General features: G+C 40.7%; 2 protein-coding genes and 1 long non-coding RNA gene across 7 annotated transcripts in view; all 3 read right to left on the reverse strand.

Moving 5' to 3' along the window:
* LOC138153879 (selenoprotein N-like) overlaps positions 1 to 2,805 on the reverse strand; it is a 17,669-nt gene extending 14,864 nt beyond the window's left edge. Inside the window, exons 1-2 of one of the 2 annotated variants that reach the window (XM_069078291.1) lie at positions 2,555 to 2,783; positions 1,563 to 1,680 (exon numbers count right to left, since the gene is read on the reverse strand). In XM_069078291.1, coding sequence (XP_068934392.1) covers positions 1,563 to 1,680; positions 2,555 to 2,713 — 277 coding nt within the window. In that variant the 5' untranslated portion in view covers positions 2,714 to 2,783. Of the gene's footprint in view, positions 1 to 1,562; positions 1,681 to 2,554 lie in introns of both variants that reach the window. The other variant, XM_069078292.1, reaches the window with a different exon arrangement.
* Positions 2,806 to 3,357: 552 nt separating this feature from the next.
* Positions 3,358 to 8,749, reverse strand: LOC138153928 (uncharacterized). The gene is made up of 2 exons (XR_011166501.1): positions 8,172 to 8,749; positions 3,358 to 3,721 (listed from the first exon to the last, which is right to left on the reverse strand). It is a non-coding gene; the product is annotated as an uncharacterized lncRNA (long non-coding RNA).
* A 23,273-nt stretch (positions 8,750 to 32,022) lies between these two features.
* Positions 32,023 to 60,669, reverse strand: LOC138154623 (selenoprotein N-like). Of its 4 annotated transcripts, none has more exons than XM_069079608.1 (12): positions 60,514 to 60,669; positions 57,047 to 57,164; positions 48,072 to 48,214; positions 46,192 to 46,395; positions 45,565 to 45,689; positions 42,489 to 42,626; positions 41,546 to 41,639; positions 38,127 to 38,309; positions 33,663 to 33,768; positions 33,413 to 33,525; positions 33,205 to 33,306; positions 32,023 to 32,508 (listed from the first exon to the last, which is right to left on the reverse strand). In XM_069079608.1, the coding sequence occupies exons 2-12, from the start codon at positions 57,093 to 57,095 to the stop codon at positions 32,356 to 32,358; spliced, it is 1,410 nt and encodes a 469-aa protein (XP_068935709.1). In that variant the 5' UTR covers positions 57,096 to 57,164; positions 60,514 to 60,669; the 3' UTR covers positions 32,023 to 32,355. The 4 variants fall into 4 exon arrangements, with proteins under 4 accessions (XP_068935709.1, XP_068935707.1, XP_068935706.1 ...); XM_069079606.1 differs by lacking the exon at positions 60,514 to 60,669 and adding an exon at positions 60,052 to 60,249; XM_069079605.1 differs by lacking the exon at positions 60,514 to 60,669 and adding an exon at positions 58,088 to 58,310.
* Positions 60,670 to 61,859: the final 1,190 nt, after the last annotated feature.

The following is a 61,859-nucleotide window of genomic DNA, read 5'->3' on the forward strand; positions in this document are numbered from 1 at the left end:
AAATAAATTTCTTGACCTAAAAATTTCTGAACCTCAGAGTTAGCTCAGAAGACTAAGGAGTCCAGAGGACACTGACTAAGAACCTTCCTACACAGAAGATTCCACAACCAAGGTTTGTAAAGCTCACAACTTCAGGGCTAAGAAAGTTCCAGGATAGGTCACTGCTACCAGTGTGCTTAATGAAAGTAGGTTGAGTTGAATTGTTGAAAGAAAGCCCATCCAAGCAGAAGGGAGAAAACATGACAAAAGGGATGGCAGAGGATGACCTCAGATTGCTCCAGAAACAAGGGATAAAAGAGAGGCAAGAAGAGCCAAAATCAACATGATACTAAGATAAGTCACTTATACTGGGAAAAAAATCCTCAGTTTTGAAGGCATTTTAATTAATTCCTCCACAAAGGGCAACAATGACAAAGAAAGGCTGTATCGAGGGTCTGAGAACAGTAGCAAAGCAGGTTGGGCAGGAGGAAAGTGGTTAAACTAAGGACAAAAGCCCCATTACACTCATCCAATGGATCTTCTAGATAACCTTCCTTCAATGTGATACCTGACTGCACGTCCACAGGTATCCTCCATCAAAGCCAGAGGGGAACCTCCTCAGAGGAGCTGGAGCTGGGGGCCTCACGGGTCACCTGGTCTGACCCTGTTGTTTTACAGGTGGAGTGACTACCAAGGGCACACATGTAATAAACCTGGATTCCAACTTAGGTCCCAGGACTCTAAATGTAACCCTCAAAGTTCAGTGTTCTTTCCATTGTAACAAATGGTTCTTATGAGTTACTGAGCATCAGCCTTCTGGCTCGTTCCCGAATTAAGTTCAAATTCTTTTGTCTTGCTGTCAGCGGCTAGGTGGCGCAATGAATAGAGCACCAGCCCTGGAGTCAGGACGACCTGAGTTCAAATCTGGCCTCAGACACCTGACACTTAACTAGCCCTGTGACATTGGGCAAGTCACTTAACCCCAACTGCCCTCCAAAAAGAAAAAAAAATTATTTTGTCTGCTATTCAAAGCCCTCCAAGATCCAGTCAGTGCCAGTCTATATTTCTAGCTTTACTTTTGGTTATTCCAAATCTCATTCCAAACCTATACCTATCATCTCCATCTACTTTTCCAGCTGAGGCAGAAGACATCTGTTAAGCTTCTTCAACCTTGTTTTAGGGGAGGGGGAAGATGGGGAATGGTGTTCTGTTCTAGCTACTGGCAATGGGGGTTGTGAATAATAAAAATAAAAACTAGCATTTATATATTGCTTTAAGGTTTGCAAAGCACTTTGCATGTGTTATCCCATTTGATTCTCACAACAACCCTGGGAGATACCTCCTATTATTATCCCCAATTGACAGATGAGGAAACTGAGTCAGACAGAGGCTAAGTTGCCCAGGGTCACATAATTAGTGAGTGTCTAAGGCAGGATCTGAACTCAAGAATTTAAGTCTTCTTGAATCCCAAGTCTGACACTCATGCCATTGTACTCTCTGGTTGCTTTTTGCAGAGATGTTGACTCCCTTACCCTCCACCTTCATATCCTCCCCATCCATCCATACCCAACTTATCCCACTACCTGTGAATTTCTCGGCAATAGGCTTGAACTCTTCTGGGCTGATAGACAGGTCTTTGTCTAAATCCAGAGAGGAAAACAGGTACAGGCCTTCGGTCCCCAGGGACTTTAATGCTGCTTCCTGCCTCAGAGCAAAATAAGGAGACGATCAGACAGACAGACAATCAGAAAGCGGTTAAATAAAGTTTATACAGGAGGGTGATCAGACAGGTAGGCATTCAAACAGCCAGAGAGGCAGGCACAGATAGGTAGCCAGCTGACCAGACACACAGATAGGCAGGCAAGAAGACACTGACATATTCAGACAGCGACTCAGACAGGGAGGGAGACACTCCAGGCAGGCAGACACTTGAGAGAGGCAGGAAGGTCAACATTCAGGCAGGCAGAGCCTCGGACACAAACACTCAATACAGGCCTGCAGACAGAGAGGCAGCCCTCAGAGAACTGGACAGATGCACAGAAGGGCACTGGGGTGGGTGGGCAGCCAGAGGATCCTCGGAGAGAAAGGCAAGTGGAGAGGCACTCAGACCCAAAGACAGACAGACAAGCAGGCAGTGGGCAGTCAGAGACAGGGGGAGACAGAAACTCAGACTGTGTGTGTGTGTGAGAGAGAGAGAGAGAGAGAGAGAGAGAGATGGAGGGAGGGAGAGAGAGATAGAGAGGGAGGGAGAGACAGAAGGGGGGGAGGGGGAGACGGGTAAGGGGAGAGGGGGGGGGGCGAGGAGAGGTAGGAGGGAGGAAGAGAGGGAGGGTAGAGGGGTAAAGGGCAGGAGAGGAGGGAGAGGGGAAGGCAGACCCTCGGTCGGACCCCGGCGGCCGCTCCACGGCTCACACGGCTGGTCAGACCGCTGGTCAGTCAGACGGACGGGCGGTCGGCGCCCCTCCCCCGCCACGCCGCCCCTCCCACCCCCGCCTCCGCTCCCCGGACTCGGCCTCGCGGGGCCTCCGGAGGCCCCCCGCCCTTCCGTCCGCCTGCTCCCCGCGCAGGGCCTGACCCTCCGCGCCGCGGCCTGGGCTTCCCGGTAGCTCGTGTATCCCCGGGCAGCGACGGCGGCGAGGAACGCCCCGAGCAGGACCAGGCCCCAGCGGGCCGGGCGCTCAGGAGGATCCGGGGGGCCACGGGGCTGCCGGCCGGGGCTGCGGCCCCGGACCATGGTGACCACTGCGGCGGCTCCCGGGCTCTCCGGCCCTTCGGCGCCAGCCAGGCCCCTCCGAGCCTCCGCTGCCAGGCGAGGGAGGAGCCGCGCCGGCCGGGGGGGAGGGGCCTGGTCAGGGGGCGGGGCCCTAGACTAGGCCGGAGGGAGGGGCTGAGGAGAGAGCGCGCGGAGGAGGAGCATCGTGGGCGGGGCTGGGCCCGGTGCTGCCCCGGACCGAGCTGGACCCTGTTCAGTCGTGTCAGACTCTGCGTGGTACTGGAGTGGTTTGCCATTTCCTTCTCCAGATCATTTTACAGATGAAGAAACTGAGGCAAACAGGGTGAAGAGACTTGCCCAGGGTCACCCAGCTACTAAGTGACACCGAATTTGAACTCAGTCATTACTTACTTTCCCAACAATGGTTCTTTGAACAGCAGCTTCTGAGCTACGGACAAGTGTTGTACTCAGAGCCTCGGCTCTTCTCAGTATTGATATACTTATAGCCAAATGATCCACACTTGTAACAGAAAATGCTCTTGCTTATCTGCCTGCATCTTGCCACTGGTGTTCCTGTCAATCAGTCAATAAACATTTATTAAACACCTACTACATACTAGGCACTGTTCGAAGCCCGGACGATAAGAAAGGCAGACGACCAAACATTAGTGTCTTAACTCATGTTAAGGTAATTCTTACTTTCTTCACTACCCTCCCTGGCCCCATATTAATTTTCCAAAACTGATTATTGGGAATTCAGCCTTAAACACCAGCTTTGCAGTTCTCTTTCTGATACACTTCTCACTCACTCTGATCTCCATCCAGGCCATATTGTGAGAAAGGAGATTTCTGCTACTTCTTCGTTTGGGCTGTTCAGAGGGTAATTTTGTATCAGATGGATCTTAGTTTCTGGCCGCTTGACCCTGGGCCACTCCAAGCGCAATTGTCCTGTGGGTTGCTCCATCTCTCATCAGGTTTTTCATAGATTTTTGCTAGGGTTGTTCTGGTAAATATTTAACAATCAGCTCTCTGGGAAGGGAAAAAGTACACCAAAACACTTATAAGTTTAATTAGACCTATTAACATTTTCTCCATCACTTTTTTAAGTCTAAAAAAACCACAAAACAGTAAATCAAGCTCTGATTTGTAACATTAGCCAGTTTCCAAGGTGTGAATGCTTACACTGAAAACTGAACAATTGGCTTTTGTGAACCATTTGGAGCTGGTACCAGCACACCCCTGTATCTTTTCTTAGAGAAAGCAGAGGCGATTGCTTGCCTGATTTCTGTAGTCCACACTTGAAGATATTCTATTTCAGACAGAAAACTAAACATTTATGTTAGCATGATTTGCTTGTTACAGTTTGAGAATTCAAATCTTTTAAGTATTTAATGAACACTAGTTAAAATTTTTTTAATGAATATTATTTGAGTCACTTGTAGTGTTAACTGAGCTGTTTTTCCAAATTGGATAGTTCACTGCTGCTTGGAAATCATGTTCAGATCAGTCTATTATTTTTAGGAAGAGACACAAATTTGGCAGCTTCTGTTCATAATCAAAAGCAACTCTGTGTGCCTCCAGGTCTTAATGGCATGCCATCCCTCTGAATTTTGGTTCCAGTTCAATTACATCTGCTTTCTCAGATTGTATTGCTCTTCTTTTATCAGTCTTTGTATTTGACTGTCCACTAGAGTTACAAACTCAAATAGCCTTTTCCCTTTTTAACCCAATGATAGAATGAATTTTGGCATGAATTTTCTTGTCAGTCTGACTAGCTAAGGACTTCTGGAGTGGAGTAGAGGAAGAATGAAGCTGAATTCTCCGAACATTTCCCTCCAAACAACTTTAAGATAAAGCTTCAAATTGAATTCTGGAGTAGCAGAGACAATGAAAAGTCAGGGTGCGACACTCTTCCAGCCCCCCAAAACTTAAGAGGTTAGATAGATCTAACAGGAGGGTAGAGGCTGGCCTGGAGGCCATGTGGATGAAACACCAGTGGTGGGACTAGGTGGTGTGACAGAAGCAGCAGCAGCAGCTTTGGGAGCTCTCAAGGCAGAGATGGCAAGGGCATCTGCCAAATGGTCAGAAAGAGATTACAGAGTTCCCCAGTGCTAGTACTGGATGCAAGATTGGACACTGCTTGGCAATTCCTTTGCCTATATCCACTTCTGGGTCATAGTTCAAGGGTGGAGAGAAACACTTTTGGTCCAAAAGGAGTAGGGACTCTGAGGAGCAATATCAATTGCAAGTCCAAGGATCAGGGGCTCTTTCTGGGTAGGGACCAGAGTGCAGACCAGGAGAGTAGTGACCACACCAGATCACACAACCCTGAAAGCACTGAACACTTCCAAGCCTCCAGAATTATCTCTGAAAACAGTAGGCAAAAAATCCTGAAGCTTGGAACAGTTCCCACTCTCCCAGCCCCAAGAGAGCACAACTTTAAGTTCAAACTCAAGAAATAGAGTGAAAAATATAAGCAAACAACTAAAGAAAAACCAAACCAAACCAAACCCTGATTATAAAAATCTACTATGATAGCAAGGAAGATAAATATACAAACTCAGAAGAAGACAATGAAGTCACAATAGTTACAAGCAAAGCCTCAAAAAAAAATGTGAATCAGACAGAAACTCAACAAGAATTCCTTTAACAAATAAAAAATGATTTTAAAAATCAAAAGTGGGAGAGAAAAATTAGGTAAAGAAATGAGACTTAGGAAAAAATATGAAAAGACAATGAACAGTTTGGTGAAAGAGGCACAAAAATAATGAAAAAAAAATAACACCTTAAAAAAACAGAATTGGCCAAATGAAAAAAGAGGTACAAAAGGTCACTAAAGAAAATTATTCCTTAAAAATTAGAATTGAACCGCTTCTGGGGCTGTGTCCCAGAAGTGGGAAAAAGACCCATATGTACAAAAATATTTATAGCAGCTCTATTTGTGGTGGCAAAGAATTGGAAATCAAGGGGATTTCCATCAATTGAGGAAAGGCTGAACAAGTTGTGGTATACGAATGTAATGGAATACCACTGTGCTATAAGAAATGAGGAGCAGACAGACTTCATAATAACTTGGAAAGACATATAAACTGATGCTGAGTGAGGAGAGCAGAACCAGGAGAACTTTGTACACAATTACAGACACATCATATGTGTGACAACTAACTTGGATAGACTGGGCTCCTCTCAGCAATACAAGGTTAGAAGACAACTACAAAAGACTCATGATGGAAAGGGAAGGGATCTCCACATCCAGAGAAAGAACCACAGACTCTGCCGATCGAAGCAAACTATCTGCTCTCTCTTGTTTGTGTTTTGTTTTGTTTTATCCCTTCTTTCTCATTGTTCAGCTGATTGGTTATAATCCTTTACAACATGACTAATGTTCAACGTGAAAAAAAAATTAGAATTGAGCCAATGGAAGCTAATGACTCCACGAGACACCAAGAAACAATAAAACAAAGGCAAAATAATGAAAAAAAAAGTAAAATATCTCATTGGAAAAACAACTGACCTGGAAAGTAGATAAGTTAAGAATTATTGCACTTTCTGAAAGCCATGATCAAAATATTGCACTTTTTGAAAGCCAAAGAGCCAAGAAATCATATTTTAAGACATTATCAAGGAAAACTGCCCTAATATTCTAGAACTGGAGGGTAAATCAGAAATGGAAAGAATTCACCAATCACCACATGAAAGAGATCTCCAAATGAAAACTTGAAGGAATATTGTAACCAAATCCCAGCTCTTCCAGGTCAAAGAGAAAATACTTCAAGGAGCCAGAAAGAAACTGTTCAAATACCATGGAGACACAATTGGTATCATACAAAATTGAGCTATCATAGTAATGGAATATGATATTCTGGAAGGCAAAGGAAGCAGAATTACAACCAAGAATAACCTATCCAGCAAAATGGAGCATAATTCTTCTGAAGGGAAAATGAATATTTAATGAAATATAGGATGTTCAAACATTCCTGATGAAAATATCAGAGCTGAATAGAAAACCTGACTTTTAAATACAAGAGAAGTATGAAAAGGTAAACATGAAAGAAAAACCATAAGGACTCAATAATGTTCAACTATTTACATTTCTGTGTGGAAAGAGGGTACATGTAACATCTAATAACTTTATTAGGGCAGTTAGAAGGATACTGCATAGTTGGAAGGTTTAGGAATGAGTCAGTTGTGTTGAGATGATGTAAAAAGAATGATTGGGTGAGAAAGAGGGAGAAGGCAGGGAAGAGAGGTAGAATGGGGGAAAATTTCTCACATAAATGAGGGACACAAGGAAGAGCCTTTGCAGTGAATAGGAAAATGGGGGAGGGGGAGGGTCAGACAATGCTTGAACCTCAGTCACATTTAAATTGGGAAAATACACACACACACACACACACATAATCCACTCAATTGGGTATAGAATGTTTATCTTACCCAACAGGAAAGTAGGAGGGGAAACAAAGAGGGTGATAAAAGGGAGGGCAGATAAAAGAAGGCAGTGGTCAGAAGTGAAACAGATTTTAGAAGAGGGATAGGATAAAAAGACAGTAAAGTAGAAACAGAAGAAAATAGGTTGGAGGGAAATGCACTAGTTAGTAATCAACTGTGAAAGTGAATAGGATGAGATCACCCACAAAATAGAAGTGGACAGCAGAATGGTTTAGAAGCCATAATCCAACAATCTATTATTTTACAAGAAACACACTTGAAACAGAGAGACACATAGAGTCTAAAATAAGGGACTGGAATGGAATCTATTATGCTTCAACTGATGTAAAAAAGACAAAGATAGCAGTCATGATCTTAGAGAAAGCAAAAGCAAAAATAGACCTAATTAAAAGAGGTAAGAAGGGAAATTACACTTTGCTAAAAGATCAGGGCTTTTTTTTTTTTTTGCTTTTTGGAGGGCAATTGGGGTTAAGTGACTTGCCCAAAGTTACACCGCTAGTTTTTTGTGTTAAGTGTCTGAGGTCAGATTTGAACTCAGATCCTCCTGACTCCAGGACAGTGCTCCATTCACTAAGCCACCTAGCCACCCCTAGATCAGGGCTTGTTAAACTTTTTCCACTCAAGATCCCTTCAACTCAAATTGTGGGTTGCAACTCACAACACTATAGATAATGAAGTAATATCCATACTGAACATATATGCACCAAATGCCATAGCATCCAAATTCTTGAAGGAAAAGTTAAATGAACTGCACAAGGAAGTAGTGAAACTATAATAGTGGGTGTTGTAGCAAGCACCCTAGCATACCAAGGATGGCTGCTAGCATAGGTTCTTAGATCTGCTTTTCTAAAGGAAAGCAACTCAAAATGGGTTAACAATCTTATTTTAATCAATCAAACATATATCATTTACCTAGTTCAGGGGAAATAGTCAGCACTCTGAACTTCAGAGAATACAAATAGAAGTTACAACAGAAAATAACACAATTAAGCAATCAGGGCTTCCAGCTGTCTGACCATTACATCCATACCTAGTTAGTTACCAGAGAGGGAAGCACCAACATCTGGGTTTTCAAAGCCAGGGGTGGGAGGGTGGGGGAGGCTCAATGGCTGCCCAGAGTCTCATCTGGCCAAATCATACAACTCTTCCCAAAGTGAGCCACAAAGCAAAACCTCACATCAGGGTATATATAGCCTTCTCCTGGGTTGGAGAATGTTACAACCCTCTTGGCCCACTGCCCAATCATAAAGTAACAAGGTGTGGGCATTCCTGAAAAACAAGCCTCCCGACACAGGCTCCATGTGACCACATTCAGCCTATTAATGGGCAGAGTATATTTTTAAATCAGGGAAGGTTCTCAGATTCACTTAAGTCTATCAAAGGGCCAAGAGACAGGGAAGATCTTCAGAATACCATTACAGTGGGGGACTTCAACTTCCCCTTCTCAGGGCTAGATAAATCTAACCATAAAATGAATAATAAAGAAATTGAGGAGATGAACAAAATCTTGGAAATCTTAGATATCATAGCCCTCTGGAAAAAACTGAATGTAAATAAAAAGGAACATGCTTTGTTGTACATAGTACCTTCACAAGAATTGACCATGTATTAAAGCATAATAATATCACAAATAAATGTAGAAAAGCAGAAATATTAAAAGTGTCCATTTAAGACTATAGTGAAATAAAACTCACATTCAATAAAAGGTCATGGAAGCATAGATTAAAAATGAATTGGAAACTAAATAATCTAATCCTAAAGAATATATAGGTTAAAGAATAAGTCATAGAAACAACAATTTCATTAAAGATAATGAGAACAAAGAGAAAACATACCAGAATTTGTTGGATACAGCCAAAGTAGTACTTAGGGGAAACTTTATATCTTTTAGAAGCATATATTAATAAATGAGAAAAAGAGTAGATCAATGAAGTGGTCAGGCAATTAAAAACAAGAAAAAGAACAAATGACAAATTTCCAATTAAATACCAAAATGGAAATCCAAAAAATCAAAGGAGATATTAATACAAGTGAAAGTTTGAAAAACAACAACATTGAACTAATAAATAAAATTAGGAGCTGATTTTATGAAAAACAACAACAATAACAACAACATAGCTAAACCATTGGCTAATTTGATTTAACAAAAGAACACCAAATTACTAGTATAAAAAATGAAAAGGGTGAATGCATCACCTATGAAGATGAAACTAAAACAATTATTAGGAGTTGTTTTACCCAATTATATTCCAGTAAAACCTGACAATCTATGTGAAATGAATGAATATTTACAAAAATTTAAGATGCCCAGATTAACAGAAAAGGAAATAGAATACTTAAATAGCCCTATCTTAGTGTTAACAGGATTTTTTTTACTGAGCCAGCCTCTAACCTACGAATGTTCTGAGTTGCTCAAAGCAGGCCTAGAGACAGGAGTGCCAGTAATCAAGTAGTTTAATTAATCAGTTTCAGAGTGAGGAATGTTCTCATAGCTGAAGTAAAAGTACAGATTATATACTAAAGTCACAAGTAGGGAAGGGAGGCAGGGTAAGGTGGATTACCAACAATCATTTTGTGGTTTCCGGAGAAACCTACAAGTCCCACAATATAACAATTCTGGAGTCAAGTCTTCAGGGGTCATGACCACCTCCCCAGTAGCAATATTATGACAGGAACAGGTTCTACAATCTTTAATTCACTTTACTTAAGGTCCGGTGATTGTGAGAATTGTCAGAGTTTTGATTATTAGTTTAAGCTGCATTGTGAGCTCTGACTCCCAAACCAGAGAGGCAGCTCTTAAGAAAGTTGAATCATTAGTATATTCATTACAATATTCTATTGATTAATGTTAAAATTATAAATTCCCTTTGATGGGGTGAAGGCAATAGGTCCTGCAGGAACTCTGATCTTTATCTAAGACCAGAAAGCCTGAGATTCAGTCTGGAAAGAATTCAGTAGGCCCAAGCAGACTTGGAGTCAGAATTGTAAAAGTTTATTGTGTGCTTTACAGTGGGCAAGGGTCCTTAAGGGACCTGCAAACTTGAAGAAGACATAGGCATAGTTTTAAGGAGTTTAGGTTGTAAATTAAATGTCAATTATGCTAACAAGGTGAGAAGTGGTGGGATTAGGGAGGAGTTAAGGAGTGGTCAGTGCTTAAAGGGACATGCACTTTTAATGTCAACTGCACAGGCTTATTGCCCATAATTCACTGGAAAATAGCCCAAAGTGGGGCTACCTGGAGGTGTGGTTTTAGGCCTGAAATGTCACTAAGTCAGCTATTGGTCAAGGGCTGACTGAGAGGTGCCTAGTCTGCCACCCATCAGTGTCATGTTTGACAAGATGGATGTTGGGAAACAAAGCTAACAGAGACTCAGTAAATGGATAATTGGCTAAGGAGTTAACCTATAGATAGTGCTTTGAAGGATTCATGGTGAAGCTGACCATTATACTAAGGGGAGATAACATTTGCCTAAGCTAAAATGTTTATAGATGGTTTAGTGAAGGATTCATAGGTGTAGCCCATTATTATCCCAAGCAGAGGTAAACAATTCATGAGTTGTTTCTGGGCAGAGTGTTAGCAGGGGGAAGAGGCAGAGTTAATGCTCTGAGGCTGGGGAGGGGGAAATGTGATTTTACAAACTGATATTACAAATTTGAGTTTACAAACATAGATCCCAAGCACCCCATCACCTTCTCATTAGGAAAAGGAATTGAACAAGCCATAAATGAATTCCCTGATTAAAAATCCCCAGAAACAGATGGATTTACAAGTGAATTTTACCAAATATTTAAGGAACAATTAATTCCAATTCTATATGAACTATTTGAAAGAAATAGGTAAAGAAGGAGTCCTACCAAATCCCTTTATGACACAAGTATGGTTTTCATACCTAAACCAGGGACAGCAAAAGCAGAAAGAAAACTGCAGACCTATTCCTTAATGAATATTGATGCAAAAAATTTAAAATAAAATACTAGCAAGATGATTATAGCAATATATCATTTTACTATAATTAATTATAGCAATATGTTATTATATAATATAATAAGTAAATTAGGGGAGCATGGAAAAATGTACCTGTCCTATCTATGGATAAGAAGAATTTGTAATCAAATAAGAGATAAAAAAGGATCATGGGAAGTAAAATGTATAATCTTGACTGTATTAAATTAAAAGGCTTTTGTACAAACTAATGTAGCAAAATTAGAAGAAAAAGAGGAAATGGGGAAAAGGATTTTGTGGCAAGTTTCTTTTAAAAAAGCTTTATTTATCAAATATATAGGGAAGTGAATGAAATTTATAAAAATGAGAGTCATTTCCCAATTGATAAATGGTCAAAGGATATGAATAGTTAGTTTTCAGAAGAAGAAATCAATGCTATCAATAGTCACATGAAAAAATTCTCTAAATCACTACTGCTTAGAGAAATGCAAATTAAAAACTCTGAGGTACCACCTCACATGTATCAGACTGGCTAATTTGACAGAAGAGGAAAATGACAAATGCTGGAGGGGATGAGGAAAAACTGGAACACTAATGCATTGCCAATAGAGTTGTGAACTGATGCAACCATTCTGGAGAGCAATTTGGAACCATGGCTAAAGAATGTAAAGCTGTGCATACCCTTTGATTTAGAAATGCCACAGCTAGGTTTGTATCCCAAAGAGATCATAAAAAAGGGAAAAGGACTCACATGTACAAAAATATTTATAGCTACTCTTTTTGTGGTGGCAAAGAATTGGATACTGAAGGGATGCCATCAATTGGGGAATGACTGAATAAGTTGTGATATATGGTTATGATGAAATACTATTGTGCTATAAGAAATGGAGCAGGATGGTTTCAGAAAAACTTGGGAAGGCATTAATTCATGCAAAGTGAAGTGAACAGAACTAGGAGAATGTTGTATACATTGTTATTGTGTATGCATACGATAACAGCAATATTGTAGGATGATCAACTCGAATGACTTAGAACTACTCTCATAAGACAATGGTACAAGACAATCCCAAAGGACCCATTATGAAAAATTCTATCCACTTCCAGAGAGAAAAGCGATGAATTGTGAATGCAGATTGAAGCTTACTTTTTTGAACTTTTTTCTTTTGTTTTTTTTGTCTGTGTTTTCTTTTGCAATATGGCTAAAATGGAAATGTGTTGTACATGATTTCACACATATAATGGATATTAAATTGCTTGCCTTCTCAAGGTGGTGGGAAGGGTAGGGAGGAAGGGAGAGGATTTGGAACTCAAAAACTTAAAAAGCGAATATTAAAATATTTTTACATATATTTGGGAAATATTTAACAAAACAAATAAAATATATTAGAAAAATAAGGTCAGGTAATTTGCATAGACCTAGCAAAAAAAAAAAAAGGTTGTTTTTTTGACTAGTTAAAGCTGCCGATAAGCCAGTATGAATCGGAAGGCAGGCTCTGTTAAATGCAGTGTGGCATACCCCACCAGCAGTTGATGGGGAATGCATTATTCACAATTCAGTAAGCAATATTTACACATTATATGGAAATGAGATTATAATAATATTTGTAAAGTGCTTAGAACAGTGTCTAGCACATAGATGCTTAATTAAAGCTTATTCCCTTCCACCTCCCACTTTTTTTGGTTGGGGGAAGGTGGAGAAATTGGGGTTAAGTGACTTGCCCAAGGTCACACAGCTAGTAAGTGTTAAATGTCTGAGGTTAGATTTGAACTCAGGTCCTACTGACCCCAAGGCCAGTACTCTATTCACTGCACCACCTACCTGCACCTTTTCCTTCTACTTTTAAAGGAAGTGGAGTGGCTAAGAATGAGAAATACAGATCAGTTGGGGTTTCAGCCCTCTCCCACCAGAGGGCTTGAGAGAAAGGCTATATCACTGATTTAAGTTACCATATCTTCCGTTCAAGATTTCTAAGTCTCCAAGTGGAAGAGGCTCTAATTATACATCAGTTATGGTACAAACTTCCAACTGTTTAACCCCTCTGAAACAGAATCTGGGCATAAAGATGAGCTGAGTCACTGACAAGAGAAGATGGCAAGGAGAGAGCCAACATCAGTGGGATAGCAGGAGACATCCCAGAAGAAGGGACCAAAAAATCTTAGGGGATTGTATGGACTGTCTGGGAGAAAAATCATTCATTAGCTCTATGCTACTCTAAGACATGAACAGTAGCCCCTATAGCTTACTTGACAACATGGAGTCCACACAGATGACAGATATAGATGCTAAAGTTCCATTACAGCACAATCATTGTAGACTGACTTGTAGGTGAATTGCTGGAGATGTTAGTCTCATGGAGATGCTCTTCTCCCAGATCTAGGGTCAGAGTCTGATACCACTTATGTTAATGAAGATGGGCTAGTCACGGTTACAGAGATCTATCCAGAGCTGAGTCTCAGAGAAGACCAAGAAACCTGTCAAGAGAAACTTGACTAAGACCAAGAAAGTAATGACAACAGAGGTGATCGAATCACATGCTTCTTCAGGAAGGGCATTCACTGCCTCTGAAAAATTCCTTCTGGCAATGAAGCTTCTAAATTGCAGTATAATTCATGAAGAAGAAAAAATAAGCATCTTAGAAGAAGAAGAGGATATTCCTGAAGAAGCCTCAGTTCATAATGTTTCATAAATGGAAATTCTTAGTTTAGTCTTTTATATTACACTTTCCGACAGGGCTTGTACAGTTTGCTAAGTCAGTCCCTGTCCCCTTTCCACTCTTCTTACCCTTGGTCATTCTTGTGTAATCTTCCATTCAGTGATACCAACCTCTTCGATGTTGCTTGCACACAGCACTCTTATTTCACTGACTGTCCCCCACTTCCTCTTCTTCTGTTTTCTGTCTTCCTTCAAATCTCAGCTAAAATCTTACCTTCACCTTTCTCCAAACTCCCTTAATGTTAGTGCTTACTTTCTATTGATGATCTACAGTTTATCCTTTATATACTTTGTTTGTATATAGTTGCTTGCATATTGTCTTCCCCGTTAGATCGTAAATTCCTAGAAAGTACAAACTGTCTTTTTGGCTTTCTTTGTATTCTGAGAATTTAGCACAGTGCCTGACACATAGTAGCTTATTTGATAAATGTTTGCTGGCTGATAGATTGCCAATCTTTACACTGCACTCTCAGTTCTCTTCATTTGGAATACAGAAATGGGCGGTATTCTGAAGTAATACTATATAAAATCATTCTTTGACACTGTGTTATAAATATATCATCAGATGGCTTTTTTTTGGTTGTTGTTACTGTTATTATTTTATTTTATTTTCTAAATGCTTTATTACTTCTGCTTTACATCATTCATGTCCACCAGATGTTGAGTTACAAATGTTTTCCCCGTTTTTCCCCTACCCACTGCCCCCAAATAGGGGTCCCACAGGATATCCCCTCTTCCAATCTGCTCTCTCCCATATCTTCTCCCATATGCCCTTTGACTTTTCCAGTAGGGCATGGTGGATCTCTATGCCACAGTGCCTGTTTATCTTATTTCCCAATTATATATAAAATAGTATTAATAGTATATATATATATATACATATTTAAACATTTGATTTTTAAAATTTTGGATTCCAGATTCATTCCCTTCCTCCTTTGTCACCCACCCTTACTGGGAAGATAAGCAATTCAGTATAGGTTGTACATGTGTAGCTATGCAAAACATTACCATAGTAGATATATTGTAAAAGACTGACTATATTTCCTTCCCTCCTATCCCACCTCCCACTTGTTCTATCCTCTACTTTGATCCCATCCCTTTTAAAAATTGGGTGCTTCTAACTTCCCTCCCCTGCAACCTGTCCTCCCTTCCATCATCCCCCCTCTCATCTCCTTCCCCCCTACTCTCCTGTAGGGTGAGATACCCTATTTAGTGTATATGTCATTCCCTCCCTGAGCTAAATTCAATGAGAATAAGGTTGACCCATTCCCTTTTGCCTTCCTGTTCTTCCCCTCCATTGTAACAGTTTTCCCTTGCCTCTTTTATATTAGATAGTTTACTCCATTCTGTCTCTCCTCATATCCTCTTGATATATTCCTCTCTCACCTCTTAATTTCACCTTGTAAGTATCATCCCTTCCTATTAAATTGGTCCTGTGCCCTCTATGTATGCCTGTAAACATACATACATTCACATATGTATTCATATGCCCATATACCCTCCTATATAGACATATATATGTATGCATACATATATATGTATACACACATTTCTATTCCCTTCAACTATTCTCATACTAAGAAAAGTTTCATAAGTTACAATTATTGTTTTTCCATGTAGGAATGTTAATAGTTCAACTTTGATAAGTTCCTTATGATTTCTTTTCCCTGTTTACCTTCTCATGCTTCTCTTGCTTCTTGTATCTGAATGTTGAATTTTCTATGCAACTCTGGTTTTTTCATCAAGAATTCTTGAAAGTCCTCTATTTCATTGAATAACATTATTTTCCCCTGAAACATGATACTCAGTTTTGCTGGGTAGTTGGTTCTTGGTTTTAATCCCAGCTCCTTTGAACTCCAGAATATCATATTCCAAGCCCTTCGTTCCCTCAGTGTAGAAGCTGCCAGATCCTGTGTTATCCTGATTGTGTTTCCCCAATGTTCAAATTGTTTCTTCCTGGCTGCTTCTAATATTCTCTCCTTGGTCTGGGAATTCCAGAACCTGGCTGTAATATTCCTAGGTGTTTTTTTTTTCCCTTTCGGAGGGCAATAATTGGGGTTAAGTAACTTGCCCAAGGTTACATGGCTAGTTTTTTTTTGTGTGGGTGTTAAGTGTCTAAGGCCGGAACCGAACTCTGATCCTCCTGACTCTGGGGCCAGCGCTTTACTCACTGTGCCATCTAGCTGCCCCGAGGAATTTTCTTTTGTGGATCTTTTTCAGAAGTTGATTGGTGGATTCTTACAACCTCTATTTTGCCCTCTGGTTCTAAAACATCAGGGCAGTTTTCCTTGAGAATTTATTGGAGGATGATCTCTAGGTTCTTTCTTTGATCATGGCTTTCAGGTAGTCCAATAATTTTTAAATTCTCTGTCCTGGATCTATTTTCCAGGTCAGTGGTCTTTCCAATGAGATATTTCACATTGCCTTCTATTCTTTCATTTTTTTGTATCTGTTTAACAGCATCTTGATTTCTCATAAAGTCACTAGCTTCCATTTGCTCCAATCTAATTCTGAAGGAATGATTTCCTCAGTGAGATTTTGAGATTCTTTTTCCATCTGGCAAATTCAGCTTTTTAAGGCATTCTTCTCCTCATTGCCTTTTTGAGCCTCTTTTGCCATTTGAATTAGTCTCTTTTTTAAGGTGTTATTTTGCTCAGTCAGGCTGTTGACTCTCATTTCATAATTTTCTTGCATCGTTCTAATTTCTCTTCCCAATTTTTCCTCCACTTCTCTTATTTGCTTCTTAAGGTCCTCTATGGCCTGTAATCAGTTCATATTTTTCTTTGAAGCTTTTGGTGCAGGAATTCTGACTTCACTGTCTTCCTCCTGTTCCTCCATGCTTTGATCCTTTTTGTCGCCAAAATAGGAATGTAAAGTTGGGGTGCTCTGTTTATTTTGCTTCCTTTGCCTACTCATGTCACCACTCAGTTACTTGACCCCTGGGCTTTTTGCCACAGTAAGACTCTACCACCAGACAGGAGAGCTTCATCCCAAATGCTGGGGTTTTCTCAGCTGCTGAAGGTATTATTTGGGTGCCCTCTCTGAAGCCTCCACATACTCTGGCAATCTGGTTGCACACCCCAGGACCTCCACTCTAGACTGCAATCCAGGTCCAAGCAGGTTAAAGCAAGAGCGATTACCCCTCAGAGTAGTCACTTGGTCCCCCTACACTCTGCAGGCCAGGAGCTGAAGCTGCCACGTGGGGGCAGCTGCACAGCTGCAGCGCCTCAGCCACTTCTCCCCCCAGGGGCAAAGGTTGATGCACTCCCAACTACTGGATCACAAAGTCCACACTGCAGTGACCTCTCACTTTGTCCTTTGCATCTATGTGTTGATAATTCTGGAAACCACCACAGCTGCTGGTGATATGAAGTCCATCCAGTCAATGGTTGGTCAGGCCTGCCCTGGGGCTAAAACCTCCTGCTCCCATGGGGTTGGGGTCAGCTCCCAGAGCGCTGTGCTGGCTGATTCCTGCCAGCCTTCCAGGCTGTCCTCAGCAGCAGGTTAGCTTCTCTGTGTCATTTTGTGGGTTCTGTAGCTCCAAAATTTGTTCAGAGCCCCCTTCTACATGAATTGAGGGAGGTGGAAGCCAGAGCCCCACGGAAGTCCTGTTTCTACTCCACCCCATCAGATGGCTTTTGAAATAACCTGTTTACCATTAAAAATAATTTACTGACTAAATGTTATTTTGTTTTTTAAATATGGCAGAGAGGGGCAGAAAGGGGATCTCTAATGCAATATTCTTTATAAAAGCATTAGCTGCTTTTGTTACATTTTAAATAATAAAAATTTCTTCACTTAAAGAAAACAGAATGGAACGAAGTCTAAAATATGTTATGTAGAATTATAATTTCTCTATTAGCTTAATCTAGAAATTATTCTATTTTAATACATTTAAAAAATGCTACATGTAGAAGTAAAAATGCCAACTATTAGGACGCATTTTTTTTAAAAGATAAGTTTTTCCTGATATTCTGTTTCTTACATCACCATAGTATTACATGTATCCCTGTAATGGCAAGCAAAGAAGTACTTAGCACCTTGTTTCAGCTATTTAATTATTTAGCACCTTGTTTCAGTTCAAGTTTCTTTTAAGCATTGCCCATGATTATATCAAGTCTTTGTTAAGAAACAGAACTTGTGAAACCCACAGTGGGGGGGAACTTGCCAAAGATAGGAACAGGAAGGACATAAGAGGTGGGTGGAACAGGGAGGAGCTAATGACCAGATAAAAAGCTGAGCACACGCTGGGAGAGAGCAGAATTGAGAAGGGAATATTTGTGGTAGTGGCACTGTGTTTTTTCTGTCTGTGTTGATTTTTGTTTGTATTACTTTGTACAGAAGCCCTGGGACATTACTGGAAGCTCTGAAAGAGGATTTTCTTATTGTCTGTTTACAGAAGTCCTGGAGGAGGGTTTGGGGGTCCTGGGACTATACTGACAATTTGTGTTGAGTTCTCAGACCTTGTTTGTGGGTCTGTGTTGATTTCACAGGAAGATAGTGAATTGATGATGGTGCTGGCAATGTGAATGAATGTTGTTTTGGCTCTGTTAAGCTTTGTCTTCCCAGAAACAGAAACTGTGAAGGACTTGAGGTGGACTGATCACTGTGAACTTCAGTATGGAACTGGATGAGAAGCTGGATGAGGAGCTGAGAGCTGCCTACTTGTGAATCCAGGTGATGATTGGGTAGATTCGGGCAGTACCTGGACCCATGGAAGAGAAACCATGGAATTTGGGAGCCAGCCTCAAGTCAAGATGAAAAGACCTCTCTTTGTGTACTCAGTGCTGACTGAGAAGATCATTATTTACTGTGGTCTAGGGGTGGGAGAACTTTGGACTCTGTACCTTGTACCTCTTAAGGATGATTGAGTTAAGGACTTACTGAATGATATATTTTGTTTAAAACTATGTAGCCACTTTGGCAAAAACTATGTGACCACTTTAGTGATAAGTTGTTATGTTATATCATTGTGAATGCTGTACTTTGGTTTCTGTGAATGTTTTGCTTTAGTTTACTGCTGAATAAATAGAGAGTTCACTATACTATGTGATCAGAATCTTAAAGCTGTTCACAGCAGCACTCCTCTGGAAAGCTGTCATGCTTGGCTTTACAATCCTTTCTGTTGCTAGAGATCCAATTCCATTTGATGATGAGTATTTGTTTTGAGAGGAAGAAAAAAATAAGTACAACTGATTGATATATTGAGAAAGTCTGAAAACCTATGCAATGTGTAATACTTGTGTACTTTCCACCTCCATGAAGGGGTAGATTTGGGGGTGTCTTCTCATGTCTCTTCATTTGAATTTTCTTTGATTATAATTTTGTTAATTTACTTTTTTTTGTATTATGTTCTTTGCACATCTCTGCCTCTGCCATTCCCTTCTCTTTATACTTCTGCAGTGCACCAATATCTATTATCTCTTGGGATAGGAAAATATACTTTCAGGAACTCGATTCTTAGGTAATAAAACTATGAGTAAGCATTTAGAATTTCCATGTATTTCTATAGGATATTCTTCTTGGACAGAGAGAAAAAAAATTCCATTGCTCCATATCTCATTTCAGAAAGGCTTAAAGGAAAAAAAAAACAGCACAAAACTAGTCTGTCAGCTTTGTTTTATTTTTGAAAATTCAATTCCAATTTAATTTCAGTTCTAAATTCTCATGCTTTCTTCTACTCCCCCTCATCCATTGGGAAAGTGAGAAAAACAGAGCCCATTACACATATTTATAGTTCTGTAAAACAAATCCACACATTGAGAGAGAGAGAGAGAGAGAGAGAGAGAGAGAGAGAGAGAGAGAAGGAAAGATTGTAATTGGCATATTGCTTTAGTTTGTACTTTAAATCCATCAGCTTTCCATTGAAGGAGGATAGATAGAATGTTTAATCATGAGTCCTTTGGAACTGTGGTTGGTTATTGTCTTGATCAGAGTTCTTTTGAAATTGATTATCTTTACAATCTTGTTGTTCTTATATAAATTGTTCTCCTAGTTCTGCTCATGTCACTTTCATACAAGTCTTCTCAGGTTTTTCTGAAACCACTTCCTTCATCTTTTCTTAGAGCACAATAATATTCCATCACACTCATAAACCATAACTCATTTAACCATTCCCTATGTGATGGGCATATCCTCATTTTTCCAATTCTTTGCCACTGTACAAAGAGTTTTTATAAATATTATTGTACAGAAGTGAAGAGTCATTTTCTTGTGTTTTTTTTTGGGTATAGCATCATTGTATTTTCCAAGGGTATGTGCAGTTTAACAGCTTTTGGGGCATAGTTCCAAGTTGCTTTCCAGAATGGCTGGATCAATTCACAACTCTACCAATAGTGTACATTAACATTACTGTTTTCCCACAGCTGTTCTAACATTTGCCATTTTCCTTCTTTTGTCAACTTTGCCAATCTGATGAATGTGAGATGGTACCTCAGAGTTCTTTTAATTTATTTCTCTTTTTGTGATTTAGAGCATTTTTATATGTTTGTTGATAGTTGTATTTCTTCCTCTGAAACCTGCTCATTTATATCCCTTCCCATTCATTTGTTGGAGAATGACTTGTTTCTTATAAATTCAGTACTGTTCCCTATATACTTTAGAAATCAGACCTTTATCAGAAAAACTGCAAAGATTCTTCTCCCCCTCCATTTTTTGCTTCTCTAAATTTTAGCTGCATTGATTTTGTTTATGCAAAAACTTTTAAATTTTATGTACTCAAAATCATCCATTTTAACTCCTATTAACCTCTCCATCTCTTGTTTGTTAATGAATTCTTCTATTCATAGTTCTTACAGATAATTTCCTTGTTCCTCTAATTTATTTATGATATTATCCTTTACATAGCCATTTGGAACTTATTTTGGTACATGGTGTGAGATGTTGGTCTATATTTAGTTTCTGCCAGGCTACTTTCCTATTTTCCCCCAAATTTTTGTCAGATAGTGACTGTTATACCAATAGCTGTGTTCTTTGGGTTGATAGAATACTAGGTTGCTGTGCTCATTTTTTTGGTATTATATTAGATTGTATATTAGATTACAACATACCTTATCTGTTCCACTGATCAACCTTTATTTTTTTATTCAGTACCAAAATTTTTTTGATGATTAAAGCTTTGTAGCTTTCTAGGCCCCCCTTTCTGGTTTAAAATAAAAATTATTCCCTTGATATTTTTGACCTTCGATTCCTCTACATTAATTTTATTTTTCTCTAGCTCTATAAAGCAATCCTTTGTAGTTTGATTTCTATGGTACTGAATCAGTAAATTAATTTAGATAGTATTGTCATTTTTATTCTCTGGGTTTGGCCTACCCATGAGCATTGTATATTTCTCTAATTATTTACATGTGTTTATTTATGTAAAAAGTGTTTTGTAATTATGTTTATATAGTTCATGTGTGTATCTTGGCAGGTTTACTCCCACGCATTTTATACTATTGGTAGTTGTTTTAAGTGGAATTTCTTAATCTTTTTCTTTCTGTTGGATTTTGTTGGTAATATATAGAAATGCTGATGATTTGTGTGGGCTTATTTTATATTCTACAACTTCACTGAAGATAATTGTTTCAGTTTTTTAGTTGACTCTCTGGTATCAAGTAAATCATCATATCACCCACAAAATATTATAGCTTTGTCTTCTCATTGCCTATGTCTCAAATTTTCCTTATATTATTGCTATAGCTAGCATTTCTAGGACAATACTGAATAGCAATTGTGATTACGGACATCCCTGCTTTGCCCTTGATCTTCCTGAAAAGACCTTAAGATCATCAGAGATAAACCTGGCTCTGGATTTTAGATAGATACTATTTTTTATTTTAAGCAAAGAATTCTTTATTCCCATATTTTCTAGTATTTTAAATAGGAATGGATATTTTATTTTGTCAAAAGCTTTTTTGTGAGGGGCAATATTAAAGTAATTATATTATTTTGTTGCTTTTTTGCTATTAATATGGTTAATTATTTTTATAAATTTCATAATATTGAATGAGCCCTGCATTTCTGGTATAAATCCAATTTATTCAATAGTGTAGGGTTATTGTGATATATTGCTATAGTCTCCTTGCTAATATTTTATTTAAAATTTTTGTGTCAATATTCATTAGACAAATTTGTCTATAGTTTTCTTTCTATTTTTGATTCTTTCTGGTATCAAAATCCTATTTGTATCACAGGAGAAATTTAGTAAGACCCCTTCTTTACCTATTTTTTTCAACAGTTTATATAGTATTATAATTAATTGTTCTTTAAATGTTTGGTAGATTCATTTGTAAATCAATCTGATTATAGTTTTTTTTTTTCCCTTTGGAGGTTCATTTTATGGCTTTCCTGTTCTGCTAAGGCATGGGACTTTATATTTTTATAAATATCCATTTAATTTAGATTGTCAGTTTTGTTGGAATATAGTTGAATAAAATAGATCCTGATAATTGCTTTTATTTCTTCATTAGTTGTGGATTCACCTTTTTTCTTTTCATATTGGTAATTTGATTTTATTCTTTCTTTTTAAAAATGAAATTAGGTAATGGTCGATTTTATTGTTCCCTTTTGCAATAGTTCTTAGTTTAATAGTAAAATGATTTTATTGAAATTTCATTAATTTCTCCTATTTTTAGGGTTTCTATTTTGTTGTTTAATTAATAATTTAATTAAATTGATAATTTAATTTGGTTTTTAATTTGTTGGTTTTCAAGCTTGCTTTTTTTTTTTAAAGTTGCATGCCCAATTTGCTCATCTGTTCTTTCTCTATCTTAGTGATGGAAGCATATAGAAATATAAATTTTCTATATTTCAGTATATTGTCTTGTTGGTGTCATCTTTAATGAAATTATTATTTTTATAATTTATTCTATGACCCACCTATTCTTTAGGATTATGTTATTTAATTTCTAATTAACATTTAATCTTTACTTCAAAGGTCCTTTGCTGAATAGAATTTTTATCACATCATTGTTAGTAAAAGATGCATTTAATATTTCTACTTTCCTGTATTTGTGAGTTTTTAATGCCCAAATATATGGCCAATTTTTGTGAAAGTACCATTACACCTGAGAAATAGGCATACTCCTTTTTATTCTTATTCAATGTTCTCTAGAGGTCTATTGTGTCTAACATTCCTAAAAGTCCTATTCAGCTCCTTAACTTTTTTCATATTTATTTTTTTGGTTAGATTTATCTAGGCCCAAAAGAAGTAAATTGAGGTACCTTACAATTCATATTTTATTGCCTGTTTAATCCTATAATTCATTTAATTGTTACTTTAAGAATTTAGATGCTATGCCATTTGCTGTACATATGTTTAGTATTGTTATTCATTGTCTATGACACTTTTTGAGGCACAATATAGCTTCAATATTTATATTTTTCAATTACTTTTATTTTTGCTTTTGCTTTGTCTGTGATCATGATTTGTACCCTGCCCTTTTAAAAAAATTTCAGCTGAAGCAAAATAGATTTTGTTCCAGCTTCCTATTTTAACACTGTATCTTCTTGTTTCAAGTGTGTTTCTTGTAAACAACATTGTTGATTTTTTAAAAAATGTATTCTACCATCTGCTTCCATTTTATGGATGTTTATCCCCTTCACATTCATGGTTTTGGTTGCTAACTGTGTATTTGTCTCCATCCTATTTTCTTTCTTTCTCTTTTTTTTTTTACTATGACAAATATTTTAATTTTACTTTTATTTGCACTCTAATGTCATATTTACTCCTGTGCTATAAGCTTTTGTTCCTTCAGTTTCTTCTGGGATATCTTTTTCTTTTGAGCAAACTCCTCTTCTGGTTTAGGAACAATTTGTTCCTTTTCAGTAAGTATCATCTCAATATGGCAAGGAGAACTCATGTATGGGTTGATTCGACCATGAGCCCTGTATGTATGCTGTCACATTTTGGGAGCCTTGTTAACCTGGATATGCTCAATGACAAGAGAATCCACATCCAAACCCTTTAGTTCTGCGTTGCTCTCTGCATTTTTAAGCACATGCAGCAAGAAATCAGCACTTTTTGGGCCACTGACCCTGTGTCCAACCCCATTGCTTAGCCTGGGCACAACTGCCAACTCCACCATTATATCGCCAGAAGGAAACACATTGTTTCTTCAATGTGACATCTTTCAAATACTTGGTAGCTTTTCAGATGTACATGCCCTTGATAGCTTGGGCTGTTTCATGGGTGTTCTTGAAGTGGACCTGGAGATTTGAACCACTTGACTTGCATGATTTTGTGGGATTCTCTGGATCAAGAGAGTACCTCACCATTTTAAATGATTACCTAGGATGGTTCAAGGGAAGAGCTCCATGCTATTTTCTTATAATTTTCCTTCTCTTTCTTTCCTGCCCCCTCTTTATGATTCTGTTTAGATTGTGGGTAATGCTTCCCTTAATCTACCTTCCCTCTAATCCCTGCCCCTCTCCCCATTCCTCTTTTTTTTCTTACCTTCCTATTTTCCTGGTGGGTAACAGATATTTCCTATACTCAACTGTGCATGTGGGCAATCTTCCCTTCTTTAATCAGTTCACATGAGAGTGAGATTCATGTGTCATCCATTCCCACCCTCCACTGCCTTCTTGTTATATAAACTCCTCTTGGTATGTTCCATTTATATGAGATAATTTTTCTCATTTTCCCTCTAACTCTTCTCCCAGTATATTCCTTTTCTCCACCTGTCTATTTTTCTTTTGAGATCATCCAAATATAACACAATTACTCTTATGCCCTCAGTCAAATTAGAATATCTTGAAGACCTATGATGACAACAGAGTTCTGAGATGCTACATGTATCATCTTCACATATAAGAATGTAAACATTATAAAATTCTTAAAATTTGGTCATTTATGATTTATCACTCATGTTGACCTTTTTATGGTTCAGTTGATGTTTGTTTTTGTTTTTCAAATTCTGTTTTGAATGTCATATTTTCTACTTGGCTCTAGTCTTTTCATCAGGAATGCTTGGAAGTCTTCTATTTCATCAAAGTTGCATCCCCCCCCTCCTCCCCCTGCCCCATAGGATTATACTCAGTTTTGCCGAGGTTATTTTTTGTTGTACACTTAGATCCTTTGCCTTCTGAAATCTTACATTCTAAGCTCTCTGCTTCTTCACATTAGTGACTAAGTCTCTTGTGATCTATACTGTGGCTTCCTGGTACTTGAATTTGTTATTTTTGACTGCTTTCAGTATTTTTTGCTTAACCTGGGAATTCTGAATTTTAGCTATAACATTCCTGAGAGCTTTTGTTTTGGGGTTTCTTTCAGAGGGAATGGATGGATTCAGAGGGTGGATTCTTTCAGCTTCTTCTTTGACCTCTGGTTCTAAGATATCTGTGCAGTTTTCTTTTATGATTTCTTGAAATATGATTATCTAGACTCTTTATGTTCATGGTTTTAAATTTTTATTATGTCTTGATGTTTCATAGAGTCATTATCCTTCACTTGTCTAATTCCAAATTAAGGATTTAATTTTCTTAAAGGATCATTTGTACTTCTTTTTTTTAAGCAGTTAATTCTTTTTTCATATCTTTTTTTCTCTAAATCTCACTTCTTTCCCCATTTTTTTCCTCTACCACTCTCATTTGTTTTTTCCCATGTTTTAAATGATTGGTTTTTTTATTACTCTTTTTTAAAGAATTAAATTTTATGTTTATTTATAGTTTACATTATGCATTTCCACAAGATTTTGAGTTACAAATTATCTCCCTGTCTTTCCCCTACCCACCACCCCAAAACAGTGATCCCACTCTATACCCCTTCCCCATTCTGCTCTCTCCTATATCCTGCCCCATTCCCCCTCTGACTTTCCAGTAGGGCAAGATGGGTCTCTATACCCCAGTTGCATGTAAAATAATAATAATAATAATAATAATGATAATGATATATATATATATATATTTAAACATTTGGCTTTAAAACTTTGAATTACAGATGCTTTCCCTTCCTTCCTTGTCACCCACACTTTCTGGAAAGATAGGCAATTCAATATAGGTTGTACACGTGTAGCTATGCAAAACATTTCCATAGTGGCTATATTGCGAAAGACTGACTATATTTCCCTCCATCCTATCCCCCCCCCACTTGTTCTATTCTCTACTTTGACCCTGTCCCTTTTAAAAACTGTGTGCTTCTAACTTCCCTCCCCACCAACCTGCCCTCCCCTCCATCATCCCCCCTCTCATTCCCTTCCCCCCTACTCTCCTGTAGGGTGAGATACCCTATTTAGTGTGTATGTCATTCCCTCCCTAAGCCAAATTCAATGAGAGTAAGTTTGAGCTATTCCCTTTTGCCTTCCTTTTCTTCCCCTCCATTGTAACAGTTTTCCCTTATCCCTTCTTTTTTTTTGCCTATTTTCTTAGGCCAATTGGGGTTAAGTGACTTGTCCAAGGTCACATGGCTAGTTTTTGTGTTAAGAGTCTGAGGCCGGATTTGAACTCAGGTCCTCCTGACTCCAGGGTCAGTGCTCTATTCACTGCACCACTTAGCCGCCCCCCTCCCCCATCTCTTCTTCTTCTTTTTTTTTTTTTAAAGCAATTGGGGTTAAGTAACTTGCTCAAGGTAACATGGCGAGTCATTTCTGGGTGTGGTGCTGAGTATCAGAGCCCAGATTTGATCCCCGGGTCATCCCAACACTGGAGCTGGTGCTCTTACTCACTGAGCCACCTGGCCGCCCCTAAGCAATTGGGGTTAAGTAACTTGCTCAAGGTTACACGGCCAGGTGTTTCTGGGTGGGTGCTAAGTGTCTGAGCCCGGGATTCGATCTCCAGGTCATCCCGATACTGGAGCTGGTGCTCTTACTCACTGTGCTACTTGGCCGCCCCCCATCTCTTCTATATGAGATAATTTACCCCATTCTGTCTCTCCCCATCTCCTCTCATTATATTCCTTTCTCACCTCTCAATTTCACCTTTTAAGTATCATCACTTCCTATTCAATTAGTCCTGTGCCCTCTGTCTATGTATACCTGTACACACATATACACACACATATGTATTCACATGCCCATATACCCTCCTATATAGACATATGTGTATGTATACATATACATATATACACATTTCTATTCCCTTCAACTATTCTCATAGAAAAAAGTTTCATAAGTTACAATTATAGTTTTTCCATGTAGACATATAAATAGTTCAACTTTATAAGTTCCTTATGATTTCTTTTCCCTGTTTACCTTCTCATGCTTCTCTTGCTTCTTGTATCTGAATGTCATCAAATTTTCTATTCAACTCTGTTTTTTTTATTGAGAATGCTTGAAAGTCCTCTTTCATTGAATGACCACATTTACCCCTGAAACATGATACTCAGTTTTGCTGGGTAGGTGATTCTTGGTTTTCATCCCAGCTCCTTTGACCTCCGGAATATCCTATTCCAGGCCCTTCAATCCCTCAGTGTAGAAGCTGCCAGATCTTGTGTTATCCTGATTGTGTTTCCACAATATTCAAATTGTTTCTTCTTGGCTGCTGTAGCAGCAAGCACCCCAAGTGTCCTCAGGGTTTGCAGCTACCACAGGTTCTTGGATCTGCTTTGTTAAAGGAAAGCAACTCAAAATGGGTTAACAAGCTTACTTTAATCAGTCAGACATATATCGTTTACCTTGTTCAAGAGAAAAGGTCAGCACCCTGAACCTCAAAGTATACAGGCATAATTATCAAGACAGAAATATCAAGTAGACAGATTTCCAAACTGTCCAACCATTACATCCATACCCAGTCAACATCTGGGTTTCCACATTCTGGGTTTTTCAAAGCCGGGGGACTCTCAACAACGGCTTCCCAGAATTCGGATCAAATCACAGAACACTTCTCAAAGTGAGTCCCAAAACAAAGCTACACATCAGGGCTTATATAGCCTTCTCCTGGCTCAGAGAATGTAACAACCTTTTGGACCCACTGGCCAATCAAAAAGTATCAACTGAAAAACAAGCCTCCCACCCCAGTCTCCAGGTGCACTTTAGCCTAGGGGCAGGGAAGATCTTTAAAATTTACATTCTTATTACAGCTGCTTATAGTATTTTCTTCTTGATCTGGGAACTCCAGAACTTGGCTGTAATATTCCTAGGAGTTTTCTTTCTTTCTTTTTTGTCTTTATTAATTTGTTTGTTTACTTTTAGTTTACAAGATTCAGTTCCACAATCCCTTGAGTTTCAAATTTTCTTCTTCTCTCCTCCCCCCGCTCATGGTGGCATGCAATCAAGTATGGGATCTGCAAATACTTCCACATTAAACATTAGTCAGGTTATAAAGAAGAATTGTAACAGATGGAATGTACAATGGGAAAGAGGAAACAAAACCAAACAAGAAAAAGAGCAGGTAATTTGCATCAATCTGCATTCAAACTCTGTTCTTTCTAGTTCTTTCTCTGAATGTAGATATCTCTCTCCATCATGAGTCTTTTGGAGTTGTCTTATAACCCTGAATTGCCGAGAAGAGTCCAGTCTATCAAAGTTGGTCATCACACATACATTGTGTATGTAATTGTGTACAGATTTCTCCTGAGTCTGCTCTTCTTAGTTTTCTTTTTGGGATCATTTTTCAAGAGGTGATCAGTGGATTCTTTCAATCTCTATTTTGACCTCTGGCTCTAAAACATCAGGGCAATTTTCCTCAAGAATTTCTTGAAGGATGATTTCTAGCTTCTGTTTTTGATCATGGCTTTCAGGTAGTCCAATAATTTTTAGATTATCTCTCCTGAATCTATTTTCTAGGTCAGTGGTTTTTCTAATGAGATATTTCACATTGCCTTCTATTTTTTTTTCATTTATTTGAATCTGTTTAATAGTATCTTGATTTCTCATAAAGTCACTAGCTTCCATTTGCTCCAATCTAATTCTGAGTGAATGATTCTCTTCAGTGAGCTTTTGAGATTCTTTTTCCATCTGGCAAATTCGGCTTTGTAAGGCATTCTTCTCCTCATTGCCTTTTTGAGCCTCTTTTGCCATTTGAGTTAGTCTATTTCTCAAGATGTTATTTTCTTCGGTCAGGTTGTTGACTCTCTTTTCATGATTTTCTTTCATCATTCTCATTTCTCTTCCAATTTTTCCTCTACTTCTCTTATTTGATTTTCAAAATCCATCTTAAGCTCCTCTATGGCCTGTAACCTAGTCATATTTTTCTTGGAAGCTTTTGGTGCAGGAGTTCTGACTCCATTGTCTTCCTCCTATTCCATGCTTTCATCCTTTTTGTCCCCAAAATAGGAATCTAAAGTCGGATTGCTGTGCTTCCTTTGCTTCCTTTGTTTGCTCATGTTGCCACTCAATTACCTGACTTTTGAGCTTTTTGCCACAGTAGAACTCTGCTTCCAGAGAGGAGAACTTTGTCCCAAATTGCTGGGGTTTTCACAGCTGCTGGAGCTATTAGTTGGGTGTCCTCTCAGAAGCCTTCACTGGCTCCGGCACCTAGTCACACACCCCAGGACCTCCACCCAAGATAGCAATACAGATCCAAGCAGGTTAAAGCAAGAGTGATTACCCTTCAGTCCCCCTACAATTTGCAGGCCAAGAGCTCTTAAGTAGTCACGTGGCAGCCGCCATGCCTTAGCCACTTCTCCTTCTGGGGGCAGAGGCTGGAACACCCTCCCAACTCCCTGTTCCCAAACTCTACACTGACCTCTCACTTTGTCTTTGGCATTTATGGGTTGATAAGTCTGGAAACCGCCCCATCTGCTGGTGATCTACTCTCCCAACGTCCCTCTATCTGTGGCTGGTCGGGTCACCCTAAGGCTAAAACCTCAGGCTCAGGTGAGACTGGGCTCAGATCCTAGCATGCTCAGATGAACCCTTCCTGCCGACTTGCTGGACTGCCTTCTGCAGGAGATTTGTTTCTCTCTGTCACTTTGTGGGTTCTGTAGCCCTAAAGTTTGTTTAGAGTAATTTTTTATAGGTATTTGAGGTGGTTATGGGGGGGAGCGCAGGGAGTTTTCCTGCCTCTATGCTGCTATCTTGACCCTGCCCCCTCTCTCATTTGGTTTTAAAAAATCATTATTAACTCTTTAAAAACTTCTGCTTTAATTCTTCTAGACATTCTTGTTGGATTTCTGTCCAGGTTACAGTTTTCTTTGAGTTGTTGAGTTGAGTTTCTTTGCTTGTAGATTTTTTCAAGTCATTCTCTTTTTCTGTGTTGGTATCTTGAGCATTCCTGTCACCATAATAACTATTTGTGGTGGTATTCTTTGTTGGCTTTTTTTTTCAGTCTACTTCTTGACTTTGGACTTTGCTAGTGCTGGTCTCTGCACACTTCTGGATTGAGCTTTGTTCTTCTTACATCGTTCTGCAGCTTTCTCACCTTAGGCTTAGGGCCTGCAAGTTTTCAGTATTCCTAAAGTGATGTGATCTGGGAGTGAGATCTGTTCATTGCCCTCCTGGTCTGAGCTATTTAAGTTTCTGACTCAGGTTGGGGTCTGTTGCTTTGTGTGTGGTTGAGTGTCAGTATACTGCTGCTGGGTTCAGTCACTGCTTGGTCATAATTAGCCTGCTGGGCAGCTCTATAGTTTCAAAGTAACTGAACTGTTGGCTCTTCTTTGGTCTGGGACACCTGTCTTGGTTATTCCACAGCAGGTTTCTATACTAGGCTAAAAGCCATAACTAAGCCACTACTTTGCTCTAGGATCAGAGCATGCTTTGATTGCTTTGCATCCATGCAGTCCTGGCCAGATCTCACCCCCATGTCTACAGACCTCATTATTCTAGCTAAGGCACTCTGGAAAATGATGCATTGTAGCTTTCCCTTGGCTTTACGATCAGGGAACTTCCCCAATAAACTCCCTCCATTATGAGTGCATTTTCTAGGCCTTCTCTTTAAGCATTTCTCCCAGGAGATCACAGTTGGGAGGGGGAAGAGGAACTGCCCCTGTACTGGCAATAATTTATAGATAGAGAAAACTTGAGGTTTAACCAGACAGGGTATGTGATTTAAATATTCAGGGCTATGTACTAAACTGAGTGGTTTAGGTTGCAGTCTCTGCTAGAAACATAGGTATTTGTAACCAGATTCTATAAGGTTTATAGCAAGAACCAAAGTCTTCTGATTCTTACTTAAGTGCTCTCTTACACATCCCACAGTCTCTTTAGACTTTTGCGCATTGGATGAATCCACTAAGGGTGAGGTGTACCCTCCCACTTTTGTCCTTCTTTGGAAGTGAATCATCCAGTTGGTTAAATGACTCAAAGCTACCTTCATGACCAATATCACTACCCCTATGTGGTCCTTAAAGGGGCCTACCAAGTGCTTGATGTTTGGTGTTGGTTTTCAAAGATCTTACTAAGGTCTATTGCTAGGATCAAGTACTTTGCAGAATATTTTGATTAACCAATCAATTCTACAAGTAATAGACCAGTTGTCCAGACGAGAATTTTGAAGTTATTATCACTAATATTTGGGGACTCCTTGAGATATAAGATTCCCCTCTTGGTCCTTGCTTTCTACTACAAGTGCCACACTCCTGAAGGGTTGATGTGTATGTCAATAGGTGAAGTCCTTGTCCTGGCACCCAGTTTACATTTAAGTAAAGACCTGTGGGCCAGCCAGAGACATTGGGGAAAAACCCATTAGTGAATTCAGATGCTGAGCATAATGTATAAAACAATGGGAATCAGTTCAATGCAAAGTTTTATTGCAAGCAGCTGGGAAGGAGGAGAAGGGGAAAGAGGAAAAGAGGACCCAACATATAACCCATGCATACTCATTAACATACATGGCAGTGCTGTATTAGGGAGCACAGAGACACAGGTCCATTCAGCAGGAAGGGGGAGGGGTTCTAATACTCTGATTTTGGGTGGCCCCCTGGAACTGGCTGATTTACATATTAGGGGTCAGGGAAAAATATTATTTTGGAGGTGTGCATATCAGGGAGAAAAACAAGCTGGTGGAGACAAAATGTTATTTGGGAGACACAGCTGTACTAACCTTCAAAAATGTTATTGTCAGTATTTTTCCACAAGTATGTCCTATAGACTTACAGCCTCCCTTAAGGGAGGCTCCTGATGGCCTCAAGTCCATCATGTCTAGATCTTAACGATGGTTTTCATGCATAGATTCTATAAGCTATGGCCTCTTCTATAGGGAGATGGTCATGGTAGCCTCAAGGTCATCAGGACCAATCTTTTTTTTAAAAAATTTTTTTTAAATTAAAAAAAATTCACTCCATTGAGAAGCAAAACTAAGGGAGCATCAACAGATTGGAAAGAGGATGATTGATGAATAAATCTCAGAAACATAAACAAAGAGAAGTTATCTCTTCCAAATCATTTTATTGGATTTTTGTTTTTAAAGAATGATTTTGTAACCAGCATGTGCTACAATAATATGAGCCACAGAAATATGGAATATTAAAATAATGGGAGATAAGGGGAGGACAGGTGTTGGGTAGAATGCCCAGAGATGTTACTAGAGATGTGACTCTGCCCAATTTAAGTTCTGGGGGAAAAAGTGTCTTAGAAGATTGTACATATTAGAGAAGATAGTCAGTAGGAATCAACTGGGCGAAGGTACTCCTAGGCTTCCACTGAGGTTTATAACTTGTGTCTTCTTTGGACCCTAGCCTATGAGTGAATGCCCTGTCCTTTAAAAGAAACTCCCCACTTTTCTGTGAAGAAAGGGCTGAGCTCGAAAAAGTCCTTCCTGCAGGAATTGTTGATACACAGTTACTGGGTGCGTAACTCCATGACTCCTCTCCTTTGAGACTTGGTACAGATCATCAACACTTATATCGTGGACCTGAAATTCAATTGAACAAACATTTGTATTCCCAGTCCTTGGCACAGGACCTTGCACATAGCAGGTGCTTGATAAATGTTCATTTGTAATTGAGATGATTGCCAGTGGACCTGGAAGAGGGATCAGATTTGAGAGAATTATGGATTATCTGTCAGTTCTGTAACATGGAGGAGCCTCTCCCAGGTAGCTCTCTGATCCAGGCAGAGGGTATCTGTTTCCTGTTCTTGGCCTTTTTGTCCCTCTCGTTAGCTCCCACTTCTCTTCCTCTGCTTTTGGGTAGGGACTAACACTTCCAATGAGACACTAGAGGGGAGTGGGAAGGGATAGAGCCAAGCTATCAACAATGTCACCCTCTGACTCAAGAACCTATAATAACATCATGTAGCCAAACTTTTCCCCTTGATTTTCAGTCTCACCCAGTCTGCCACTAAAGTCAGGTTTCTCTTCTTACTGCCTTCCACATATACTCATTTCCACCTTGATGCATACAGTATTCCCTGCCTGAAATATACTCCGTTCCCCTGTATTTTAACAAATTCTACCCATCCTTTAAGACCCTGACACCTATGATATCAGAGAAAGTATATCCAGTTTCCCTTACAAATAGTAGGTATAAAATAAATACTAGCATTTACTGAATCAGCAGGGAGGCTGTGGAGAAGTGGGCAGGCAGAGGGTCAGGGGGAAAGCACAAACCACAGTTCCATTGGGCAGGCAGAGAAGCATCTTCATGGGGAAGTTGTATTTCTCCAGCAGGAGTTCAGCCAACTTTTTATGAGATTCATCATCTTCATTTTTCTGGAGGTAAACAAGAAGATGAGAACCTTTTTCTCAACTCCTTGCACTGTTAGACCTCCCCCAATCTTGCTCCGCTTGGACAGTCAGCAACTCTACCCTGGCTCACCTGAATCTCAGTCAGCTCATGTACCTGAGACCAGCTGCTAATAAAATTGTTCTTGAGAAGTGTGAGGATGAAAGAATTTCCCAATACTATGTCTCGAAGACCTTGTCCAGGACCTGTTCCCAATGGTAGGATGTTATTTATACTTGAAAGAGTACTGGGGGACAATGCCAGCCTCCTCCTCCTCCTCCTCCTCCTCTCCCCTTTCCAATTGCCCAGTCCTCTAGATCCTGCCACCCCATCTACTCCTCACCAAAGCAGGATTGATCATCCAGGGCTCCCCAGAGCACGATGGAGTGCACCAGCTTGTTTTCAGTCCTGGCTTGTTCAAAGGCTTTGATAAGAGGCAAGTAGGTGACCTGGTAGATAGGAGGGTAAAGCTTCTTTAGGCCCAGCAGGGAAATGCTAGCCTCTGGCTGCAGTCTCAGAGCCCAGCAGTACTGACATGCACATCTCAACAGAAAGGTAGTGTGTTGTGAGCAGTTAGCCACTGGAGTTCTCAGGTGATGAGGCAAAAAACTGAAACCTTGCAGTGCAGTTTCAGGGAAAACAAGGCGATTGTCTCATTGGCCTGTTAGGTCTTTTCTCCTGAAAGAAATCACTTAGGCATATGGCTCTGAAGTGAAACGCATTTCCTCACTTAAGAGAAGGTGAACGGGCTTGACAAGCACTTGTGTATGCTCTAGCTTTTCATGAGGATAAAGAGTTCTTTCAGTGGATGGAATTAATTATTCAAGAAGGATGAAATTCATGAAGGAAAATGTTCTGAGGAGGCCATGAGTGATCAGTATCAAGGTTGAGAGGTTGATAGTGGGAGAATGTAACCCAAGGGAAAAAGGCAAGAGAAGAATAGAAGGTTGATGGGAACACTTAAGAACTCCTATCAGTGCAATGACCAACCATGATTCCAGAAGACTTATGATCCTTACCCCCGGCACAGAGGTAATAGGCTCAAAATATAGAACGAGACTTATAATTTTGGACTTGGCTTTTAATAAGGAGATTACTAATCATTTAATTCATTATGAAAACAATGGAGGGTTTTCCTGGATGTTCCGAGATAAAAGCAGAATCCAAGGATCAGGATAAGGAACCAGCATGCAGTCCTGGCCAAGGAAGAAGGAATGTTTTGTGGTGGTCAGCAATTCCCTGCTACGGGCTATTGGAGCGAAATTGGACATGGCCAATAGAAAAGCAGTGAAGAAGCAGTTTCTTGGCAGAGTGGAGAGAAGCTGGGCTTAGAATCATGTAACCTCTGGGTTTGTCGAGATCCCACCTCTGACATGTACTAATTGTGTGACTATGGATGATGAGCCATTTAATCCTGGTGGGGACAATACCACCAGTGGCACCCACCAAACTAGGTAATTGAGAATCCTATTAGAAGATGCACGGAAAGTGCATTGTACAGGCCTTGCAGTGTCAGTTGTCATGATTAGTCTTTTTTATTTTAATTTTTAAAAATTCAATCTTACTTGCACTTCTGAATTCTTTCCTTCCACCTCCTCTACTCCCACCTCCAGCCAGTGAAAAAGCAAGAAAAACAAACCCAATTGTATAGTCAAGCAAAACAAATTCCTGCATTAGCCATGTAAACAAGAAAGGAAAGGAAAGAAAATGCTTCAGTCTGTTCTCTGAGTCCATCAGTCCTCTCTCTGTCTGGAGGTTATTGCTAGGTATGTATTTGAACCATAGCACAGAGCATGATAAGATGAATCAAACCCAACGGCTGGTCGTTAATATGTACAAAAATGTATCACTACAAAGAACCTGGAAAGCATCTATAAGGACTCTAAATTCCAGGGTAAGAATCTGAAGGACTTAAGGGCACAGGTCATATTTCTTCATTTCTTCCATGAAGACTAGAGGAGATGTGGTGGAAGGCATCTGAGTGATGAGAGAAGAGAACAAGGAGAGAAGAGAGAGCTCTCAGCAAATGGCCTCATTTTTCAGTGAAATATGAGTCAAAGTTCTCAAATGAGAGGGTGGAAGAAGAGGGAGGGATGGGAGGTTGGAGGAGCAATGAAAAGGTTTGGCAAAGCCACTGTGGCCAGTGGGATAGTGTATACCTTAGTGGGTTGTAAGAATCAGCTTGCAGCAATGAGGACATGGTTGAGATTATGCATCACGAATTTGTAGTGGGCCCAGGCAGCACAGTTACATGATGTTCTCCCATCTTCTTTCAGCAACATATTAAATTGGGTCCAAGGTGTTAGATGGTGGGAGCAGTGGAAAGGCTGAGGCTTGGCAGAGCAAAACCAGCAATGGGAGAAAGGGCAAGGTACTTGAGACAAGGGGACAATGGAGAGCTGAACTGGTTCAAAAGGGGTCGAGTTGGGGGAGTAGGGTGTAGCTCCTGATGGCCTGGGAAAGAAAGAACCAAGGGGCCAAGAGGCTAGAGGTCATGGTGAGGATGAAGAACAGGGCTAGGGGTTACAGGGTAGAGGGAGAGATGGAATGACAAGATAAAGACGTTTCAGAGTTAATGAATATGGAAACAGAGTTTGTGGGCGATGGTGATGTCAAGGGTAGTATGACTGTTGTTGTGTTTACATCAGTTGAGGCAGAAGACTAAGTCATGGCAAATGAGCTGAGGAACTCTGAGGTTAGGGTGTCTGAGAGAATATCAGTGTGTATATTCAAGTCCCCTAGTATGAGGGCAAGAGTTTGGGAGGAGAAACACTTATTAAGGAGAGTATCCTGAAGGTTAGAAGAAAATAGGTACCAAAGAATTGTTTTGTTGCAGGGAGGGCCCAGTTCAAATTATACAACAAAATCTGCAGCTGACCCAGTAAACATAGCTGTTTTTTTTTCCAGCTCTGTTCAGCAGCAAGAGAATAGGTGTAAAGGTAGCAAAAAGTTTATTTGGTAAAATAAAAAGCAAATTTATTTTTAAAAAAATCATACAGAAAAAAATAGTTATGATATCATTCCTAGAGTCTGTAAGGAAAGATGGCTGAAAACAGGACAGCCTCTTTAAAATTATGTTCTTTTGAAACAATAATAGCAAATGATCCTTTAGAGGAAGAAAAGGGGTAGGTAGCTCAATAGATTAATGTTGATTCGTGTCTCTTGGCTTGGTTAAAGTACAACCTAAGACAAAGAAAAACCTTCACAGGTGTGATATAGGGGCTGTTGCTGATGATGTTTAAGATGACTTGGTGAATGGAAGAAGTATTGGAAAACTGGAGACCACCTGTCCAGATTTTTAATGAGAGAAAGAAGCTGAGTTCTGCAAACTATACATAGATAAGCTTGGTATTAACCCAAGGCAAAATTCTAAAACAGATTATTTAACATATGGTTGGTGAGCACAGAGAAAGAAAAGCACTGATCACAAGTTGACAGTTGTTCATCAAGAACAAATTATGCCAGCCTTACCTCATTTTCTTTTAATAGAGGTTCCTTGACTGGGGGCTCAGGGGAATGATATACACTTAATATATAGAGGTTTTAGCAAGTCATTTTACAAAGTCTTTTATGATGGTCTTGGAGACCAGATAGGAGAGATATGTGCAGTTAAATGGTGTCTGGTCATCAGACTTGCAGGCAACACAAATGTGGGAGGGATAGCAGAACTGAGAAGGTCTCATCAGGCAAAAAGGATGGGTCAAATTTGACAAGACTAAATTTACTAGAGACAAAGTAAACATCACATGCTTAGATTTTAAAAAATAAGCTATACAAATATAAGAGGGAGAAAACACTAGTCAGCAATTCATGTGAAAAAAGTGGTTTTAAAAAGGGGGGACTTAAGCTCAAAGAATTAAGAGAATTCTGTTGGTTTAAATAAAAGTTAAAGCTATTTAAAACTACATTAAGAAGTACAATGTCTGAAAGAAAGGAAGGGATAACTCCTGTATGGCCTTGGTTCCAGGAGTCACATTTTAAATGGGACATTGGCAAGTTGGAACACATTAAGAGGATGGTGGTCAGAAGGAAAATGGGAACAGAAAACAATGTCATATGAGGAATGGTTGAAGAAACTGGGGATATTTTATTAGAAGAGAAGATTGAATAGGAGCCTTGATAACTGCCCAGAAGTTTCTTTGGAGGGCTGTCATGTGGAATAGGCCTACTTTCATGAGTCAGAACTAGGATTGATGATGGTAATTAGAAACAGGTTTGGACTCAATAAAAGGACAGGCATAGAATGGAACGGATCGCTTCAGGGATAGTGAAACGCCACTGGAAGTGATGAAACAGAGTCTGAGAACCACTTGTAAGAGGGTGCTGTTCAGGAGATTCATGGATTAGGTGGGGGCTATATGACCCTTAGGGCTGATTCCAAGTCTTGTGTTCTATAGTTTTATTATTCTAGGTGACTTCTGAGGATAATATAATTATGTATATATTCTGAGTACTAACTTGGACCCCAATTTCCTTACCTGAAGAACCTGACACACCCCAAAGAGTACTGGGTAGCCAGTAAGGAAATGAAAGCTTTTAACAGGACCACATTTTCTGTTCTAGTGCTTGGTCTTGGGAGTAACAGAAAGATGCGAAAAACCCCTTTTGCACACTCTCCCCCATAGTCAAAAAGTATCTCTTCCATTATTCCCTCTTAGAATTCTGAAAACCTTTGAATCTAACATTTATGCCCCCAGCTTCTGTCCTCCTTGCCAACATTGCTAGTGACTCTCCCCAATTTGTCCTTGAAGGACCATCTTGGGGAGCTCTCCTTATTCTGTCCTTTAATCGTTCCATGTGACCTTACCTTCAAGAAGGGGTACATGGCCACTTCGAGCTGCCGGGCTGCCTTCTCCCAACTTATCTCCTGCTGCCACACAATGTCCTCCAGGACATACTGGCTGGACTGCTTACAAGGCCTTCTGTGGGTTACTTTGCCCTTCTTGTGAATCTCAGTTAATACCGAGGGTCCCCAAGACTCCAGCTCCATCTGAGAAGTAATCAGTTGTAATGTTAATGGAACGGAAAGATCTTCCCCATTTACTAATAAGCCTGTGTGACCTGCTTTGAGTCACATGGGGCTGTGACACAGCCTGGGTCACAAGGAGCCTGGGTCACTTGGAGTTAGGAGTGGGAGGAGCTGGCCCAACAGAATTTTAACTGAAATAGAATGTTGGGGAGAGAGGCAGAGCAGGGAGTGAGGGTGACACAGTGCTCAGAGAGAGAAGCAGCTTGAGTGGGTGGAAACTTATTTGTAGGGAGGCCTAAGATGTTGGTGCCCCCTGTAGTGATGATGAGCAGTACCTTGTTAAGTATTACCTCCTGGTATTCTAATCCAAATAAATACTTTGGTTTTGTATTCAATGAAGAGAGTTTATTATGTTTTGTGAATTTACCCTGGAAATACATCTGCATAGTCATAGCAGCTGCTGTGGCTATGGCTTTGGTGTTACATCAGTGATGAGTCTAGAAATCCCAAGTGAATTTTCTAGCTGTGGTCTAAGGACAGATTAGTGCTTGTGTAAGAAGGAAGCATTCTTTTTGGAGTCGGTAACTCTGTACCCTATCCTGACTGGTCCCTGTGATCTGAGCTCTAGACCAGTCTCTTTGAGAGGATGCAGAAGAGGGGGGAGATGTGTTTTCACTGTCAGAGGGCAATCATATTAAGGAGAGCAGAGGAGTAAGTAGGATAGGTCATGTTGACAGAAAGTCAATCTGACACACTCAAGGAGAGAAAAGGATCCAAACACGACTGTGTAGTTGCATTAACTACATATGTAAGAGCCTGGGAATTGTTAACTCTGGATGGTTAGATGGACATGGTGCCACAGTCCTTTAACCCCACGGCATAGCCCTCATTGCACCCAGAGATGCATCGGCACACGTGTGCTTTCTTCTCCAGGAAGCTTTCACCAATGACCTTCACACTAGGGCCTATGCTGTTGACACTTTGTGGGCACAGAGTTGTTTGCGTGCTCTCTTCCCTGTTAGGCTGTGTGCTCCCGGAGAGCAGAGGCAGCACTTCTGCCTTTCTTTGTGTCCCCAGTAGTTAGCTCAGTACCTGGAATACAATATGTACTTTGTGCTTATTGACTGAGAGATGAATTGCAGGTTATAAGGGAGTAAGATATAAACAACTGACCTGGAAAACAGATTAAGGAGAGGTAATTTAAGAACCATTGAACTACCTAAAAACTATGACTATAAAAAGAGCCTGGGCAGGGGGTGGCTAGGTGGTGCAGTGAGTAGAGCGCTGTCCCTGGAGTCAGGAGGACCTGAGTTCAAATCCAGCCTCAGACACTTAACACACGCACGCGCGCACACACACACACACACACACACACACACACACACACACACACACACACACAAACTAGCCATGTGACCTTGGGCAAGTTACTTAACCCCAATTGCCCTCCAAAAAAAAAAAGAGCCTGGACATCCTATTTTGAGAAATCATAAAAGAATACTGCTCTGATCTATTAGAACCAGAGGGCAAAGTGAAAATAGAAAAAAAAAAATCCACCTCCTTAAATAATGAAAAATGAAGACTCTCAGCATCATGGCCCAAATCCAGAACTTTCAGGTCACAGATAAAATGCTACAGGCATCTAGAAAGAAAGAGCTCAAGTACTGAGGCACTGTAGTCAGGTCATATAAGATTTGGCAGCTGCCAACATACAGAAATGGGGAGCTTGGAATGCTTAGAGAAAAGGAAGAGACATCCTAAATGTGGGTGATTATCTTGAAATGTTTAGAAGAGAAATGCCTGTGCCGGACTCTTGGAAATGGAGTTATGCCACTGAAGAGTAGAAGAATGGAAGAAAGAAATAATGAAACATGAGGCTAGAACAAGCTTTGAGCTTTCATGTCTCGGAATGAATCTGTTCACATTCCTCTAATTTTAGGATGAGGATTATGGTTAAGTAGAAATAAAGGTCTAGGGGCGGCTCGGTGGCACAATGAGTAAAGCGCCAGCCCTGGAGTCAGGAGGACCCGAGTTCGGTTCTGGACACTTAACACCCACACACACACACAAAACTAGCTGTGTAACCTTGGGCAAGTTACTTAACCCCAATTGCCCTCCAAAACACAAAAAACAAAAAACAAAAAACAAAAAAAAAGAAATAAAGGTCTATATAGATCTTTAACAAAGACTTTAAAAGCATTCTGCTAGTTTAATGCTAGTGAGCTAGGAACTGCTTATTTCCCATAACTACAGTATTTTGGTATTTGTCTGACTTTCACATCATGCTCCAACAAATGCATCATCATCCTGTTAGATCAAATCAGCCTTGCTCCTCTCCTCACTACCGTCTGGCCCTCTTATTGGAGGGTGGAACCACAATAAACAAATGAATAAATAACCTCCATTTAAGGATGACTTTTCCATCTTGGTCCTGCTATGAGCACCTCCCCCCTCCACACCTTTTCAACTTCCTTTTGTGCATTGTCTTCTGCCGTTAGGTTCTAACCTCCTTGAAAGCAGGGATCATCTTTTTCTGCATTTGTATGCCAGTAATTAGCATAGTACCAGATACAGAGTAGTCACTTAGCAAATATTAATTGATGATTATTGAGGTAGTAGGCATTGCCATTGCCTAGAAACAGAATAATCTCTGGACCCAAAGCTACATTTCATCAAAAGAACAGGAAAGTAAAAAGATGAATAGGCCCCCTGGTATTTCTCCTAGGCTGGAGTGACTACTGACACTAAAAATATGACTTTTCAAGGGAACCAATCTTAAGCAGATTTTTCTTGGGGAATATTCATCATTCACTTTCACAGTACATTTTATAGAGTCCTACAATGGGGCAACTAGGAGGCATAGTGGATAGAGCACCAGGCTTAGAGTCAGGAAGATCTGAGTTCAAATCTGGCCTTAGACACTTACTAGCTGTGTGACCATGGGCAAGTCACAAACTCTATTTGCCTCAGTTCCTCATCTATAAAATGGGGACTCTGAAAAGGAAATGGCAAACCCCTCCAGTATCTTTGCTGAGAAAACCACAACAACTGTATGACTGAACAACAATAGCATTCAGGCTATTCTTTTCCTCTATAGCCAGCAGGGAGCTGTGAATTTGGTGGCATCACCTTCCTGTCTGTAACATTTTTCCTACAGCATTATAATCAAGGGAATCCCATAGAATGGAGGGTAGAATAGAACAGAACGGTAGAAAAGTCCTGTCCAGTCAAACACCAGGTCACACACACACACACACCTGAGGGAGGTAGCCAATATCCACGTCCAATTCGCTACTGGAGTTGCCATTTTCTTCATACTGGTAAAGCCATTCCATCCCCACGTTCAGAGGCCTTATAAGAGAAGTATATATGAGGTTTTGATGAGCACAAACCAGGGAGGATGGCTTACATTAATGAGTTCAGTGGTGCCAGGGCTGAAGGCAGTGACTGAGGATATACTATTGGATGGATGGTTTCAAGATGGGCAGAAACCTTGAAAGGAAACTGGGGAGAACAAATAAAGACTTGGAAGTCTGACAAACCAGAATGATTGTCTCAAGATTTTATCATGGAAGGGGAAGGTTGTTGATGGAAAGGAAGCCTGGGTTATAGGTAAGTAAAATTCCTTCAATAAGAGTAAAAGGGCAAGTCCAGAGGTTGTCCTAGCACACTGCCAGGTTCTGAACTATACCTCTCCCTCTTCTCTTTCCATTTCCCATAATCGATTACCAATAAGACTCCTGAAGTCTGAAATATACAAACATGGGGGGTCCATCTACTATCCAGGATTTCTCAAGATGAGTGGAGGCCTCTCAGAACTGATAACTGGGAGAAGGTTATAGGGAGGGTATACTATCACATGTGATTTTCAGATCTACTACTTTGGGGAGTTTTTGACCTCTCAAGGTAAGGATCAACTATTCTTTCCTAGGCTATATCAGAAGAATAGATAAACTTTCAGAGTTGTGTCTATGGGCTCCCTTCACTGTTTCTTCATTGCCAGAGTAGCTGGTTCCAGATTCCTCCCAGGAGAGTATAAGAGTATCTCTGAGAAATGAAGAAAGGAACCTTAAAGGTGATAGTGACAGTATTCTGCTGTTTAGGACAAGTCAGGGTCCCAAACTCCTGGAATACACAAAAGTGTGCCTGATGGTGTTCCTTCCCTTGGCTGAATGGCCCCAGAAGAGCGATGTAACCTACTTGTGATTGGGCACAAAGAGTTTGAAGTCACGGACATGGGAGGCATCTTTGGAGAGAATGACATGCCCAGTGAATTGTCCTGGAGAGAACCAGAAGGGGAAGAGTGGTGGTTCATTGAGCTGGAACTCAGCATGGATCCTGTGGCCAGAAAGGATAAAGTTAGAGAATCTCAGAGTTGGAAAGACCCTCAGAAGTCATCAAATTCAAACCGTTCCTGAATCCATTCCCTTTTATCTCATCCCTGAGAAGTAGTCATTCAATCTCCATTAGAAAAATGATAGAAGTTAACCCACTCCATAGAATATTAGTGCTGAAAGGGACCTTGGACATAAACTAATTCATTTAAAGGCAACTCTAAGTATTAGGAAAATTTTCCTTACATCAAGTAAAATTGCATCTCTACAGCTTACATCCATTGTTTCTGGTTCTGTCTTATGGGGCCACGCAGAACAAGCCTACTCCTCTTCCTGTAGCACAGCCATAATGTCCTCACTAAATCTTTAAGTAAAATAGCTCACGTTCTTTCATCAGGCCTTCCTATGGCACAGTTTTTAATCCCCTCACCATTCTGGTGGCTTTTCTCTGAACGCATTCCAGAAAAAGACTTGGCTAAGAATGCTGTGTGCAGATGGGAAAAACTCACCCTTTCCTGTCTTCCCTGGGAGGGAACGCTGGCTGGGAGTTCTGTACATTCTAACTGTAAAGAAGGACTGTATATGCTGAGGAGAGCAAAGGTCCTTTGCCCCAAGGAGGAAAACGCAAAACAAAAAAAATAAGCAGGGAGATATTAAGAGTACACTATCTGCTCTTACTAAATTCAATTCACCAGGCCCAGATGGACATGTGAAGATGCCGAAAGAACTGAGAGCTGTGATTCTTGAGTCACTATCATTAATCTTTGAAGGATTATGGAGAACATGAGGGGTGTGGCAGGAAGACTGAAGAACAAATTTAAACATGTAAGGGAATAGATTCTTCATGTGAGCCAGAGAGTTTGACTTTAATTCCCAGAAAAATCCTAAAATATATTTTTATTTCAAAGTATTAGGTATTGACCATCTCAAAAAAGATCACAGAGACAGTACAGGTTCATCAAGAACTAGCAGCACTTGACTAACCTCATTTCATTTTCTGTCAGATTTCCTCAGTTGTTGGATGAAGGAAATGATACTGATTACCTAGATTTTTCCCCCAGATTTCTGAACATGCTCAGATTGCCTAACATGGCAGTGCTCTGTGCTCCCTACCACAGGTAGGTGGGGTAGCCTCTTTGATTGGCTTTCCAGCACAGGCAGGCTTTCTAAAACTAGTGAGGTTGTCTGCTGGTTGCTGCTGGCAGCTCTCTTTCCGACAGGCTTTTTTCTACTCTCTTTCCTGCTGAGACCAGGGGGTGAGTACATGTGGGCCCCATGAACTGAATGGGTGAGAGAGGAAGGACTGCTGAGAAACGGGCATGGGGATGTTTTGTTCTGTTCTGTTTCATTTTTCCTCAGTTTCAGGTACCAGTGATGATCCTCACCGGACCTGGCTTCTCTAGGCTTCCCCGCCAGGTGGGCTGGCTGCTACATTCTGACTCCAAGGTGGCCATAGTTTGAGCTCCCAGGTCCTGTGGGGATACCCTCTAAGAACCACACCATTCTTGGACTATCTATAAAAATTAACTGCTGGTACTCTGAAAAGGAGGACCTTATCAATAGCAACCAATGAGATTGCCAGAAGAATTGAATCATATCAACCAGTTATGAATCTACCTAACTGAACATCTGTCTAGCCCATATATCCTCATCTTGTCCACAAGATGGCTTTGCTTACCATGTTCTATGGTACCTAAAACTGACAAGAACAAATGAATCAGAACAGAAGCAAATACACACAGACCTGTTTCTCAGAGCTATGTTAAAATAGAGGTCATGTTCCCCATGTAGTTCAGGGCCCCCATGCTGTTGAGTGAACTATGGTCTATACCCTCTCATTGCAGCAGGAAGACAGTTATCAGCAGACAACATCTCCAGGTTTAGTCCCTGTTCTTGGAGCCAGTCAAAGGAGGCCACTCCCCCCCCCCCACCCCGCGGTAGAGAACACAGAGCACCTTCATATCCGGTACTCCAGGCAAGCCCCCTCAGGGGTGTCTCCATGTCAGGCCACTTAGGTGTGGTCCAAAAGGCCCCATCACATCTTCAAAGCATGACACAGTCACTTATTCTGTGCTTGAACCAATGAATGAAAGAGCCTTTATTAAGTACTTATTATGTACAAAACCATGGCAATTCAAGAACAAAAGCAAAGATGGTCCTTGCTTTCAAGGAACTTAGATTCTAATAGTGGCAGAGAAAGCAAAATATGGGAGTAGAAGCTAGGGTTAGATATTGTGGTTTAATGGTTTAGAAAGTAACACTAGAGTAACACACTTTCAAGCAGATGTTCTTAACCTGGAGTCTATAAACTTGCTTTTAAATTTTTGATAACTATATTTCAATAAAATTGGTTTCCTCTGTAAGCCAACGTATTTTGTTTTGTGCATTTAAGAATGTAATTCTGAGGAATCCAGAGGTTTACCCTGGTGGCTCAAGGTGTCCCCAACACAGAAAAGGTTAAGAACCACTGCTTAAAAGAGTGTGGAGAGGGGTAGGGTTGGGGGTTGGCTTTACCCTCTGGGATGGCAGATCTATTGAAATATTCAACTGCCACAAACTTTTGAGGCAGGACCAAGAAGGTTTGGGAAATTGCAAACTATAGGAAATTCTGAACCTCTTCACAGACTAGACTTAAATTCCTTTTGAGGCAATTGTAACTTCATAGCCAATCTCTTAACAGAGATGCCATTTGTTCGAGGTACAAAATAGTTTGTTTCTGGTCCCTCTTCTTGTGCAAGTGACTAAACCCTCCCTGAATGGAAAGAGATCTCGATGTCCTCCCAGAGGGACAATGCTCCCTGACAACTGAGGGATAACCTCAGCTTTTTCCCTGATTGCCTGAGCCTCCTACTGCTCAGGGTTCTGTCCCTTTGTTCATGACCACCACTCTAGACCCTAACCCCTCCCCTTCATCTGGAATGTTGGAGATAGGCAGTGCTCACCTGAAGGCCACGGTGTAGTAGAAGTTGCTGGTGGCCATAAGGCAGGCCACTGTACCCTGAGGGCCAAAGCGGGTCTTCACAAACAGCCTTGGGTGGAACATGCTCAGGAGTTTATAGATCAAGTCCTATGGGAAGCAATGGCCCAAACACCTTAGGGGCCTCCTCAAGGTCATCTCTCCTGGGGCTGAAATAGGTTACTGGGCCAAAATACCATCTGTGCACTCACTAAATGATGGGAACACTTTCCCTCAAATTGATTGGGATAACTGTGTTTTTCCTGAAAGGCCTTGAGGCTTCTTTCTCTCTTCTTGGTCCCTGGAATGGGAAAGTGGTTATCTGGAACCTGGCAGGCCTTAAGTCTCAAAGCACTATCAAGGTGTCACATTCAAGATAGAGGGAGTTGCTTTCAAAGCAAAGATGCTCACGTCCACACATTTTGGACTCCTGACTTGAGGTTTGTAGCTTTGGGCATCAGACCTAGTGCTGGGTATATAGACCTGAGGAATTTGGGTTAGATCTGAAGAAGGCTGGGTCAGGCCTGAGGCAAGAATATTAAACTCTGATCATTTGGTGAGCTTTGAAGGGCTGGAATAAGGATGAACCTAGAGACTTGGGATCTTTTCTAACCTCTTCTCTTCTGGACCTTGGTGGATAGAAGCGATTGGAAGGGAGACGTTCTTTCAGTTCATTGGGGATAATCCACCAGGGTTCACCCAACTTCAGATCCTCCTTTGGTGGCAGGAAGACGACGAACTGTCGGGCTGAGAACAGGCGGAGCACTGCATCAGGGGCAGTCCAATTTCGAAGTCCAGAGAGAGTGAGGTGAGAAACCTAGGAGAAAGTGAGAACAAGTGGCTCAGAAGGAGAGGCAGTGAAGCCAGGCAATGAAGAAAGACTTAGGCAGGAACAGACAAACTATTGGGGTGGTTTGACCCAAAAATGGTTTAGGAACTCAACCAAGATTTTTATCCAAGAGCCCAAACTAGACTGAGGGTTCCTATTCCCAAGGGCCCTTGAGGAGAGGGCTTCCCTGCTGTCCTTTAGGGTGAGATCTGAATCAGCGGTCCTCTGGCTTTGGGCCATCAGGTGTAGGGCCCCTTCCTACTTCAGATGTGCCTCCTAATTCTGTATTCTTTGCTATAGCCCAGCTGGCTCACCAACTTTCCCAAGATACCATCCCAGTCTCACTACTTTTGCTTACCATGTTCTCATTGTCTGGAATCTCTCTCTCTTCTTATATCTGTCCTGACCATCCTTCAAGCCCAAGGTGGGTAATACTCTCAGACTTCTGCACACGCATCTTACTCTTCTCTGAACACCTCTAGTGCTTGCTGTTTATACTAATTTGATTCAATAAATCTTTTTTTTTTTAACAAGATTTATCTCTTATTATGAGAAGGTGTGAAGAGAAAAATATGACAGAGACTTTACTCTCATGGTGTTGACAGCCCAGTAGGGAACTACAATCTTTTGTGAAACCTGGACATTATGCCAGTGCCATGCCAGGAAACCGAATCACTTCCATTTGAATTGTCTTAGGAAGATCCTGAAGGTCACCTGGCAGGATAAGGTACCAGATAATGAGGTCCTTTCTCAAACTAAATTGTCAAGTATTCAAACTTTACTTCAAAAAGTGCAACTCTGGGGGGCAGCTAGGTGGTACAGTGAATAGAGTACTGACCTTGGAGTCAGGAGGATCTGAGTGCAAATCCAGCCTCAGACACTTAACACAAAAAACTAGCCAGGTGACCTTGGACAAGTCACTTAACCCCAATTGCCCTACCTTCCCCCCCTCCAAAAAAAAAAAGAAAGTGTAACTCTGATAGGCTGGCCACGTTGTTCGAATGCAAAACATATGCTTGCCAAAAAGACCATTTTATGGAGAAGTCACACAGGACAAATATTCACATGGTGGTCAGAAGAAGTGATACAAGGACACTCTCAAGGTCTATCTTAAGAACTCTGGAATTGATTGTGTGACATGGGAGACAGCTGAATTTATTTCATTGTTAACCTGAGTTAAATATTACAAAGAAGAGAATTCTTTCTGTTTACTTTCTATTTGTGCTCAGGAAATGTTATTTCATTCCATATTTATCTGCGGAAAGGAATTTTGCACTCTTCCTCCTGGTTCTCTCTCTCTCAAATGGCATAATGCACCAGCTCAAAGGACTTCAGGATCACCCATACCACCCATTTAGCATGGTAACTGCACAGTGGCTTTATATTTAGACCTTCTGAAGAGAGAATACAGGGGAAAATAGAGGTGGGGACCTGGGGACAGAGCGATTTTTCCATAAACCATGGGGTAAGAAACACGGAGAACTCTTCAGTGAGGGTGCTTTATGGCTCCAATTCAATGATTGCCTCCATTCCACTCCACGCCTAAGCTGGCATTGGGATGGGACAGCACAATAGAGAACTCCCAATCCCTGTTCTCTAAGACCTCACAAGCCTGTAACACGGATCCTCAGCTCACTACCGCTCAGTCCTCCCTTCAGACTTACTGTCAGGAATCCATTTTTTATCTTGGACATAGTTTCTGGGAGCAGAGGCTGGAATCTAGCCATCACAGAAAATTTCTCCTCACTGAGGTCAAGTGGAGAGCTCTGAGACACTTCCTCCTCAAGGATGCTGAAAGATGTGGCTTCTGTGGAACACAGACATGTTAACAGAATCAGTTTCATCCCTGGGAGAGTTGAAAGGTTCTCTTTCAGTACCAGGGAGCAAAGTATTTCTGTTCCCCTCTCCGTTATCCTAAGGAGAATTCCTCTCTGTCAAGTGAGAAGGAATGTTTTCAGACAGAGAACTGTATGGGGGGGGGGGGTTGGATCTTAGATTTGACTCTGCACCCCATTTTTTGTTTTCCCAATTGTAAAATGGGGACAATTTTCCCTGCCTGGCAAGGAGGTTGGGAGTTGTTTTAGGAACATGAACTCCAAGGGGGACTATTATGTGACAGGCATTGTGCTAAGTGCTGGGGACACACAAAAAAGGCAAAAGACAGTCCCTGACCTCAAGAGGCTTACAGTCTAAGGAGGGAGAAAATATGCAAACAAATACATACAAAGCTGTCTATATATAGCATTTTGTATTTGCTCCTGGGGGTGACAGGAGCTACTGGAATTGAGAAGGGGGGAAAGATGGTTGAACCTGAGCTTTAGGAAAATCACTTTAGTGGATGAATGGAGGATGAATTGGAGTGGGGAGAGACTTGAGGCAGGATGATTTCCCACCAGCAGCATGGAATCTGAGGTGGGATTCAAAGTCAGGTTTTTCTGACTCTATTGCTAGTGCTCTATACATTATACCCCCTTGCTGCCTGCATAGGTTCTGGAACGATAATGATCATATTCTAATCCCAGTACTACCACAAACAATCTAATGATTGATAATGATATGATACTGGGAAATTCCCTTCACATATCTAAACTTCATTTTTTCTATCTATAAAATTAAATGGGTTAGCCTATGTTCTTGGGGCTCTTTTTCATTTCTGTATTTCTGCTCATACTGTTTCTAAAAGCATAAATGTTCAGAAATTAGAGGATAAAGCTATGTATATATGGATACACATTTCATTTAAGAAAGCATTTGTTGTTTACAAAAGCCATACTCCAATGCCTCACTGTGGTGTTGAGGTGACCCTGGTCTTTCAATATAGAAAGAGAACAATATAGAAGAGAGAAAGCTTGGGTAGGTTCTACTGAGAATGACTTGTATCCTCTAACTGAAGGCCAGGTCAGCCATGTATGGAAAGGCTCATCGCCCCTAAACTGGCCACAAGTTATTAGTTTTGGACAATCACAACCCATATGACAAATAAATATTAAAAATAGCCCTCAGTTGTATATGGCCCCCTTCCCTCCCCTTCTGCTTTTGCAGATTGGTAGGAATAGGGGCAGAAGGTACTAAGAACCACACCATCCTTGGACTTTCTATAAAAATTAACTGCTGGTACTCTGAAAATGAGGTCCTTGTCAATAGCAATCAATGAGCATTACCAGAAGAATTGAATCATATCAGTATTGGCAACCTCAATGCAAATGAAAACAAGACAAAAGGAAGTTGCATCTAAATGAAAGATATCTGACAAATTCTTCTTGGAGAGACAAATACAGGAGTTGGCTTTTCATCCATCCAAGGGAAACAAGATACATTATTTCATGGGATGCATTCTTACTGTAGTGCTCATGAGTCAGCATTTGCAATAAGACCATCATGAAGGAATTACAATTTATATGCCAAAATTTGATGTAGCTAGTGAGGAGGCAAAGAAACACTATGAAGAACTGAATAGAGACTCTCCAAATTAAACCAACATATATTTTAATACTCAATGTCTTCTATGCAAATATGGGTATAAAGGGTGATGGAAAATGTGGCTCAGGATTAAGAAAAAGAAAAAAGCCAAAAGCATACAGTGTGTAGAGAAGCCTCACCCCTATGTATTCTGAACACTTTCTTCAAAAATGGAGTTGTGAGGTGCTGGACACAGTGAGCACTGAATAGCATCACACACAAAAAACAAAGTTGATTTCTTAGCAGATAGGAAATGACTGATGGCTGATATGGGAGACATTTCTCTATTAGCCATGTATATAGTGAGACTATTGGTTTGTTAGAGCAAAACTCAAAATCGACAACAAATTAATAGAATGCAAATGAGAAGTTATTGTATACAATTAAAATGTCTCCAAACTGACCTTTTTAAATCAACTATTGACATTAAAACTGATAAAAGAACAGTTACTGACAGAGATTATCACTACTTTCTAAGGAAGTTTAAGCAATATAAATCAATCACAGAGCAAGGATGTTAAAAAAGCTTAGAAACAATCTCAGCCATTAAATGTTTGATTTTCTTTGTAAGAGGAGAAATATAGAAGGTAAAAAATAATATTTGTTTAGAATATAAATTCATTTGTAACATTTTATAGAGGAAGGTGGTAAATTATTGTAATGCCAAGCAAAGGCGACTTCCAAGTTCAAAATACCAGCATAGCGGCTCTCCATTTTATTCAGTGACAAATTAAGAACAGAGAAAATCAAAATACAACATAATTAAAAATACAGCATTCACCAAGTATAATTCAATAATGTCCAAGTACTATTCCACCTCTGGAAAGTACATTCATTTAGTCAATCCCAAAGACCCTCTTCTCAAATGGAAATAGTTACCAATCATAAACAAAGTACATTCTTTTGGTCAGTCACAGAGCACAAAAAAGTCAAGTTTCCTACCCCTGGATCACAACTGAATTACAATTATCATCAATTAATGCCAAGTACCTTCTCAAAAGGGGCAGTAGAGAGCACAAAGGACATTTACCCCTGAGTTACAACAAGGTTAAGATATCATCACAGCATTTAATACCCAAAGAGAGGTCTTTTCTTCATCTTGACCCAAGGCAAGTTCTCAGCAATCTCTGTTCCTGGGAAGACAGAGCTTAACAAGGTCACAAGATACATTGCCAGTGGATGCAATTCACTCTCTGTCTGCAGAACAGTCTCTGGACCCCTGAACCAACAGCAAAGTTCCAGGACCTCTGCAACAACAGCACTGTGCTTCACCAGCAGACGAATATGACAAAACAACATCAAAACAGACAGACAAAGTACCAGATTCACAGCCATGATTCCTCAGTTCTTGGCAGCTCTGGGTGGCAGCTCTCAAAAGTCCTGGGCAGCTCGAACTGGCCCTCAGCAATCCTCTCTCTCTCTCTCTCTCCCTCTGCCTCCTAGATGCTGCTTCCAAAAATTCTTCTGTCTCTCTTCCTCTGCTTATGCCTCTCCAAATCCAGGGCACAAGCTCCTCCCAGTTCAGCCCTCTCCTTTCACGTCAAAAAGTCCATCCCACAAGTGGGATTCACAAGCTCTGGGTTTTAACACTCAACCCCAAAACCAAGCCAATACAGAGTGATCTTTAAATTCCATTGCTGCTACAATTATGAGCAATATCACCTCATAAAAGTGACAAACAATAGAGGGAAAAACACATTTATAGAAAACTTAAAGATCTAATTAAGCCAGACCATTTTGAGAACATTTAAGGATGAAGCGGGAAGGACAAGGAACAAATGAGAAAATGGAAAAGATCTGCCCAAATTACTCTAAAAAGCTATTCAATCATCAATAAAAGTGAGTACATTCCATTTGTACTCTAATATAACAGTCCCTGATATGCTGTATGACAGAGGCATCTGAGTATGGCTGAATCAGATTAAGATGTAATTGGAAAATATTTAGCAAAATATGAATGCAATAAAACATAGATGATGTGAATATGGTTTCCTAAACCAATATGTGACTGCAGGGATCCATTTCTATTTGAGTTCTCACCACTGCTGTAAGGGAGGTAGAAATGACATGAAAGAAGACAAAGGTGGAAGGAACAGCTGGGCTAGACCAAGTCTACCCACAGCACTGAAGATGACACAATCTTGAGGGGACTGAAGGACTAATACTCAAGGCACCTGAGAAGACACCAAATCCTTAAAACAACCAACCAACCCCTGGATATTATGACCGCAAAAAAGTGATAAAGAAGATGGTAACTATTGACGCACATGCTTACTTTTCTATGTCTACAAAATCTTCATAAGAATAATCTATGCACATATTGAGGGCATCCTTGATGAAAATATGAGATGTGTTTTTGCTAACAAAATGTGAAAGCAGACCACATAACATTAGACTTGTGCAATTACCTGGCTGAAAGATACAGAGAATACAACCTGCTATTGGACTTCTTTTATGTTAACTATAAGGAAAGCATTTGACTCAGTAGGACCAAAATGCTGTCTGAAAGACTATCCTCCAATAAGGTTAAAGATATATAATAGATAATTCTGTTCAATGACAAAGTAATTACATCCATAGGGAATGAACGTGTCATTTCATTGGTATAGGAAATTACCAGATGAGAAAATGGAGGAGTCTTTAAATGCAATTTACAGCTTAAGAGGGTAACCTAGCACACTGAGAGATTGATTTGACCAAGATCACATAGTCAGAATTTTGTTTGAGTCCAGGCATTTTGAGTTCAAGGATAGTTCTCTATCCACTATGCCATACTGTTTCTCTGATAAATGTCAAATGAGACATAAAACAGTAAGAAGTATGTTCACTAAGTGTTTGCCAATTTCATGAAAGATGTTAAATTCAGAGTACAAAAGGAAGAGCAAGGCCTACAGATGATAAAAATCTCCTAGGGGCTCCTACTTATGGATGACACTGTGCTGAATACATCCTGTTACCAAACACTGCAGTGTTATAAGATCCATAATTATTTAAGAGTCCAGTCCAACTATTTATACTGCAAAACCAAATAGAGAAAGAAGGCATATTGTTCAGACTATGATAGAGGCAGGTCATAGAACTGAACTCTCAGTACATATTGTTTGGCCAGACACTGTTGATGGACAATGAACTGGGGCAATGACCTAGTGTTGAACAGGAAGAAAGTAGGCTGGATAGCATCTGGGAAATTGCCCAGTGCTTTTAATGACCCTAAATTTTTCCATGAAGCAAAGATCATCTTTTGAATACCAGTGTTTTTACTAAAGCACATTTACATTAACATAAAATGAATACAATGGCAGTTTGTATTCTTGGTATCTTTTAGCCAGGTAATTGCATAAATCTAACCTTATGTGGTCTACTTTCAAATTTTGTTAGCAAACACATCTGTTCTCTTTGCATATTTTCATCAAGGATGCCATCAATATGTGCATAGATTATTCTCATGAAGATTTTGTAAATCATGGCTTTGAAGCATGGAATGCCACCATCTCAAGAATATTCAAGCTGTCAGCTACTTACAAGGCAATGGAGAGGTGCATGGTAGGATCAAGTGCCAGGCTTGTAGTTCTTCTATAGCATAAATATATGATTAAGACAATGGACAAAAGAGAGGGTACGGGCATATAGTGAGAATGAAGGATAACTAATGTAGAGTACTATAAAACCAATCACAAGCAGCTATCCTGAGGCCTGCTGCTGTAAATAACTTTAAGGATTTAATCGCAAAGTATAGTGAACTCTCTATTTATTCAGCAATAAACTAAAGCAAAACATTCAAGAAACTAAAGCACAACATTCACAACCATATAACATGACAACTTATCTACTAAGGTGGTCACATAGTCTTAAAACATATCATTCAGTAAGTCACAATCTCCTCAATCAATATAAAAGTACTCAAGGAAAGAAAGTCTTCTTCCATCTTGGCTCCAGGCTGGCTTCCAATCATCCTTAAGGGGTAGCAGAAGGTACAAAGACCATCCACCCCTAGGTCACAGTAAGTTACAATATCATTAGTCAGCACTGAGTACCCAAGTAAAGTCTTCTTTCATCTTAACTAGAGACTGACTTCCAAACCCCACAGCTCCTCTTCCACAGGGCTGACCCCAGCTCTTGCCTGGATTCACAGGTAGGCAGCTTTCTGCTCCTGTTCTATATCTCAGTTTGCTGCTTTACTCCAAGCTCTTCAAAGTTTGTTTCTAGGAAGACAAAGCTTAACAGAGCTACAACATTTACACACATTAAGCTTAATAGAGCTACAATATTTATACACATTGCCAGCACTATTATCTCAATTCACTTTCTGTCTGACAAAGTAACACAAACTAAGAGACAAGGCTTCTGTCTGAAAAATCAAACACAAATCAACAGTAAAGTCCCAGGACAGCAGTAAAGTCCTCTTTCAGGGCTTCTGCATCAGCAGTGAAGTCCTCTTTCTACAGTGTAAAGGGAATGTAAATTTATGTTGTTGCCATCTTTCTAAGATTGTATTGTGTAAGATCTTCTCTGCCCCTAAGCCCTTTGTTAGGCTTAAGTGCACCTGGAGCCTGTGGGGGGAGGCTTGTTTTTCAGGAGATACATTGTGATTGAGCAAGATGTTTGTGACATTCTCTGAGCCAGGAGAAGGCTATATAAACCTTGGTGTGAGGCTTTGTTTTGGGGCTCACTTTGAGAAATGTTGTATGATTTGACCAGATGAAACTCTGGGCAGCTGCTGAGAGACCCCGGCTTTGATAAACCCAGACGTTGTTGCTTCCCTCTCTGGTAACTGACTAGGTATGGATGTAAATGGTTGGACAGTTGGAGGCCTGTCTGCTTGATCTGTTTGTTTCTCTGTCTTCTTGTAACTTTTTTTTCTTTGAAAAGTATTTTAATACTTAAAACAAATCTAATAGTTTGTAGTTGTTAATACATATATTAAAGATAATAACGAAATTGATTCAAAAGGAAGAAACCTGATTTAGGACCAGACACAATCCAAAACTTACTTCAAAGTTAAACAGGGGGGCAGCTAGGTGATACAGTAAATAGAGCACCAGCCCTGAAGTCAGGAGACCTGAGCTCAAATTTGACCTCAAACACTTAACCCTTACTAGCGACGTGACCTTGGGCAAATCACTTAACCCCAATTGTGCTATCTTCACCAAAAAAACAAAAAAAAAGTTAAACAAGTATATAGGTTGAGGCATTAATATGGAGTTTATCAACCCAAAGATCAATTCAACTGAAAAAAAAATATTAACTACCTACATCATGTCAGGTACACTACAAGATTTAACACAGTGTAGTGAATAAAGAGCCTGGGTTCAGTTTCACCTGACATATACTGACTGTATGACCCTGGGCAAGTCACTTAACCATTTGGTGCCTTATTTTCTTAGAAGGCTACTCTCTAAGACTTTCTTTTTAAAAAAATTTTTCAAATGCTTTATTAACTTCTGATTTATATCATTCATTTCCGCCAGATTTTGAGTTACACATTTTCTCCCCGTTTTTCCCCTACCCACTGCCCTAAAGTAGCAGTCCCACAGGATATTCCCTCCTCCAATCTACTCTCTCCCATATTTTTTCCCATACCCCTTTCTACTTTTTCAGTGGATCTCTATGCCCCTTCTTGTAACTTCTGCTTGTAACCTCTGTATACTCTGGAGTTTGGGGTGCAGACTTTTTCCCCTGAACTAGGTAAATGACATATTTGATTGATTAAAGCAAGATTGTTAACCCATTTTGAGTTGCTTTCCTTTAGAAAAGTAGAACTAAGAACCTGTGTTAGCAGCCACCCTGGGTATGCTGGGATGCTTGCCGCTGCAGACAGAAAGCTTCAGTTCTGACAAAGTAACATCAACACAGACAGAATAGATGACACCACAAGCATTCTCCCTCTCAGTTCTGCTTAGTCCCAGCTCATACTGGAATTTTTCTCTGCTCTGCTCCTTCCTGTTCCACTCTTGGCAAGCTCCTCCCATAGTGGGCTCTCCATGTGATAATGTTAGGCCTATTAAGGGCAGGGAAGGTCTCCAAATTCCCTAAGGCCTATTAAGGGCAGCACAGTGTATACTGTTTTCAACAAAGACTTGACACAATTAAAAGCAAGGTTCAAAGGCACTTGAATGGCTGAAACAAGCAGCAAAATACTACTTTGCTTGCCATTACAAGTACTTGTCTTACATTGGTTCCAAGTAACGTCAAGAGATCTAAAGCTGGGGTTCATAAAGCAGGCAGCTGTGTGGTACATTGGATAAGGAGCTGTCTTCCTGGGAGTCAGGAAGACCTGAATTCAAATCCAGCCTCAGACACTTACTTGATATGTGATCCCTTAACCTCTGTCTTAGTTTCCTCATCTGTAAAATGGGGATAACAACAGTAACTACCTCCTAGGGTTCTTATACCAAATGAGATAAAATTTGCAAAATGATTTGCAAATGTTAAAGTTCTATATCAATGCTTCCTATTATTTATAACTAGGAGTTGTGTAACTTATTAAAATATTGATAACTGTATTTTAGTATAGTTGGTTTCCTTTGTAATACTACACATTCTGTTTTATACACTTAACATTATTCTGAGAAGGGGACCATAGGTTCTCTTAAAAGAAGGGCTCCAGTGAGTTGGGCAGACAGAAAGCTCTTCAGTTGAGAACCCACACACATCTGATACTGTGTGACCATGAGCTATCATTTAACTTCCTCCTGCCTCAGTTTCCTCATCTGTAAAATGAGAGGATTGGACTAGCTGGCCTCTGAGATTCCTTTTTGCTCTAAATCTATGATCCTGTGAAGGATTTACCAAACCTGGACAAGAGTCACCCAAGATAAAGGGGAGATGGGTTGTGACCTACAGTGTCAGGAAGGCACACCAGAACACATTTGAAACTCTAACCTGTGAGAAAACCTAAGATCAAAATAAAGTCTGGGAAGAAAGAAACTCTGGGAATTTGAAGGGTCATTAGTTTGCCTATTATTATTGCCACTGTCATCACTGATAATGATCATGAATAATGCCCAATGTCTGTACAGCCATTAAATGAGAAGAGCTTTTTGAATGAATTATATCTTTTATCTTCACCTTGATCTATGAGGTAAAAAATGGGATTTTTCTTTTCATATGAGGAAATGAACAAATTACTCCAATTTTCCCCAAGGATCTTTTTCATCAGCCCCTAGGGACTCCCAAGTACCTATCAATTTCTTAGCTTTGGACTTGAACTCTTCCAGACTGATGGACATGTCTCTGTCTGTATCGAAGGAGGAGAAGAGAAAGAATCCATCTGTCTCCAGAAACTTCTGTGCAGTCTCCTGTGTCAGAACAAGGGGACAGAGAGATGAGCTGAGCATACAAGAAGAGGCCTCTGGACTCCCCAGGGGCTTTTTTGCTGCTCTTCCAGTCTTGGGATCAGACAGTTAAGTTTTCCACTTGAGGCAAACTGAGTTGACTGGAGGTGGGAGTGGGGTGGGGAAGGGAGGCAGGAGAAAGGGTTAGATATGGTATGGCTGTTAGACTTTTTTTTTCTGCATGGCTGAGGTTGACTGGAGAGACAGCTTGTGAGAATTGAGGTGTTTAAGAAACTATAACTAAGCCCAAGGTGTTGGAAGGAGGCAGGTATAAGGGTGGGATAAGGAGATGAAAGAAGAGAACTGGAGGCCCCACAGATAAGAGATGTCCTGGATAAGACAGGAGTGAATGCTAATGGAGCAAAGGTGTCAGATAGCAGTCATGGGGAATAAGGAATATGCAGATTCCTTCTCCTGGTCTGAGCTAGGCTTCACCAGGATCATCAAAGGATGGAAGGGAGGGGAGAAGGCATCTAAGGTAAAGGGAATTAGTGACTAACGGAAGGCAGGGATAGTTCAGAGGTTAGGGACTGGGTTACGACTGAGCTAAAGAGTCCAGAGTGTAGGGAGAGGGCTTGTGGAGCGTGGAGGGAAAAGGCAAGGGGACCCAAGAGAGACAGAAGGACCCAGAAGGAAGATAGAGGGGGGGAGGAGAAGAGGATGGGTATGGCGGTGCAAAAAGGAGATGAAGGAGGGTGGGGTGGGAAATGCTGCCCCCACCCAGAAAGATGACAGGGGGGAAGGGGATGGGGAGGAGAAAGAAGATGGGAGAAAAAAGATGAGAGGAGATGAAGAAAAAAGATGAGGGGGGAGGGCATGGGGTCGGAGGAAGGAGCTCTCGCGCGGTCCCCTCCCTCCCCCTCCCCCTCCCCTAGGCCGGGCCTGACCCAGAGAGCCTCGGCCTGGGCCTCCCTGAAGCCCACATAGCCCCGGGTGGCGACGGCCAGCAGCGCCCCGAGCAACGCCCCCAGCAGCGCCAGGTCTTGGAGTAAGTGGGGGCGGCGAGGAGGACGGCCCCGGAGCTGCCGGGGTTGGCGGGGCTGGCTAGGCCTCGGCCTCCTGGGAACGTCCATGATAGGAGGTCGCGGCTCCGGCTCCTCCTCCTCAGAGGCGAAAATGCCAACGGCTGACCAATGGCTGGGAGGCGGCGGGGCCAGCCGTTCCAGAGCGACCAGTTAACGGACGGGGAGGGGTGTGGCCAAAACTACTGACTGACAGTCTGGGAGGGGCGGGACTGGAGTCTCACTGACAACTGGAGATCCTCGGTCTCCTAATCTGGCAGGGGGTGGAAAGCAGGTTCTGGAGCTGGGGGCTGGGTCTGGGGCTCCAGAAATGTTACAGTGTGTGGTACTGACTATGAGGGTGTAATCAGCCACAATCTTGTGCCAGACCCAGCGCAAGAGAAATTTCTTAAAAAAAATTAATGCATTAAAAAAGATACATTTTTTTCAATGAACAAGAACTGGTTCTTTCTTCCTATTCTCCAAAGAAAAACAAAACCCCTACAATATATACACAGTCAAGCAAAATAAATTCCAAATTCCCAAATTTTAGACTATTTCCAAAAATGTGTGTCTCCTTTCTGCATTTTTAGTCCATCATCTCTCTATCAGGAAGTGGGTAGTATTCTTCATCTGTCTCTGGAATCATTGCATTGATCAAAATCCCAAGTTTTTCCTTTTTACAATGTTGTTGATAAATTATTCTCTTGGTTCTGCTCACTTCACTCTGCATCAGTTTGTACAAATCTTCCTAGGTTTCTCTGAAATTGTGTCCCTTATCATTTCTTATGGCACAGCAGTATTTCTTTGCATTCCTATACCATAATTAGTTTAGCCATCCCCTAATTGCTAGGTACCCCTTCAGTTTCCAGTTTTTTGCACTGACAAAAAGGGCTATGCAAATTTTTGTATTTATAGGACTTTCCCCTTTTTCTTTTATCTGTTTGGAATCTAAGAATGATGATGCCATTGTTGGGTTTAGTAACAAAGTCTCAGTTTTGGTTAGTGACTCACAAGCTATAGGAAGGTACTAATTGTCCAATTTCAGACAGGAAGAGATTATTCCAAGAGTCATCTCAGGGGTCTTTATTAGTGGCACATTGGCAGTATTATCAGAGTCTCATGGTGAATGTCCAGAGGCCAGGGGCACAAGCCCCAAATATATAGGAAGGAATAAGAAAGGGGAAAAAGAAAGAACAACCTGGAGGGCCGCGCCCCCCCCCCCCCCCCCCACTCAGGGAGTTAGGTAATAGCTGTGGGATGGAAGAGTTGATTTCTGGCCATTAGGATCCATTCATGCAGTCAAAGGGCTATCAGTGATTGCTTCTCTCACCAGGGATTTGAGTGGGGTCTTTCTATTCTCAAGAATGGAGGGGCCATATCAAAGACTATTCACTGCAGCCACTTATTTATCCATGGGAGGATTGGTTGGACTTTCCAATGAGCAGATGCTCATAGATTGTTGTTCTTGAAGACCAATAATATCAGGAGGGTGATATCTTGACTTGCAAGTGAATTGGATTTAGGTGAAGAAGGGCTGTTCAAAGTCATCAACCTCACTCTCTCCTCCAGAGTCCTTCAGAGTCCAGTGGCAAGACATAGGTCAGGACTGCTAGCAGATGCAGGGGAACAATGAACCATTACTTTTGCAAATGCTGAGGAAAAGACCATTTACCAGTTGTATATGGATTGTCTAAACCATATATGGGGGTAAAGGAGATCACGTTTATTAGTATAAGATGTCAACTCTTGGGAATTTCTGGGCCCCTACCCTGTTCTAACTAGCAGTTTCTAAATATCTCCCCTGGGAATCTCATTTTCTAACTGCCCCCAAGAAGATTCCCACTTACCTTAGCAGTTTCTAACCACCCCAGTTCCAGGACAGAGATCATCAAAAGGACACTTCTGCCACATTCCTGCCTGCAGTTTGACAAGTCTGTGTTTCCCATCTATACTTCCTCATCTGTTTTCCATGACTAAACCCTGTAAGAATCACCCTTTCTCCCCTCCCTCTCTGGACACCACTGTGTGGAAAGGTGGGGGCATTGTCCCAAACTGCAATTCCTCAACCCTAAATAAATGCCTCACTTTTTTTATTGATTACCTAATTGGTCTGAGTTTTTATACAGGTTGGCAAGGCAAGAGGAATGAACCCAGCAGAGAGAATCTGAGGAGCATGTGCATTGACTGCACATGGACAGTGGCTGTGGGTAACTTAGGTATGTTGTCACTGAAGACAGAAGAAGGGAGGAAGAAAAAGGACAGGAGGAAGGAAAAAAGGGAAAGGAATAGTGCAAACACCTTCTACTTACCTGAAGCTAGCAATGGTTCCTCCAAACAAGGGTTGTTTTCTGGGACAGGAACCTGCCCCTTCCACTGGGTCTAACTGTAGACGCTTTACCCTGCGATGGGGTAGGGAGGAGTGATGGGGCCCTGGGCCAAGCTGGGATGTCTGGCTGGATTCCCTTGGGTTTCCTCAATTCTGGGAAAAGTGGGAGGAAGCCTGAAGGGTGTGGGAAATGGGCTGGGGAGTTGGACATAGTGCATTTTGTTCACACAATATGGGGCAAGCAGGACAGTGTGGGAAAGAGATTGTCAGAAATGAGGACACCCTCTCCAACCCAAAGTCTTTCTCCCCTCCCCACCCACCTCCACATGGATACAGGAAGCAAGACTGAAGCCCCATAATCCCTGATCTCTGCTGTCTTTTAGGCCTGACTCAGGGGCCCCAGGGCACCATCCTTATGGTCTCCAAGTCAAATCTACTAGCATTTATTTATTAAATGGCTACTCTGTGCCAGATGCCAAGTTTTGGGGGTACAAAGAAATGTAAAAAAAGAAAACCAAAACGAACAAACAAAAATACAAAGAAATGCAAATCCCTTCTTGATTTACCTCTGGTCAGCCTTTTGTATTCTTGTCTGTGGTTTTTAGAGAAGGGGCAAGGACCCCTCCCCCCATTATTGGCAGCTTCTTCCTGTCAAAGTCAGTGCCAAGTGTCACCACTACAAGGCACATACACATGAAAGATGCCCTACTCTGGCCCTGGCTGGACTTTGTGATCTCTTTCCCTTGTGTGTGTTACTCTCCCTTGTGCAGAGTCTGACTCTAGTGGAACCAGGATACAATTCCTAATGCTGTTGGCTTTCTAAATTGTGGAATTTAATCATGCACCTATTTAATTGTAAGCCGGCATGGCACAGTAGTTAGGGAGCTGGTGTCCAGTTCAGGAAAATGAAGATGAAGGGTTAAGCCTTTCCTCTGATATTTACTGGCTGTGTGATGTTGGGCAAGCCAAGTGATCCTCAAGGTTCCAAGACCATAGCTTGCAAAACACTTGGAGGTATACTTTGGTAGAAAGAACTTCTTACATCACACATCAAGGGGGAAAAATTATTTATATTTTATATATGTATATATATTTACACACACATACCTGTGTGTATATACCACTCACATGTATATAACACACACATGTATATATACATACATGCATGTATATATATGGATATGTGTTGCGGGCGTTTGCCCTCACAACAGATCTAGACGACTAGCCCCACGGCCCTCTCACTTACCCATCCCGGGTCTTCGGTCGTCACCGGCCCCTCACGGGGAAAAAACACCAGACAGAAGGCGGAGGAGTGAAGCGGGGTGGTTT

This window comes from Petaurus breviceps, unplaced genomic scaffold, assembly GCF_028583685.1.
Source record: "Petaurus breviceps papuanus isolate PSGF00001 unplaced genomic scaffold, PetGlider_PUasm1.0 91041, whole genome shotgun sequence".
NCBI lineage: Eukaryota > Metazoa > Chordata > Mammalia > Diprotodontia > Petauridae > Petaurus > Petaurus breviceps.

Excerpts from the sequence above, each read along its gene's own strand:
- LOC138154623 (XM_069079605.1), bottom strand. The coding sequence starts at position 58,273 with ATGGACGTTCCCAGGAGGCCGAGGCCTAGCCAGCCCCGCCAACCCCGG. Across the intron at positions 45,690-46,191 it reads CAAGGTCCAGAAGAGAAGAG|GACTTGATCTATAAACTCCT; the intron begins GTTAGAAAAGAT and ends TGCTTCCCATAG. Across the intron at positions 38,310-41,545 it reads ATATTGGCTACCTCCCTCAG|ATGGAGCTGGAGTCTTGGGG; the intron begins GTGTGTGTGTGT and ends ATTACTTCTCAG.